At 43.7% G+C, this 72,089-nt stretch overlaps 2 protein-coding genes and 1 pseudogene across 4 annotated transcripts; 1 reads left to right on the top strand and 2 right to left on the bottom strand.

Annotated features, from left to right (window-relative positions):
* Nucleotides 1-16,021: 16,021 nt before the first annotated feature.
* On the top strand, nucleotides 16,022-17,465 carry LOC115161317 (C-reactive protein). Its single transcript, XM_029712206.1, has 3 exons — nucleotides 16,022-16,140; nucleotides 16,307-16,377; nucleotides 16,655-17,465. The coding sequence occupies exons 1-3, from the start codon at nucleotides 16,037-16,039 to the stop codon at nucleotides 17,269-17,271; spliced, it is 792 nt and encodes a 263-aa protein (XP_029568066.1). The 5' UTR covers nucleotides 16,022-16,036; the 3' UTR covers nucleotides 17,272-17,465.
* An 8,570-nt stretch (nucleotides 17,466-26,035) lies between these two features.
* LOC115161307 (serum amyloid P-component-like) lies at nucleotides 26,036-27,402 on the bottom strand (annotated as a pseudogene).
* A 5,459-nt stretch (nucleotides 27,403-32,861) lies between these two features.
* On the bottom strand, nucleotides 32,862-66,324 carry LOC115161297 (V-type proton ATPase 116 kDa subunit a). Of its 3 annotated transcripts, none has more exons than XM_029712162.1 (22): nucleotides 66,177-66,324; nucleotides 64,899-65,060; nucleotides 64,671-64,749; nucleotides 61,421-61,518; nucleotides 60,638-60,766; nucleotides 58,931-59,013; nucleotides 55,109-55,235; nucleotides 54,633-54,715; nucleotides 54,265-54,358; nucleotides 49,730-49,942; nucleotides 48,797-48,947; nucleotides 48,370-48,509; nucleotides 47,626-47,789; nucleotides 45,649-45,739; nucleotides 45,390-45,508; nucleotides 45,005-45,221; nucleotides 44,479-44,586; nucleotides 43,699-43,896; nucleotides 42,433-42,450; nucleotides 40,876-40,993; nucleotides 40,332-40,503; nucleotides 32,862-34,351 (listed from the first exon to the last, which is right to left on the bottom strand). In XM_029712162.1, exons 2-22 carry the CDS (start codon nucleotides 65,013-65,015, stop codon nucleotides 34,258-34,260), a joined length of 2,613 nt encoding a protein of 870 aa, XP_029568022.1. In that variant the 5' UTR covers nucleotides 65,016-65,060; nucleotides 66,177-66,324; the 3' UTR covers nucleotides 32,862-34,257. The 3 variants fall into 3 exon arrangements, with proteins under 3 accessions (XP_029568022.1, XP_029568043.1, XP_029568032.1); XM_029712183.1 differs by having other exon boundaries at nucleotides 43,699-43,806; XM_029712172.1 differs by having other exon boundaries at nucleotides 64,899-65,039; nucleotides 66,177-66,267.
* Between the last annotated feature and the right edge of the window lie 5,765 nt (nucleotides 66,325-72,089).

Here is a 72,089-nt window from a genome sequence, read left to right as displayed (position 1 = left end):
AATGTCCCCATTCCAGCTGCTGTAAAGGACTACAACAAGGGCATGGGAAGTGTGGACCTGTCAGATGCACTGATAGGTTACTACAATGTTCTCCACAAGACAATGAAATGGTACAAGACATTTTTCTATCATTTCATCGACATTGCTGTGGTGAATGCCTTCATCCTCCAGAAGGAAATGGCTAAGAGCTGTGGACAGCCCCCCATCTCACAGCTAGCCTTCTGAGAGCTGCTCATCCAGGAGCTTGCTTGATACAGCAAGTCCACTGCAGCACCTTCTGTCCCCTCTACCTCTGTCCCTTCTGCTCCAACCAGTGGTGTTCACCTGCCCAGATTCATCTCTGCAAGCATGAATGTGCCTCAGGGCAAAGAGGGCACAGTGGGGAGGCGTCGTTGTGCCCTTTGTCACAGGAAATGCCTCATCACCTGCACCACTTGTTCAGTAACCCTCTGCTTTACAGCAGAAAGAGACTGCTATTGGGCATGGCATCAGCAGCACAATATTGTGTAGAGGACTGAGGGTCTTCACAATATTGTACATTATACATTGAATGTGTGTAAATAGTTACCCTTGTTATTTTACATTTTTTCAAATGTTCTTTTTTTTTGGTGGGGGGGGTGTTAGAATAGCATTTTAGTATTTTGTATATAGTTATTTACTTCAAAATGTATCACTGTACCAATTCGGCCACTTGGGTACATTTGGGCAACTTGTGTGAGACACCTGGGTGACTACATGCTCAATGTCATGTAGCTCACTCATTCCTGAAGATATCTTTCTGAAACTTTTTTCAAATACTGTTGCCCCCTTATGTTCTGCATCGAAATTATCCCCAGCATCATATCTGAATGTTTGGCTGTTCTTGTTCAGTTGAAAGATGATGCAACAACAATAAAAAACAGAAAACGTATCTTTATTTCTTTGTATTTTCTTCTACTAGATCTATGGTGTTATATTCTCCTACATTCAATTCACATTTCCACAAACTTCAGAGTGTTTCCTTTCAATTCATACCAAGAATATGCATATCCTTGCTTCTGGGCCTGAGCTACAGACAGTTAGATTAGGGTATGTCTTCAGGCGGAAAGAAAGGAGTTAACTTCCCAAAGAAGTTACCTCCTCTTGACAATTCAAAACTCTCTGAGAAGAAGCCGTTATTTACTATTTTACACCTGGGGTTGCTATACATTATTTTTACCCATTTTGTAAGAGATTTACCGAAATTGAAAAAATCCAGGCATTTATAAATAAAATCCAGTCTTACTTTATCAAATACCTTTTCAAAATCCGCTATAAATACCATTCCTGGCTTCTTATATGTTTCATGATGTTCTATTACTTCTAGTAGTTGTCGTATATTATCTCCAATGTATCGTCCATGTAAAAAACCTGTCTGATCAGGATGAACAATACCTGGTAAAACCATTTTAATTCTGAGTGCTATGCATTTTGCTAGTATTTTTGCATCACAACATTGAAGTGTAAGGGGCCTCCAGTTTTTTTAGATAGACCGGGTCTTTATATTTGCCATCTGGGTCTTGTTTTAATAAGAGAGAAATCAGACCTTCCTGCTGAGTACGTACCTGATTGATTGATTGAATGGGGCTCTGGCAAAGACCTCACCCCTTGCCTGCTCACCAATGATCGTCAAGAACAGACTTAGGTAGGTTTAGTCTGATCTGCAGCCTCAGTCATTTGATTTGGACACCATAATTGGGTAGGTTTTATCTGACCTGTTCAAATTTCAACATAGTACCTGTTTGCATGTCAGATATTACCTATCCTAACTGCTATTGGTACTAGAACAATGACTATGTGTGTATGCGAGACACAAATATAAGGACAAAGTGAAGGAGCAATTCAGCGGGTCGGACAAGAAGCGTATGTGGCAGTGGCCTCTAATGATGACGGATTACAAAAAGAAAGTCACGTTGAGGACACCAACGCTGCCCTACCGGATGAGCTAAACACCTTTTTCTCACACTTCCAGCATAATGACTCTGAGCTGCCGAGGAGAGCCTCTGAGGACAACGAGGGCTACGTGCTTACGGTCTCCACGTAGAATGTGTGTAAGTCATTCAAACATGTTAACCCTCGCAAGGCTGCCAGCCCAGACGTCATCCCTAGCCGCGCCCTCATAGCATGTGGACACCAACTAGCTGACGTTATTTCGGACATTGAGATTTTCTCTCTCTATCTTAGGCCAAGATGTCCACTATCATCCCTGTGCCCAAAACGGGGATAGTAACTGAACTAAATTGACTCCCGACCCGTAGCACTCACTTCCGTCATCATGAAGTGCTTCGAAAGGCTAGTCAAAGACCACATCACCTCTTCTCTCTAGCGACACACTCGACCCTCTCCAATTAGCCTACCGCCTGACAGATTCACGGAAAAGACGCAATCGCTATTCACGGACGACGCAATTGCACACTGGCCGCTCCCACCTGGACAAAAGGAATGCATATGTGAGGATGCTGTTCATTGACTACAGCTCGGTCTTCAATACCATAGTGCCCTGTAAGCTCACCACAAAGCTCACGGCCCTGGGACTGAACTCCTCTGTATGCAACTGGTTCCTGGACTCCCTGACGGGCCGCCCCCAAGTGGTTAAGGTAGGCAACATCACCTCCTCCACACTGATCCTCAACACAGGGGCCCCACAAGGGTGCGTCCTTAGTCCCCCCCCTGTACTCAATGTATACCCACGACTGTGTGGCCACATACAGTTCTAACTCCATCATCAAGTTCGCTGATGACAACACAGTTGTAGGCCTGATTACCAACAATGAGAAGATGGCCTACAGAGAGAAAGTAGGCACTCTAACGGCGTGGTGCTAGGTAAACAACCTCTACTTCAACATCAGCAAAAGAAAGGAGCTGACTTCAGGAGGAACCAGGCTGGGCATGCCCCATCCTCATCAACAGGGTCACCATGGAGATGGTCAAAAACGTCAAGTTCCTCAGCGTACATATTTCCGATGAGCTGAAATGGTCAAACCATACAAACATTGTGGGGAAGAAGGCACGACAGCAACTCTTCAACCTCATGAGGCCTGTCCCCAAGGGCCCTCACAGTGTTCTACAGGAGCATCATTGAGAGCATACTGTCGAGCTGCATCACAGCCTGATACAGCAAGGCTCTACAGAGGGTGGTACACTCAGCCGAACACACTATTGGGTGCATACTGCCTGCTCTACAGGACACCTACAACACTGGGAGTCGTAGGAAGGCCAAGAAGATCATGAGGGACCTCAGCCACTGCCTTTTCTCTCTTCTTCCACCACTCAGGTGCATCATGGCAAAATCTGTCAGACTACTAATTGAGTGACTTTCAGTGATTGACATAACAAGAAAAACTGCTGATCCACAACCAAATTTCAAAATTGCACCTTGTGTATTATACTATTCTAGTATTGGCTTGGGGTGCTCAGGCCACATGACCCCGACTGCAGGCTGCATGACCCCGACTGAGGGGGGCATGCGGCCTGCGGGCCACCAGTTGCCCATCGCTGACCTACAGGCTATGGTAAAAGTTTAGTGTATCAAGTGTGGCCGACAGCCTGCAATTTATTGAAAATTAAAGTGGAGAAATCTATGGTAATAGTAGTTTCTCCTCTGATGTCAATCATCGAGGATCAGGTTTATGTTCTGAACTCTCAAGAAATCGCCAACGCATACAAGTGAGATGGAGGATGAGTACTTTGTTGGCTCAAAGAAATGGCGATGCCTACTTTAAACGTAATTTTCCGCCAGCGTCTCATTGGATGGCTGTCGGTGAGTTATTTGTGTGTAAACTAAAATGTGTTTTGACCATTTTTGGCTAAGTTGACTAAAACCAGGGCCGGCTCTAACCTTTTGGGGGCCCTGAGCGAGATTTGGTTGCCCCCCCTCCACCTCGCGGGCAAGACATTTTGGTGGCTGCCCCCCTCTTGATGGCAGAGAGAAAAGTTGATGTTTTTAAGTGAATTTCTTGCAATTCTACAAATTTTGCCATGGGGCAAAGAGAGAGAAATGTGCAGTTCTACAGCTTTTGCCATGGGGTGGAGATACATTTTTTTCAGTTTTGAAGCAATTCTACACACTCTGCCATGACTTATGCCATGTTGATGATATTTGATTGAGAGTGACTAACAAAATAAATGGGGCCCCCTGGAGGTCAAGTCCCCTGGGCACGTGCCCTGCCTGCCTGGTCGGTATTCGACCATGATTACTACAAGAGATAGCTGGCTAGACTAACTTATCAATCAAAAAATTGTAAGCTGACATGACTGAGCTGAGTGACTGTCATAATAAGAGAAAAATTGCTGATGCACAACCAAATTTTGAACTTGCAACTTGTGAATTCTAACTCTCAACAGTAAGGAAGGGGGAGGGGTATGGTTGCGGGTAGAGTATGTGTGTATATGTTTTACTTCATTTTGAATTCGAGTTCTTACTGTGCTATAAACTGTCTCCAGAAAGGACCACTGAATAATAGTCCCGTCTTGGCCATGGCAGGAAGTGATTGGCCCCTCCACGCCATGATGCATAATGCCCCCCCCCCCCCCCCCCCTTTGACGTTGGTCCGTTTAATAGCCTGAGTCAGCTACCTTGCTAGCCACTCTTTGCTAACGGCTAGCTAGCTAGCTAATGTATCGTTCTTGCAAGAGACCAAGAATTCTCAGGTAATTCTTTCATAATCACCTTCCCAATCACACTCAAACAGAGGGAAGTAGACAAAATCACACTCAAACCGTGAGGGAAGCAGAAAACAATATTGGTCATTATCAGAAATATTTGAGTTATTTTACGTACTTATTGTGGAAAGGCACAGGACATTTCTCAGCTTCTCAATTCAGAACAAAGAATACAAGTTGTGTGTCCTCCCGTTCAGCCTGAGCTTAAGTCCTCACTGCTTCACCGTTTCCGTGAATGTAGCTATTGCCCCCCCCACGATCACAGTGGATACAGATAATGTGCTATCTAGATGACTGGCTTATAATAGCGAAATCGAGAGAATTGGCCGAGACACACACTAGCATAGTGATAAATCATATCTGTAATCTGGGTTTCCTGATAAGCCAACAGACAAGCTTTTTGGGCTTGGAACTGAACTCTCTGTCCATGTGCACGGGTCTAACAGTCAACAGACAGAGGTGCATTCTGACTGCAGGATGCGCACTCCACCGGAGCCGGACTCTTAAGGCTCTCCGGGTTATGGTTTTACTGGGGCTGATGGCTGCAGCATCAGCCGTCTTATCACTCAACCTATTATGCATGAGACCTCTCCAGTGATGGTTTATCAGCCAACGCATTCATCCGAACAGAGACCGCTATTGGCTGATAACTATTACTCAGCAATGTCGCCACAGCTTATCCTTCTGGCAAAGCCCAAGCATGTTCTCATCTGGGCCCAGTAGCCTTGCAGGTTGTCATAAAGACCGACGCCTCCCTGAGGGGATGGGGGGCAGTTTACAGCTGACTACAACTAGCGAACGGTCAGTGAGAGGAACACGTCTGTCGTGTCTTTGGCTATGCCGGATTAAGTGATATGACATGCTAATTTTTAAAATTATTTCTCTGTAATTAATATTACCTGATTAAGCTAATCATGTAAATGTAATTAACTAGAAAGTCGGGGCACCACAGAAGAACGTTTATAGAGCTGTTATCTTCTGAATAAACTCTTAAAATACTTAGTAATATTTTACATCGATAGCAGTCAATCTAATCTTATTTTCAATCTCATCATGAAAGTTATAAATTCTTGGTTATCTTCACGAACCCTGGCTAACAAGTTGAATCAGCAATACAAAATTGTGTTTAATTATTTATTTACTAAATACCTAACTAATCATACAGAATTACAAATACACAGAATTCATATGATGTCATACAGAAAACGTCCTGGTGGACTGAGCCTGTATCATGGCTGGTTACACAAAGGAAAAGGGGGTTGGGCTTGAATGAAAGAGCGGGAAGATTTAGGAACACAGAAACAGCAGCTATGCTATCGTAAATACATTATCTTATGCATCCTAAATTACCGCCCATTTGGAAAAGGAAAATGCAATAAATATTTACTCTGAGCTGCGTTTCGGTAGATTGGTCGTAGATGCTGGCCGTGGTTGGCCAACAGATCTTCCTGTTGTGTAGTGGAAGAATGTCAATGGTGGTGGTATCTTCGTCTGGTTGTTAGACTGGATCCGTCGTCCGTCCTTTCCTAGCCCACGTTAGCAGCGGCTAACTCAACGGCTAGGAAGTATCACTTCTGTAGTGAATAAGCTCAAAGTTCATACCAGTTCATACCATAGCTCACGCCGAGGTTGGCTTAGTTCTGTTCTTGATATGTGTCTGTCCTTATAACGTAGAGGCTGCAGTCCTCCCGTACTGGAACACTGAATGTCTTTTCGTCAAAGACTTATATAGTGGAGAGGGGGAAGGAGGGGTTTCATCGTTTATAACCCCATGTCTCTTCACAGGGTTGGCCACTGATCGGCAGGGCACTTTCCCTATGAAAACCCAATTCTCTCATTTGGAAGCTAAAATTACATTTAATCTCCTAACAAACAATTTCAATATCAAACATTTCAATTGCATAACAATTCCATGTGACTCTGATAACTAGAGAATGTATACTTTCTCCGGTACAGTTTATGTCGTCCTGCCATCAATCATAATGTCTCAGATAACAATGAACTGACATACATACTCATTACGTTATCAAGCATATTTCCAACTGGTTTTATTAACAAAAGATGGTTCCTTTCCCTATTTGTTTGATGTTCCCAGACTCTCTATATTTAACACAGGCTATTCCAGTCCTTCAGTAGGGTCAGAGAGAGAGGGGAAGGGAGAAGGTATTTATGGGGGGGTCATAAACCTTACCCACAGGCCAACGTCATGACACGTCATATAAATGTTTTGGAGCTGGAAGCGATTCGCTTGGCTCTATTAGAATTTGACCCCAGGATAGAGGGGCATTAAGTTCTGATTCGTTCTGACAACTCAGCCTCGATCGCGTACGTCAATCGCCAGGGCAGAGTCCGCTCACTGGCCATGCACAAAGTGGCATTCCGGATGCATCTGCGGGCACACATACACTTGTGCTCACTGGCCGGTGAGCCAGGTCGGTTAAATCTAGGTGCAGACCTATTGTCCTCAGTTTGCAGAGTGGCGTATCCACCCACAGGTGATAGAGGCGATATTGTGCCAGTTCAGACGAGCCCAGATCGGTTCGCATCTCGAAGCGCAACACACTTCCCTCTTTGGTGTTCCATTCTGAATGACAACCCACCGTTGAGTCACGATGCCCTGGCCCACCAGTGGCCCAAGCTTGTCTATATGTATTTCCTCCAACTGCCCTGCTACAACAGGTCTTGGACAGATTGAGGGAGCACAGGCTGATACTGGTGGCCCCGTTTTGGCCCTCACAGACAAAGTTTGCAGAACTGAGTTCAATGGTGTCCGGAGCGCTTTGGACACTCCTGTTATGCACGGACCTTCTGTTTCAGTTGGATATATATTCCACCCCTCCTCGCACAAATGGAAGCTGGTCGCTTGGTACCTGAAAGAGAACGTCTTTTAAGTGACGGGCTACCTCTGGTGGTTATAGAGACTATACAGAGTACTAGGGCTCCTTCAACAAGGTCTCTTTACGCTTACAGGTGGCAAGTGTTTGTATGTTGGTGCGAGGCACACAGTGAAGAACCACTGCACTGCAGTATCGGAATCATAATGAGCTTCATACAGAGTCTTTTTGATATTGGCCTTTCTCCTTCTACATTGAAGGTCTATTTAGCTGCTATATCGATGTGCCACACTGATATAGATGGTAAGCCTGCAGGAAGCCACATTTTGGCCTCTCGGTTTATGAAGGGCACCCGTCATCTGCACCTGCCTACACGTCGTCTATTCCTCAGATGAGATTTGGTCACAGTTCTGGGTACGTTAACTTACCCTCCTTTCGAGCATATAGACATCATACAATTAAAATTCCTCTAGTTTAAAATGGTGCTACTATTAGCCCTTGCCTCTACGAAATGGGTAGGTGACCTGGTGGCCCTCTCCATGCACCAGTCATGCACGGAGACTGGTGACCTGGTGCCCCCTCCCTTCTTTCTGCTCAGTGGATGAAAGGGGTTCCTCACTCAGTGTTCTGTGGTGTTTGAGCTACAGTCCTCCTCATTCCACACCGATCAGCCATGATCGCATACATCTCTCTACTCTCGCGCAAGGCCCTGGCATGGGCAACGGCGGTGTGGGAACAGCAGCCACCATCTTGCAGATCCATAGTAGCCTTCAATGCCGAGCTGCAACGAGTCTTCGACCACCCAGTCGGCGGACAAGAAGCGGCCAGCCGACTGTTCAATCTCCGCCAAGGGGCCATTCCAGTGGCTGACATCACCATTGAGTTCCGCACCCTCACCGCCAAATGTGGGTGGAATACAGAGGCACCGGTTACCGCTTTCCACCAGGGTCTAACTCCATCAAAGATGAACTGGCCGCTCAGCAACTGGGAGAGGACCTCGAGTCCCTGATAACGCTGACAATCAGGGTTGACAACTGCATCCGGGAACGGGTGAGACAGCGCCCTTTTGACACCACTCCAGCATTCCGGTTTCCTGAGCACCCCAGTCCCTCCGAACCCAGCATGGAGAATCCCATGCAGCTGCGTCGCACACGTCTGAGCCCACAGGAGAGCGACAGGCACATTCGCGAAGGCTGCTGCCTCTACGGCATAGGTCATGCCTCTCTCTGCGTGCCAAACGAACAGACAGATTGTTCTTCTCACGGTGTAAGTTCAGTTTGTGGTTGTTGAACCACAACACTAGTTCCTCATAGTCCAATTTGGGCAACAGGTTTATTTGGAAGTTCTGGAAGCTTGGGTAGAACCTCCCAAGTTTAAATGCAAACTGTTCTGATGAAGTCTGCTTGAAACTGATTGCTTTCCAGACTCGGGCGTCACCTCACAGTCTTTATCAAATCGCTGCATGAGGTCCGTCTGCTCTCCAATGGTCCTGCTGACTTTCTTTGCAATGTCAAGCTGGACATTGGCCCCTTGATGTTGGATGAGGTATTTTGTGAGGCGCACATGGTGTTTTCAGTTCAAGTCCAATTGTTGTTTCCTGTTCCACCACCAGTATGAGACACACTGGGGCTTTGTCTATGAGACACACTGGGGCTTTGTAGGACTTGATCAAACTGTAGTTTCAGACCCTTTAGGCTGCATTTTGTTCTCCCGACTTGTCTAAAATCCAGCATTTTCAAATTCCACAGCCTGCAGGTTCGCTCTCCATCACCCTCATGGATAAAATCTAGAAAGCTCCTTTCCAGGAGTGACACTTTCAGCAGGCCACTATGATAACTGAAAAATGTATCAACTACTGTTTCTTTTCGATCTGGCTTCAATTTTTGCTTGATTATTGCTCATGGGGACTCAGTTGTTTCTGACTTCAGAAGGCCATTTGGCTACAGCCAGGATATTAACAGGTCAGCGTCTGTGGTTGTTTGTCCTGTGTTTTGGCTTTGCTCCACTAGGTTGGCGGTGGACATCTCTTTTGTCATTGTTCATTGGTAGACAGTTCCCATTTGTCCATCGGATGTTGTCTTGTAGAACTCCCTGTTAATAAGGTCAGTAAGTGGAAGTGGAAATCTGCAACAGTAGGCATGGGTCCATGGGTTCAAGGTGGTGGTTCTTATTTTTCAGAGTAAATAACCCATGGACACTAGAGAAGCTTTAACCAAGTTTAATTCTTCCCAAAGGTTATGTACAGCTGTAATTCAGACACCTAAAACATTTCTCTCCATCACAGTTATATACATTCTACTTAAGACACGACTTCTCTCCAATCCTTACATCTTATGGTTCAACAGAAAGAGGGTAACAGGATACCAAACCCTTATTACTCCCTTAAGGGAATCTGTCCACACCTCCTGACCTCAACCCTCACCTCCTAACCTCAACCCCTCCTTCACCTAATCCACAGATATCCATCTGTCTTCCCTATATCAACACGTCGCTCTCCTCTCCTCCATAAAACACATTCCAAAGACTTCTGGCATTCTACAGAGAACCCTTAACTTCTGACATAAAACCCTGTCTCTTTCTCCTTTGATTCTACTCTTCTTTCCTATCATTTATTTAATATCTCAATGTTCAAAATGTTGAATCCAACAAAGGGAATTTATCTGCATTTTGCTTTGTCAACTTCACAAGCGGGGTCTGAGCGGTCTTGCCATCTACTTCTAAAGAATATGGGACATAACGTTATTTGATCGACATCATCATGTCTTTTTACTGTCTTTTATCTCCATCCTGTCACACCTTGATCTGTTTCACCTGTCTTTGTGCTTGTCTCTACCCCCCTCCAGGTGTCGCCCATCTTCCCCATTATCCCCAGTGTATTTATACCTATGTTCTCTGTTTGTCTGTTGCCAGTATGTTTTGTTCTTCAAGCCTACCAGCATTTTTCCCCTTGCTGTTTTCTAGTTTTCCTGGTATTTAACATTCTGCCTGCCCTGACCCTGAGCCGGCCTGCCGTTCTCTACCTTGTCACACCACACTGGATTATTGGTCTCTGCCTGCCCTGACCCTGAGACTGCCTGCTGTTCTGTACCTTTTGGACTCTGATCTGGATTACTGACCTCTGCCTGCCCTTGACCTGTCATTTTGCCTGCCCCCTGTTCTACTAATACACTTTTGTTACTTCAACACTGTCAGCATCTGGGTCTTCCCTGAAGCGTGATAGTACGAACTGGCCATGACTGACCCAGCAGACGCGGAAAAGCTCCGCAATGCCATCTCCTCCCAAGGAGCCATCAGTTGCTTCGTGGTCTGATGGAAGGGTTCCAGACCTTGGCCGAATGCCATGACCGAGCGTTGAACACATTGCTGGAGCAAATCCGCGGGTTGTCTGTTAGGCAACCTACCACGATGGTAACCAACCAGCCCGCCTTCTCAGCAACCCCGGTATCCCGGGAACACCGCTTACCTCCCCCGGAATGCTTTGATGGAGAGTGGGTCAGTGGTCCCTCATCATCGAGCTGCAGCCCTCCTCCTTCCCCTCGGACCACTCTAAAATAGCGTACCTCATCACGCTGATGTCCGGGAGGGCTCTCGCCTGGGCTACGGAAGTATGGGAACAACAGTCGGCCATATTCTTCAGTCTGGAGGAGTTCGTGGCGGAGGTAAAGAGAGTTTTTTTGATGCTCCATTGTCCGGGAGAGAGGCTGCCCGGAAGTTACTCCAGCTTTCTTGCAAAACTCCTGCCGTGTGGCAGACTATGCAGTGGATTTCCACACATTGGCAGCAGAGAGTACCTGGAATCCGGAAGCACTGTTCGACATGTTCCTGTACTGAGTATCGGAGGAAGTAAAGGATGAGCTTGCAGCCCGGGAACTACTGACAGATCTCGACTCGCTCATCGCCTTGACCATTCAGATCGATGGGCGACTACGGGAACGAAGGAAGGAGAGGAGATTTGATCTCACTCGCCCGCCTAAGGATTCCACCTCGCCTCCGAGGCATCCCGGAAGGCCTTGACGGCTCCGTTGCCGAGAGAACCCGAGGCTACCCTTGTTTCCCCGAGAGTCTCCGAAGACTGCCGATTGACCTCTTCCTGAGCCAATGCAACTAGGCAGAGCTAGGCTGTCTCCAGCCGAACGGTTATACAGGCATCACACTAAGAGTTGCCTGTATTGCGGGACTACTGGTCATTTTGTCTCCACCTGTCCACTAAAAGACTAGGCTCACTGGTAGGAGTGAGTACTCTGGGGGGCCATACAGAGAACTTTTCCTCTCTCCTTACTCGCACCCCTTTTCATGCTATTTTGCTTTGGGGGAAACAGTCGAAATCTCTCCAGGTACTCATCGACGCTACCCTGGCGTCCAAACTGGGCATCCCCACTAAGCCCCTGTCCATTCCCATGGATGTTAGAGCACTGGACGGGCGCGCTATAGGCTGTGTCACCCACAATACCACCCCCTTCAACCTACGTGGGTCAGGGAACCACAGCGAGACCATCCAATTCCTGCTCATTAAGTCTTCTCAGGTTCCCATGGTATTGGGATTCTCTTGGCTCCAGCGACACAATCCCCTTATTGACTGGTCTGCTGGTGCCATCATGGGCTGGAACCCGTTCTGCCACGCTCATTGCCTGAAGTCAGTGCAGCCTGCCCCAGGAAGTCTTCCTGGGGGCTCGGAAGTCGCCCCGGACCTCTCCACTATTTCCGCGGAGTACCAGGACCTCCGGCAGGTGTTCAGTGAGGCCCGGGCCCCTTCGCTTCCACCGCACCGACCCTATGACTGCGGGATTGACCTTCTCCCAGGCACCACTCTGCCCCGGGGACGACTGTACTCTCTGTCGGGTCCAGAGACCAAGGCTATGGTGGCCTACATTGAGGACTCCCTAGCTGCAGGGTTCTTCCGTCCTTCTGCTTCCCCCGCCGGCACTGGGTTCTTCTTTAAGGAGAAGAAGGACAAAACCCTGCGCCTGTGCATCGACTACCAGGGCCTCAACAACATCACTGTGAAGAACAATACCCGCTACCACTCATCTCCTGGTCCTTTTAGCCACTCCAGAGGGCCACCGTGTTCTCCAAGCTGGACCTATGGAACGCCTACCACCTGGTGCGGATATGGGAAGGGGACGAGTGGAAGACTGCCTTCAACATGGCCAGCGGTCACTACGGGTATCTGGTCATACCATTTGGCCTTACCAAAACCTCAGCTGTGTTCCAGGCTCTGGTTAATGATGTTCTCCGCCAAATGTTGAACCGGTTCGTCTTAGTCTACCTCGACGACATCTGCGTCTTCTCCCACTCCGCCCAAGAACACGTGCGCCATGTCTGACAGGTTCTCCAAGTTTGCGGGACTCCACCTGGAGGGGCATATCCTGGGTGGACAGCCATACCCGGGGTGTTGTCAATACCTGGAGGTGGTCTTGAGAAGAGCCGACCGGGCTCTCTTCCAGGAACGGCGACAGCGGCGGACAAACATCTGGGCCGAATGTTTGCCGACCTCTTCCTCAGGGAAGAGCGGGGGTTGATAACCCAGGGAACAATCAAAGGGCGAGAGACCCTTGGCAGAGCAAGGAAGGTTGCTATCTATTGTGCTTGAGGCCATTTCACAGCCGCCATTCAGGCCACTGGAAAGCATGGAAATTAGATGTCTCTAATAAATGACTACTTTACATATAGCCAGTAAGACTAGCTGTCACCATTGGCGTCGGCTAATGGGGATCCTAATAAATAAAAGTATTTCCGTAATCTCTTGGGGAACGCCCTGCCCAGGAAGGCCCATTTCCTGCCAGCGTTTATCACACTGGATAGTGGGCTATTATACTGGCGTATAAAAGCAAAGTTTATCACCCTCGGAGGGCTTGAGAGCTCACTCCACTAGAGGTATGGCGGCGTCATGGGCAATGTTCAAGGGCATCTCTGTTCAAGAGATTTGTAATGTGGAACGTTGGCCTACCCCCCCATACCTTCATGAGGTTCTACCGACTGGTTGTCACTGCACCCTCATTGGTGCATACAGATCTCAATGTCAGGGCCCCTGAGGGGTGATTCCGTCTAGGCTACCTAGCTTTGGAGAGTATACGAGTGCTACAGGAGTTGGCTATATCCCCATAGTGAGAGACCAAAACAAATATTTGAAAGAGAACTCGGTTCTCTGATAATATGAGTGAGGTCCCTCACCGCGTTTCACTTCACATTGTGCGTAAGGAAGAAGACATACTTGATAATGAAGTTGGAAGACGGGACCGTGGCGCCTGATAAGGAGTGGGTTCCCCACTATTCACATATCCCGTAGTGAGTGACCTCACTCATATTATCAGAGAGCCGGGGTTACACAAGTACTGTAACCTTAGGTTATTATACTCAAATGTGGATAAATGCACGGCTTCTTTTGACCAATATCCTGGGCCCAGTTAATCTGGATCAGAATGATTTTTTTGCTGTCCAGAATCAGATCGGTTTTTTTTTTAGCAAGTTCTTCAGAAAATAAGTGGATAGGAACATTTTGATCCCGATAATACAATATAAAGGTCACAGATCTGGATTTTCAGTGTGTTTTTTAAACCTCCCACCTTAGTTACATTGACATTGTTTGGTTGTAGTGCCTTTCACCTGTCTAAGTCCAACCTGAATCCACCCTTCCAGTAGAATCAAGATCATCCAGATTATTTCAGCCTCAAAACTATCCTAATCACTACCTTTTTGAATTTTGAAAAACGCAACTACAACATTTAATCTTGATTAAAGTTCAGATTGTATTAGCAAATCCGAATGTTCCTAATCTAATTCTTCAGTTTCGAAAAATCCAAATCTAAGATTTATCTGATTTCTTTGATTGGATTTTAGCATGTTTTTAAAAACTGGGCACGGGGCTGACCACCCACTACTGACCACCCAGTGAGCACAACTGGTTGTGTCTTCCACTGATCACTGGGCACCAACCATTGGATTGGTGGAGGCATGGCCTAGTGGGGGTTTCCACCATATTTCTTATACCAGTCATTTCCTTTCAAATCAGGGAAGTAAACAAGTTCACACTTTGGGAGGAAGGAGAGATCATTTTGCATATATAGTGTATGTGGACACCCCTTCAATTTAGTGGATTCTACTATTTCAGCCACATCCGTGGTGTATAAAATAGAGCACACAGCCATGCAATCTCCATAGACAAACATTGGCAGTAGAATGGCCTTACTGAAGAGCTCAGTGACTTTCAACATGGCACTGTCATAGGATGCCACCTTTCTAACAAGTCAGTTTGTCACATTTCTGCCCTGCTAGAGCTGCCCCGGTCAACTCGAAGTGCTGTTATTGTGAAGAGGAAATGTCTAAGAGCAACAACGGTTCAGCCACAAAGTGGTAGGCCACACAAGCTCACAGAACAGGACCGCCGAGTGCTGAAGTGCGTAGCGTGTGCAACACTCATTACCATGTTCCAAATGGCTCTGGAAGCAACATCAGCACAATAACTGTTCGTCAGGAGCTTCTTGTAATGGGTTTCCATGGCCGAGCAGAGGTACACAAGCTTAAGATCACCATGCGCAATGCCAAGCGTCGGCTGGAGTGGTGTAAAAGTCGCTGCCATTGGACTCTGGAGCAGTGGAAATGCGTTCTCTGGAGTGAGGAATCACGCTTCACCATCTGTCAGTACGACAGACAAATCTGGGTTTAGTGGATGCCAGGAGAACGCTACCTGCCCGATTGCATAGTGCCAACTGTAAAGTTTAGTGTAGGAGGAATAATGGCCAGGGGCTGTTTTTCATGGTTCGGGCTAGGCCCCTTCGTTCCAGTGGAGGGAAATCTTAACGCAGCATACAATTACATTCTAGATAATTCTATGATTCCAACTTTGTGGCAACAGTTTGGGGAAGGCCCTTTTCTGTTTCAGCATGACAATTCCCCCGTGCACAAAGCGAGGTCCATACAGAAATGGTTTGTCGAGATTGGTGTGGAAGAACTTGACTGCATAGAGCCCTGACCTCAACCCATCGAACACCTTTGAGATGAATTGGAACGCAGACTGCAGACATCACCTCGACCTCACTAATGCTTTTGTGGCTGAATGCTGCAGGGACTTGCTTCCAATGTTCCAACATCTAGTGGAAAGACTTCCCAGAAGAGTGGAGGCTGTTATTGCAGCAAAGGGGGGACCAACTCCATATTAATGCCTATGATTTTGGAATGAGATGTTTGACGAGCAGGTGTCCACATACTTTTGGTCATGTAGTGTAATTGTAAGAGTAAGATAAGAGTAATTCGGACATAGCCCTGAAGTAGGCTACTGTCACCATTTTCTGTGTCAGTGGGATTGACAAAGCTTCTAATAGGTTCTAGTTGTTTCTCTGTAGCGAGGGTACTGAGTTTGTGTCTCGGAATATACTGTGTGCAAAGATGAATGATCTGCAGCTTTGATTTGAATGACCCACTTACACTCACTGGTAAAACATGGCAACCAGAGGAGGAGAGTGTATTTATCTGACGCTCTTCACCATTGGTTCATAATAGATCCACCCCTTCCCCTTTAAAAGTCTATGACTTTTACAGAAGAAGAGAAAGACCCAGAAGAGAGCTCAAGTAAAACTGGTATCCTGGACATTTGCTTAATCAAGGCTTTTAAACAAGAAGACATGGAAAGGTAATTTTAATGACTTTACTAAAATGTAATCGTTTTCAATTGATTTTGCAGATCGGCAACATTTAGCACTGTTTTTCGTGTACAAAGCACTCAGAATGGTTCTTGAAGGCAGGTTTAACAGGCTGCAGATGTCATACTTTCAGTACATTGTGTTCTCTTTTTACAGTGTACTAAAGTGGATGGAGAAGCTGCTGGTTCTGCTGGTTCTGACCTATGGTTGTTATGGTGAACCTCAAGGTGAATGATCTCTCAAGTTTTCACTTGTAATTTTAACCATGTTGTAGATCTGGCCCTACATGGACTTAACTGTGCAAATATTTGCCGTCATTGAGTGTCCGCAACTTCTCTTTCGATCATGTTGCATTGCAAATATTGTTCAACTAATCTGTGGCGAAATAACTAAGCAAAGGTCTATATTTTCATCATACTGTACATCAAGACATACTAGGTCAAGTTGATTTGTTACATTTCTGTTGGTGAGCTTTTCTCCTTCTCTCATTTTTAACCCATACAGATCTCTCAGGGAAAAAGTTCATCATCCCAGTCGAGACAAGCGACTCGTTTGTAAAACTCTCTGACAACGTCTTAAAGCCTGTTATTGCTATGACCATGTGTCAGAGGTTCTTCACTGAGGTACAACGAGACCAGTCCCTTTTCTCTCTAGCAACCCCCTCAGATTCCAAAGATATCAATCTGTGTCTGCAATCAAAGGGTGGGTATAAACTGAATATCAGAGGAAATTCTGTTACTATCAACAGTTTGCCAGAAAATAGAAATGGATGGATCTCTTTTTGTGTCACATGGGACTCTAAAACTGGTCTCACCCAGATGTGGGCAAATGGGAGACGAAGTGCATCGAAGATTCTTAAGCCAAATGGCCCTATAAATGGAAAACCAAGTATAATCTTAGGTCAAAACCAAGGCAGTTATGGTGGAGGTTTTGTAGCATCACAATCCTTTGTGGGGGATGTTACTGATGTACACTTCTGGGACAGTGTCATCTCTCCTTGCCAAATCAAATTGTATATGCAAGGGAAAAACTTTAGTCCAGGAAATATTCTCAACTGGAAAGCATTGGAGTTCACTACTGGGGGAGGGGTGTTCAAGGAGATAAGTGACTATACCTGTTAGCAATACATTTGTACCCGGTATTGATCATGTTTTACAAATAAATGATGATGACAGTAATCATAATACATTTTATGTTCATAGCAGCTTTCCATTTAAAAGCTCTGTTACGAATCAATATCCCATATTTTTATGTTCCTGAGTATTCATTTAATAGAAAAGTATAGTGCAATAAAGTTTCAATCATTTCTCATAAATGTTTGTCTGTCTTTCATTTAGCGTTTGTATGCAGATGACCTCTGAAATAGTGTAAAGTGTTATTTTCAGAGGAGAATGAAACCGAAAAAGCAAGATGTCTTTATTGACATTTTTCCAGTGTGTCTGTGTGCACAGGTCGTTGTGTAAACAGAGATGAATGACTTTGCTGGCCAATTGCAACTGCCAGGCAGAACCACATGCAGCTCTGTGTTAGCGCTGGAGTTCATGCACCTACGTGTTGGAACAACTTTCATGCAACTAAAAACCCACAAGAATAAACCAGCAGATCAGTTGATCTCATGTTACCGTGTCAAGCTTTGATTAGAGACAGCTGCATCTAGGTTCTCTACTCCCGCTCCTTATAGGCCTAGTCTGGTAATCGATCTAAAAAAAAGACTTATTGTAAGAATATAGGATTATATTTCATACAAACATGTAATCTTAAATATCAAGATAATTCTAATGTAATTTGTGTCATTTATTTTAAATAACTTGATGAGACTACAATTTGTTCGAAAGCCACCGTCCGCCATATTGGTAGCCTACTCCTCATGTCCCCTATACAGGGGCGCAGCTTTGGTTTCAGAAGTGTTTACATTTTTTAATCCAGACGGATAAACATTCCAAACAGCCTACCCGACCGCTCGGTGGCGTCCGTATGGTCATAAAGCACACCGTTTCCTTGTTTTGTATCAAATTCCATTGATTAAATTGGGCAGGACAATTTCAGAATGTTAGGTGGAGCCCCCCCATCCCCAGTGAAAGTTGCACCCCTAGCAACTATACACTGAGTGTACAAAACATTAGGAACACCTGCTCTTTCCATGACATAGATAGACTGACCAGGTGAATCCAGGTCAAAGCTATGGTCCCTTATTGATGTTATCTGTTAAAAGCACTTCAATCAGTGTAGCTGAAGGGGAGGAAACAGGTTAAAGAAGGATTTTATAGCCTTGAGACAATTTAGACATGGATTGTGTATGTGTGCCGTGCCATGGCATGGTAGTAGGTGCCCGGCGCACATGTTTGAGTGTGTGGATTTTTTATGCTCAACTGTTTCCCATGTGTGTCAAGAAAGGTCCACCACCCAAAGGACATCCAGCCAACTTGACAAAACTGTAGGAAGCATTGGAGTCAACATGGGCCAGCATCCCTGTCGAACGCTTTAGTCAGCTTGCAGATCCATGCCCCCCCCGAAATGAGGCCGTTCTGAGTGCTAAAGGTGGTGCAACTCAATATTAGGAAGGTGTTCCTAATGTTTTGTACACTCAGTGTATATCTGTGCAATAAGTAACGTAACATAAAACCTGAATTCATGGCCAATGTTTCACCTGTTGTGACCGAACATGTTTTCAAGTGTCCTTGACAAAAGTCAAACTACTGCATGTGTCTGCTCATCTTTTGCGCACATGCATGTGCTTTCCGCAAATAAGCTTTTTTCAAATATTACAAAGTTATTGCATAGCCTACGTGTTATTCCTTTATTACTGTACATAGTAAATTGTCAAAAATGCAGAACAATATTTGACAAAAGACTTAATAAGAGTACTTGAAAAGGACTGGCCAGGTGGTAACCTTCACTATGTAGTGTGCTAGGCATCCCAACATTTGCGCTGCTGCTTGCACTAATTGACTTTCCGTTATGGATTGTTTTTTACTTTGAAATGTACAAATATTACAAAAATGTACAACGAATATGTATTATTATAACCCCAACCAACCAATTATTGTGACCCCAACCAACCTCACTACTCACTGGACCCTTATGGTCACTCGGCTAAGCATGCCTCTCCTTAATATCAATATGCCTTGTCCATTGCTGTTCTGGTTAGTGTTTATTGGCTTATTTCACTGTAGAGCCTCTAGCCCTGCTCATTATACCTTATCCAACCTTTCAGTTCCACCACCCACACATGCGATGACATCACCTGGTTTCAATGATGTTTCTAGAGACAATATCTCTCTCATCATCACTCAATGCCTAGATTTACCTCCACTGTATTCACATCCTACCATACCTTTGTCTATACATTATACCTTGAAGCTATTTTATCGCCCCCAGAAACCTGCTCCTTTTACTCTCTGTTCCGGACGTCATAGACGACCAATTCTCATAGCTTTTAGCCGTACCCTTATCCTACTCCTCCTCTGGTGATGTAGCTCCACTCCTATTCCCCAGGCGATGACTTGATGACTTCTGTAACCGTAATAGCCTTGGTTTCATGCATGTTAACATTAGAAGCCTCCTCCCTAAGTTTGTTTTATTCACTGCTTTAGCACACTCTGCCAACCCGGATGTCCTAGCCGTGTCTGAATCCTGGCTTAGGAAGACCACCAAAAACTCTGAAATCTCCATCCCTAACTACAATATTTTCAGACAAGATAGAACGGCCAAAGGGGGCGGTGTTGCAATCTACTGCAGAGATAGCCTGCAGAGTTCTGTCCTACTATACAGGTCTGTACCCAAACAATTTGAACTTCTACTTTTAAAAATCCACCTCTCTAAAAACAAGTCTCTCACCGTTGCCACCTGCTATAGACCACCCTCTGCCCCCAGCTGTGCCCTGGACAACATATGTGAACTGATTGCCCCCCATCTATCTTCAGAGCTCGTGCTGCTAGGTGACCTAAACTGGGACATGCTTAACACCCCAGCCATCCTACAATCTAAGCTTGATGCCCTCAATCTCACACAAATTATCAATGAACCTACCAGGTACCACCCCAAAGCCGTAAACACGGGCACCCTCATAGATATCATCCTAACCAACTTGCCCTCTAAATACACCTCTGCTGTTTTCAACCAAGATCTCAGCGATCACTGCCTCATTGCCTGCATCCGTAATGGGTCAGCGGTCAAACGACCTCCACTCATCACTGTCAAACGCTCCCTGAAACACTTCAGCGAGCAGGCCTTTCTAATCGACCTGGCCTGGATATCCTGGAAGGATATTGACCTCATCTCGTCAGTAGAGGATGCCTGGTTATTTTTTTCAAATGCCTTCCTCACCATCTTAAATAAGCATGCCCCATTCAAGAAATGTAGAACTAGGAACAGATATAGCCCTTGGTTCTCTCCAGACCTGACTGCCCTTAACCAACACAAAAACATCCTGTGGCGTTCTGCATTAGCATCGAACAGCCCCCGTGATATGCAACTTTTCAGGGAAGTTAGAAACCAATATACACAGGCAGTTAGAAAAGCCAAGGCTAGCTTTTTCAAGCAGAAATGTACTTCCTGCAACACAAACTCAAAAAAGTTCTGGGACACTGTAAAGTCCGTGGAGAATATGAACACCTCCTCCCAGCTGCCCACTGCACTGAGGATAGGAAACTCTGTCACCACCGATAAATCCACTATAACTGAGAATTTCAATAAGCATTTTTCTATGGTTGGCCATGCTTTCCACCTGGCTACGCCTACCCTGGTCAACAGCACTGCACCCCCTACAGCAACCCGCCCAAGCCTTCCCCATTTCTCCTTCTCCCAAATCCAGTCAGCTGATGTTCTGAAAGAGCTGCAAAATCTGGACCCCTACAAATCAGCCGGGCTAGACAATCTGAACCCTTTCTTTCTAAAATGATCTGCCGAAATTGTTGCAACCCCTATTACTAGCCTGTTCAACCTCTCTTTCGTGTCGTCTGAGATTCCCAAAGATTAGAAAGCAGCTGCGGTCATCCCCCTCTTCAAAGGAGAGGACATTCTTGACCCAAACTGCTACAGACCTATATCTATCCTACCCTGCCTTTCTAAGGACTTCGAAAGCCAAGTCAACAAACAGATTACCAACCATTTCGAATCCCACCGCACCTTCTCCGCTATGCAATCTGGTTTCAGAGCTGGTCATGGGTGCACCTCAGCCACGCTCAAGGTCCTAAACGATATCTTAACCTCCATCGATAAGAAACAATACTGTGCAGCCTTTATTCATTGACCTGGCCAAGGCTTTCGACTCTGTCAATCACCACATCCTCTTCGGCAGACTCAATAGCCTTGGTTTCTCAAATGATTGCCTCGCCTGATTCACCAACTACTTCTCTGATAGAGTTCAGTGTGTCAAATCGGATGGCCTGTTGTCCGGGCCTCTGGCAGTCTCTATGGGGGTGCCACAGGGTTCAATTCTTGGGCCGACTCTCTTCTCTGTATACATCAATGATGTCGCTCTTGTTGCTGGTGAGTCTCTGATCCACCTCTACGCAGACGACACCATTCTGTATACTTCTGGCCCATCTTTGGACACTGTGTTAACAACCCTCCAGACGAGCTTCAATGCCATACAACTCTCCTTCCGTGGCCTCCAACTGCTCTTAAATACAAGTAAAACTAAATGCATGCTCTTCAACCGATCGCTGCCTGTACCTGCCCGCCCATCCAGCATCACTACTCTGGACGGTTCTGACTTAGAATATGTGGACAACTACAAATACCTAGGTGTCTGGTTAGACTGTAAACTCTCCTTCCAGACTCACATCAAACATCTCCAATGCAAAGTTAAATCTAGAATTGGCTTCCTATTTCGCAACAATGCATCCTTCACTCATGCTGCCAAACATACCCTCGTAAAACTGACCATCCTACCGATCCTCGACTTCGGCGATGTCATTTACAAAATAGCCTCCAATACCCTACTCAAAAAATTGGATGCAGTCTATCACAGTGCCATCCGTTTTGTCACCAAAGCCCCATATATTTCCCACCACTGTGACCTGTACGCTCTCGGCCTGTACGCTCTTGGCTGGCCCTTGCTGTACGCTCTCGTTGGCTGGCCCTTGCTTCATACTCGTCGCCAAACCCACTGGCTCCAGGTCATCTACAAGACCCTGCTAGGTAAAGTCCCCCCTTATCTCAGCTCACTGGTCACCATAGCAGCACCCACCTGTAGCACGCACTCCAGCAGGTATATCTCTCTGGTCACCCCCAAAGCCAATTCCTCGTTTGGCCGCCTCTCCTTCCAGTTCTCTGCTGCCAATGACTGGAACGAACTACAAAAATCTCTGAAACTGGAAACACTTATCTCCCTCACTAGCTTTAAGCACCAGCTGTCAGAGCAGCTTACAGATCACTGTACCTTTACATAGCCCATCTATAATTTAGCCCAAACAACTACCTCTTCCCCTACTGTATTTATTTTGCTCCTTTGCACCCCATTATTTATATTTTTACTTTGCACTTTCTTCCACTGCAAATCTACCATTCCAGTGTTTTACTTGCTATATTGTATTTACTTCTCCACCATTGTCACGTCCGGGGTATTTGTTTTATGTGGTTCAGGGTGTGTTTGTGTTGTGTTCATGTAGAGGGGGTATTTGGTTTATATGGTTCGGGGTGGTTATGTATGTAGAGGGGTATTTGATTTATTAGTCCAGGGTTTTGGTTATCGTTCTATGTTAGTTTATTTCTATGTTCTGTCTAGGTGTTTGTATTTCTATGTTTTGGTAATGGGGATTGGGGCCTTCAGTTGGAGACAGATGTCTATCGTTGCCTCTGATTGAAGGTCCTATATTTAGGAGTGTTTTTGTCATGGGATTTTGTGGGAGATTGTTGCGGTGTATAGCTTTGTGCCTTACCGGCCTGTTCTTTGTGTTTTTTGGTTTTCCTTCTTTGTCCTTTAATAAAAGAAGTTGAGTATACATTTTCCTGCTGCGTTTTGGTCTCTACCCTACGACAACCATGGCCTTTTTTTGCCTTTACCTCCCTTATCTCACCTCATTTGCTCACATTGTATATAGACTTATTTTTCTACTGTATTATTGACTGTTTGTTTTACTCCATGTGTAACTCTGTGTTGTTGTATGTGTCGAACTGCTTTGCTTTATCTTGGCCAGGTCGCAATTGTAAATGAGAACTTGTTCTCAACTTGCCTACCTGGTTAAATAAAGGTGAAATAAATGAAAAAATATATATATAATTTAAAGACCCTCTGTCACTATGTGTTACGTTCATTAACACTCATATGACAACCAGTGCCAGTCAGTGCCATTCAAGATGGAGGACAATTGTTTTTTTTAAATGAGCATCGCCTTATTTCTTTTACAGCATATTGGATGACTGTCATTCATATCCATTCAACCAGTTCAATGTAACATCAACAGATTTAGGCTACTACATGATACACACATTGTCCCTATACCCATCATGAGGTCCAATGAAGGCATATGAATGAAAGTTTACAATGTAGGTACACACAGGTCGAGAGACAAATTTGAGGACACAGACAGTGACACGTGCACCGACAATGACATTCAATGCCGCCTTGCACACTCTTGCCTGCATCTAGCTGATATAGGATGTAATAATTAGTCCAACAGTTGCAGACGAGAGTTTCTATTGGACAAATTCATGTTTATCCCTGTTTTGTTCAGTTTGCTTACGTTTAAGAAATGTTTTTCAACAGAATTGGCGGAATGAATACACCCCTGATCACGTGTGAACACACAGCCAAGTTGTACTCGTTCTCGAGTCTTTGCGCTCTCGTCCTCTCCTTTTCCCTTCGCTTGTGGAATTCAAGGCACAACACATCAGCTGTATGTGACCAGGCTAAAAAACCTTTCCAAGCCACAGCCTACATCGTTGTCATATTAGCTAAAGTTACGTCCTAGTCAACATAGCTAATAGAACTAATGCATTAGTAAACCCACTACAATCATGCAGTAACATTAGTGTACAGTCAGTAAGCAGTTACATCGACGGGCCCCGGTGGCAATAAATGTGTAAAAACAAAAGCTTACCATGACTTGGAAGAGTTCCAGTGTTGTGGTGGACAGTCATAGCCAGCTAGCTAACATAGCATCCCTCTGTTTGAGCAGGGTGTTTCAGTAGGCTAAACTAGCTAAGTAAGTGAAACTGAAAGTGAAAAAAACGACAATCTCTATATAAATTCCTCTCTTGCTTCTCCTTCATTTTGGAGTAAATTAATTAGTTCAAAATTGTTAAATTATTATTTTTCTCTCTCTTTGAGTCAACTACTCACTACATTTTATGCCCTACAGTGCTAGCAAGCTGCTTTCATTACTAGATTCATTTTCTGATCCTTTGATTGGGTGGACATGTCAGTTCATGCTGCAAGAGCTCTGATAGGTTGGAGGACGTCCTCGGAAGTTGTCATAATTACTGTGAACGTCTATGGAAGTGAGTGAGATCCATGAGCCTCCTAGGTTTTGTATTGAAGTCAATGTACCCAGAAGAGGACGGAAGCTAGCTGTCCTTCTGTTACACCATGGTGCTACCCTACAGAGTGCTGTTGAGGCTACTGTAGACCTTTGCAAATTGTGTGTTTTAATCGATTATTTGGTGGCATGATTATATGTAGTGTAGTTTTATCTAAAAAGGATAACTTTTAAATGTTTTAAATGATACTTTTATGATTTCAGTGAGGAGGATGGTCCTCCCCGTCCTCCTCTGAGGAGCCTCCACTGATGACAACATGGCGCGATCCACTCGACTGCCTTCATCATACAAACCCAAGTCACGTAACCTTATCCAAATACTACTTGGGTGGTGGGATGGCTCACCACTGCCATCTGCTGTATCGTAACTAAACTGCTCCATGGCACGCCATTATGCTTTGGAATGTGTATATATATATATATATATATATATATATATATATATATATATATATACGGTCTCTTGAGTTTGCTCGTTCTGATATTTATTAATTTCTTTATTTTTACTTTTTGGATTATGTGTGTATTGTTTTGTGTTACTAGGTATTACTGCACTGTTGGAGCTAGAAACACAAGCATTTCGCCGCACCTGCGATAACATCTGCAAATCTGTGCATGCGACCAATAAACATTGATTTGATTTAGAATTTAATGTCTTGAGTATAATTATGTATTACGTAGTAAAAGGCTGATCGGCACATGTTAGATACCAGGCATTTATTAACCATTACGCATATCTTAGATTCAGACACGCATATGCGCATGACTATGAAATAGTAAGAGGCAATATTGTCATCACGATTTCTTATTATATTACAGCCTTTGCGTATATTCAACTCTACACCTAGCTACTAACAAAAATATAAACGCAGCATGCAACAAGTTCAACGATTTTACTGAGTTCCAGTTCATATAAGGAAATCCTCAATTTAAATAAATTAATTTAGCCATAATCTATGGATTTCACATGACTGGGCAGGGGTGTGGCCATGGCTGGGCCTGGGAGGGCATATGCCCACCCACTTGAGAGCCAGGCCCAGCCAATCAGTATTACTTTTTCCCCATAAAAGGAAAAGGGCTTTACTACAGACAGAAACATTCCTCAGTTTCATCAGCTGTCCAGGTGGCTGGTCTCAGACGATCCCACAGGTGAAGAAGCTGGATGTGGAGGTCCTGGGCTGTAGTGGTTACACATGGTCTGCGATTGTGAGGTGGGTTGGATGTACTGCCAGATTCTCTAAAACGACATTGGAGGCTGCTTATGGAAGAGAAATTAACATTAAATTACCTGGCAACAGCTCTGGTGGACATTCCTGCAGTCAGGGGGGGGGGGGGGGGGGGGGGGGGGGGGGGCTGTGTGTGTTAAGAACAGAGCAGAAGACACATTTTTGTTGTTCACTGTAACTAATGGACAAAGTTGTATTTTATTATACAGTAAAGTCAGCCAGAGTTGACATGGGCCATTGTTCAAACAAAGAGATGCGTCCATGGCCACCAGTGCATATTTTCCAAACTATGTTTGCATATAATGACAATAAATTCTAAAACCTATAGTGGTATTCTTTAGTCCATTACTTAATTGTTTATTCAGTTTCTAGATCGAATCCCTGAGCTGAACAAGGCAGTTAACTCACTGTTCCAAGGCTGTCATTGTAAATAAGAATTTGTTCTTAACTGACTTGCCTAGTTAAATAAAGGTAAAATATAAAAATAAGGGACATTAGGATAAGAAGATGTAACCACAGCTCAAATTTCAGGACAATCTTTTGGATTATATCAAACAATGCATCAGGGGAATATTACATTTTCTACTTAGAAGAGTGTATTCCGTAAATACTCACGAACCAAGAAAATCATATTATAGCATATAATAATGTTGAAACAGCTGAAACAGTTTTCACACACATTGAAAGACAGATAAAAAATCATGCTAGTGTTCAGGCAACATTATCAAAGTCACTCTTCTCCTTGAACACTTTCCCCTCAGTTGTGTACTCTAATGCTTTCCAGTTTAGAATATTTCCAGGAGTGAAGGAATTCCCCTTCACATAAAATTGGGTTTGACAAGGAGGGAGGGAGGACACTATCCCATAAGTGGACATCGGCCAGGTCCCCCACAAAGGACTGTAATCTATGAAAGCCACACCCCATATGTGTATTGCTCTTAACCTAAAATAATACTTGGCTTTCCAGTTATAGAAATGTCCGAAGTGACAAACTTCCATGTACTTCACTTCCCATTTATCCAGAGTTGGGTCAGACCAGTGTAAGAGTCCCAGGTCCAGCAGATGGAGTTCCATTCATTCTTATTATCTGGCAACCTCAAGAAATCCAGTCCAGCTACTTTGATGTGCACTCGGTACGCTCCCCCAACATATGGTTTGAACACAACAGCAAATCCTTATCATGACGGGCCTGCCAGTGAGACAATGGACTGGCGTCTGCCAACCTCAGAGAAGAACCGCAAGCACACGGTCATAGCGGAAACGGGCGTCTGGATTTTAGCATAGAGATTCACATGGAAAGTGTCGCTCTCCAACAGGAACGAGAACACTGTCCCTGAGAAATTTGAAAGGGTGTGGAACTGATTACATGACATCATGTGTCAACATAGCCTGAATTAGAGATCATCAACTAGATTCAGCCGCGGGCCGATTTTCTGTTGAGTGTATTGCCAGGGAGCCGGAACTTAATTACAAATAATATGTAGACTGCAAATTGACCGCAGGAAGCCCAAACATACAGCGCATTTGGAAAGTATTCAGACCCCTTGACTTTTTCCCCATTTTGTTATGTTACAGCCTTATTCTAAAATTGATTAAATTGTCGTCCCCCCCCCCCCCATCAATCTACACACAATACCTCATAATGACAAACCAAAAACTGGTTTTAAGAAGTGTTAGCAAAGTTATTAAAAATAAAAAGCTAGGGCCTCCCAGGTGGCGCAGTGGTCTAAGGCACCAGAGATTCTGGGTTTGAGTCCAGGCTCTGTTGCAGATCAATTGGCCTAGTGTTGTTAGGGAGGGTTTGGCTGGCAGGGATATCCTTGTCTCATTGTGCACTAGTGACTCTTGTGGTTGGCTGGGTGCAGTGTGCACTGACCAGATTGCTAGGTGTATGGTATTTCCTCCGACACATTGGTGCTTCTGGGTTGGATGTGTGCTGTGTTAAGAAGCAGTGTGGCTTGATTGTGTTTTGGAGGATGCATACCTCTCTTGAGTCTGTGTGGGAGTTGTAGTGATGAGACAAGACAGTAACTACTAACAATTGGGGAGAAAAAGGGGTAAAAAAAGCTGAAATATCACATTTACATAAGTATTCAGACCCTTTACTTTGTTCAAGCACCTTTGGCAGTGATTACAGCCTCGAGTATTTGGTATGTCGCTACAATCTTGGCACACCTGTATTTTGGGGAGTTTCTCCCATTCTTCTCTGAGATCCTCTCAAGCTCTGTCAGGTTGGATGGGGAGCGTCACTGCACAGCTATTTTCAGGTCTCTTCAGAGATGTTCAATCTGGTTCAAGTCACTCAAGGTTAGAAGGTGAGCGCTCTGGAGCAGGTTTTCATCAAGGAACTCTCATTACTCTGCTCCGTTCATCTTTCCCTCGATCCTGACGAGTCTCCCAGTCCCTGCCGCTGAAAAACATCCCCACAGCATGATGCTGCCACCACCATGCTTCACCGTAGGGATGGTGCCAGGTTTCCTCCAGACGTGACGCTTGGCATTCAGGCCAAAGAGTTCAATCTTGGTTTCATCAGACCAGAAAATCTTGTTTCTCATGGTCTGAGAGTCTTTAGGTGGCTTTTGGCAAACTCCAAGCGGGCTGTCATGTGACTTTTCCTGAGGAGTGACTTCTGTCTGGCCACTCTACCATAAAGGCCTGATTGGTGGAGTGCTGCAGAGATGGTTGTCCTTCTGAAAGATTCTTCCATCTCCACAGAGGATCTCTGGAGCTCCTTCAGAGTGACCACCTCCCTGACCAATGCCCTTCTCCCCCGATTGCTCAGTTTGCGGCCACTGTGTTCTTGGGGACCTTCAATGCTGTAGAAATGTGTTGGTGTCCTTCCCCAGATCTGTGCCTCGACACAATCCTGTCTCAGAGCTCTATGGACAATTTCTTCAAACTCATGGCTTTTGCTCTGACATGCACTGTCAACTGTGGGACCTTATATAGACGTGTGTGCCTTTCCAAATCATGTCCAAACAATTGAATTGACCAAAAGGTGGACTCCAATCAAGTAGAAACATCTCAAGGATGGTCAATGGAAACAGGATGTACCTGAGCTCAATTTCTAGTCTCATAGTAAAGGGTCTGAATACTTATGTAAATAAGGTACTTCTGTTTAAAATGTTTAATAAATTAGTGAACATTTCAAAAAAACTGTTTTCGCTTTGTGATTATGGGGTATTGTGTGTAGATTGAAGAGGAAAAATATTTATTTAATCAATTTTATAATAAGGCTGTAACGTAAGAAAATGTGGAAAAGGGGAAGGGGTCTGAATACTTTCCGAATGCACTGTATATAATATTGGAGTAAAACATAACTCAAAGCTTGCTTGCATTTGTATACGAGCACATCTCTCTATTATTCGCGGGAACTTCTAAACAGATTTCCAAAATTAAAATCACTTAGGGACAGATCGAAATTTACTGCGGGGAGGGGTGGTCCAAAATATGGGAGGGTTGTCAAACTTTTGTTTTTGCTTTTGGGAGGGTAGCGAGCTTTTTCCCTGGTCTACATTTGCTCTTCTGCTCATGTTTTCCCTATAAACAATAGCTGGACTTACTTTTGAAATTACCCTTATCAATGTTTAGAAACGTTCGTGAAGGTTTGGTACGGTGTGGCTATTATTAAGCTTTAGCTACTGCAGGCCTACGATATGAACTGACTCCAGCAGTTGAACTATTTAAGACTATTTCAGGCCTACAAAAGTTACTCCTATAATCTAAAAATATAATGCTTATCTTTATACAAAATATTCAGATCAAAAATGTACTCATTACCCACCTTCTGTATATCTACTGTACATATGTATTTTTTTATTAATCAATTCATCCAAACTGTGCAGCAGTCCATTAAAGAATATCAAGGAGACATCTGTTACAAAACACCAAAAAGTTTAATGACATTCGGAGATTGTCAAGCCAAGCCTTCGATACTGGGTAAGCATGCAAGGTAGAGGGATGCATTTTCTGTTTGTCGAGATTGACATGGTCTATTTATTGTGGTATTGAAAATGCACACCATGATATTAAAGTGCCCGAAGCTGGTATGTTTTGTTTATTGGTTGTGTGGTGCATTCGCACAGAAACCTGTTGGTGGAAAATTTGTTGCGTATATTTTATATTATAATAAATATGGCATCAAAATGTTGAACATCTGTTTTCCCCCTAGCTGATCATTGTCTGCAGCCGGCTCTGCATAGTGTAATGAAACAGGCAGGGAGAGTGAGCTCGTCTTTGGTGGTCGGCGAACCCTCAACCTTCTGGTCCGTAGCCCTGTGTGGTATTGACTATGCCACAAAAGCTTGCTGAAGTGGCAAAGTCGATATCCACATTTATAAACACAGTTATTTGTGCTCGTAAAACATTATTTTGAGTTAATTCTATGAGGGTGGGGGGTGTTCAAATTATTTTACAGCATAAGGGAAGGGTCATGTGAAATATTTTTAACTTTGGGGAGTGGGGCGCATTTTTTGTTATGACACCTGCACCCTCCTCCCCAGTAAATTTCGATCTGTCCCTTTTATGTCCAACAATGAAACCCCCCCCCCCCCCCCCCCCCCCCCACTCTGACTGTGCTACTCTGTCTGTGGCTCTGTGCTACTCAGAGTACAATCATTTTTGACCATTTCACATTTGATTGGGTCTTCAACAGAGGGTGCATGTTAAGACATGCGATCCCCCAAGGGGATAAAAGCGATTGTTTAATCTCAATTATTTAGCTCCCTCTATAGAATTTGTTTTTTTGATGGCAATTAGAGACACATTTAGGCTATTTACATTACTACCATATAAATATTACAATTCCTAAGGCTATTGACAGGACAAAAGGCCTGTTATCGCAGTTATAAAATAAAGAATGATAAAAAAATAGTGCTTTAGCGGAGACCAGACGTTTCTCCTGTTTAATTTAAAATGGATAATTAAGACTTTCTCTCGGACATGCTTATGCCTATCTGATTTTCTTTCAAATACAAATAGTGCTTCCATATTTCAGAGAGCTCGGGACTTGTACCAATCTCCACAGGAATTTGTATGCTTTGAAAGGGAAATGAAGTCTGCCAAGTTTATGGAGGGCGGGAGTGGGCTTGGGGTATCCCCAGTCCAAAAGTGCAGTCATATCTATGGTGGTTGTTGGTCAGCTACTCTCATCGACTGAAGGGTTGAGCTTCCTCTTGTGTTACCTCTGGCAGCGTTTCTTTGCTAAATAACTTTCTCGGTTGTTCGCCTGTTTTATTACTCACGATTCTTTATGACTTGCCTAGTTAAATAAAGGTTAAATATAGATATATTTTTTAATCTCCTTCATGCTTCTCTGGCCATCACGTGCTTGCTATCCATTTGGTGGAAACCAGCTGTGTGCAACTGCAACCCACAATTCGGGCGTTCCCTCGTGGATGGCGTTCTTGCATCTGCAGGAACACCTCCCCCTCAAGCATTCCATTGGTTCCTGCATGAACACCCCTCCCTCAAGCACCCCATTGATCCTGCATGAATGCCCCATCCCCCCCCCTGAGCACGACATCTTCACGCTTGTGTGACACTTTTGAATGTGGGTCGAAAGGGAAATAAAAGTATTATGCGTTTTTCACCCCCAACCTAATTTCTACCGGAGTCCTCCTTCCTAGCTAGCGGAAGGTAGACAGTGTGTCCTTTGCTCTCACCTGCCCTCACCGTCGTTAGCAGAACTGCGGTAAAACAGTGCCCGACAGGCAGGCATGAAAGACATTGTCTACCGGTCGTCCCCGCCCCGTGTACTAGCTATAGCTAGCTATTGTTGTCGCCCCCTGCCGATTCTTCTTCTTCTGTGGGGTTTATCGGCAGTTGGAATCCAACATTATTTGCATTACTGCCATCTACTGTACTGGATCGCCTCAGCCTCCCTCCTGTGCCAGAGTCATAACTTAAAAATGGACCAATAAAAGTATAAAAAGGGGTTCCTGCAGATGCCCCACATGCAGGAACGCCCAAAAATGCGGGCGGGGAAATGCGGGAGTGCACCCTAGCACATTTTCTTTTGCAGTGGATTGTTGCCAAGTGCCTCATGCTAGCCTGGGCAGCCGCTAGTGAGCGCTATGGATCTCCACTATCGTCTGGGCTCAGCTGGTAATACACTCATGTCCCCTGGCAACCAGGTCGTACATAAAACATCCTCCAAGGCCTCTAGACTAATTAGCCTACGAAAAGAGGGACAATTAGGCTAATTAGTCTAGGCCAACGTCATTCCAAAAACAGTCTACTTCAGTTGTGATTTAGTTCCTTTTTGTCAAGACCCGCGGTCCGTATTGACCCCGTTCTGTGTCCGGATGCGGAACGCGGACCGCCTATTAAGTATAGCTGTTGTATGCCTGGATTTGATCAGGAAGAGGCACGAGAGGTGAGCCTGGAGTTCCCATTATAACGATGCATTGTCCTAACAGGTTGTTTGTTTCCACAGGCTTCTGAGGCCATATGGAAGGGGGGGGATTGGGAAGTGAGTGGGATGGCTTGGCAGAGGAGCTCCCATTTTGTGTATTCAGGGCCATGTTGATGTTGTGCCTCTTGTTTCAAACAAAGGAGGCCTGTAAATCTCTGAGGGCTTTACCTTCATACATGGAAATCAATTACTGAAGTATTCAACAATGGACCAGGGAATCAAAAAACCAGGAACCCTAAGAAGTGAGTTCAGAAATCCAGGGATGATGATGGTGGATGGAAGTATGTGCTTGACCATGGGAATTTGAGGTATCGATGACTGTTAAATGGATAGTTCACCCAAATGACACAATTACATATCGGTTTCTTTACCCTGTAAGCAGTCGGTGCTAAAAAGTTAGCATTTGGAGACAGTAGACAGGTACACAAAACCAAAGCATGAATTCCTGTCTTACCTTCCATAGACTGCTTACAGGGTAAGGAAACCAATATGTAATATTGTCGTTTGTGTGAAGTATCCCTTTAAAGCTGATGGGTATACCTCTAAAAAACCAAAGTTACTGTAAACAATGAATAGCAATCACAATATGAAAGTGAGGACACTAGGGCCAATCCCCAAACACTTTGTTTTAATAGTTAGCTTCACAAACACATCTGACTGCTATCACGTACAAACATCAACTGACAGATAACATGTTACACTGCAGAGTAAATTTGACCGTTAACAACAGGACTTTGTTTTAAATAGGCCAATCCTTCTACAGGCATGCACACGCGCACATGTACACACCTACTACGAACACAACAAAACAATTCAAATGACCACATTGACAACCAGTTAAAATATGTATTCACAGAACGAAAATAATACAAAATCAATATTTGTCGATTACTACAAACCATAGGATTGTACTAGAGAGGACTTAATGTGTGTATTTTGATAGATATGTTTCATTACTTGACAGCCCACATCACACGCAACCACCGATATGAACCAAAGAGAGTGTTGTTTTCATCCCATGAGTTTAAAGGTAGAATAGGCTACACATCTAGCATTTAAAATAATATATGTGTAAGTACTACAGTATCATAAACAACAATACAGAGTTTCCTCATACTGTAGCTGCGGGTTAGGGGCAAGTAAATTAGTACAGTACAGTAACCAATAGAAAGGCATTTGATGTTTGATTTAAATATCCTCAACGGAGCGGGTTCAGAAAATACAGTAAAATCAAACTGCTCCTGAACATGTCCCCATAATCTCCCCATCTCAATTTGGTCATATCCTTAGCAGGAAGCATCTGTTATGATTTCCTCTCGACACGGTCACGCTAATAGCTAGATCATGCTGCACAAAACAATATATACAGGGAGAGCCACAACACACAGGGGACATTCTCTTTGAATAGATATACCAGAACATTTTACACCAGTCACATTGAGGGAATGCCATAGGATGCCATAGGATGCCATAGGATGCCATAGAATAAAACTGACAGTGTTGCTACTTTGTCACCGACCCATCGTTTGTTCTCTTCATCACTTTCACAAAATTGTATGATGTAAGTACCAGCAGCGCTACGGGATAAACATCATTACATACACATGTTGTCAACAGCTGTCATTACATAGCCATGCGTTTTAGAATAAACACTCCATGACCATCTTTCATATGAATGAAGAGCAACTGATAAGGTCATGGGTGAAACGCGACACACACAATATGTAGCAACTTCTTATGGCATCACGGAAGGAAGGAGGGAGTTTCTTGAAAATGGAAAAACAACAACAACACTTCACAACATTGCGAGGCTGGAGTGGAGCAAAGAGGAGCATAGATACACAACTCACGAACCGACACGGCACAACATGGCTCCTAGAGGGGGTAAGAGAGCTGCAGTTTGGGGGTCCATGCAGAAACGTTTATAGAGGGAAAAATCAAGGGGGGGGTGTTCGTCTGGAATTTGTCAGGGATGTGGCTGGTTTACTCGTCAAATCGCCCCTCCAGGATGCTCTCGAAGGAGAAGGGGACGAACTTGAAGCCCTGCCCCGTGTAGAACTTATTCTGGAACTCCACCCTAAAAAAAGAGACAAAAAGGACCTCAAAAGATCAGTGGTTTATTGAACAGGTCAATGGAGTTTTGGGACGAGGCCTCGAGCCAGCCGCCACAACACAAAACAAAGAAATGATTACCTCTCGAATGTCAAGACCAATTACAAATTATCATAGTCAATTACGATACTTCGTCCAACATTTCCTGGACATGAGTCAAAAAGCCTCAAATAAACTTGGACGGTCTTTCATCGGCACCATTATACCACATTTCGGGCTTTAACAAGCAGTATGTTCCTTCCTCAGTTACGAGGCCAGATGCTTGGCAGTAACACCATCTCCTCTCTGAATAAGAACAAACCTTAAAGAAGAACATTTTTAAATCGTGGAACAACTGCAAAGAAAAATAAATGCTGTCACTACTTTGCTTTCAAGGTGGATTGTCCTACCGACAGTTGCTGAATATCTATTCAACTGGCTGAAAGCAACATACACAGCATCATCCACTTGCTGACAACTGGTGAGAGGCCAAGTGAAGTCAACTTCTTTGTGCTTACCCAACATTATTTACATTAAGAAAAGGATAAAATGGCTTTTTAAAAAGTGGAACCCTTCCATTTGCATTTGAATTAAATAACCTGATAGCTAGCCACTTGTTGATCATCCATTTCCCCAGAGAGGGGGTGGGAGTGGGGGGGGGGCAGTATCTTGCCAGTGACTGAGGCTGCACTTCATTTCCTCTCTCCTCTGTCCTCATTCACTCCTCTGGCAGATCTGAGATACATGGATGGATGGGTGGAAGGAAGCAATAGCAAGAGCTTTGTATGCGTCTCTGTGTGTGGAGGTAAGGTGGTGTAGAGTTTTTTCCCTCTGGTTGCACGTGACATGCTGGTAGTAGGTAGGTAAAACAGTTTTAAGTTTGCCTGCATTGAAGTACCCGGCCACTAGGACCGCCACTTCTGGGTGAGCATTTTCTTGTTTGCTTATGGCCTTATACAGCCCGTTGAATGCGGTCTTAGTGCCAGCATCGGTTTGTGGTGGTAAATAGACGGCTATGAATAATATAGATGAGAGATAGTGTGGTCTACAGCTTATCATAAGGTACTCTACCTCAGGCGAGCAATACCTCTAGACCTCTTTAATATTAGACATCGCACATCAGCTGTTATTGACAAATAGACACACACCCCTGCCCCTCGTCTTACCAGACGTATTGTCTCTGTATCTTCGCTGTAATCGCAGCCAAAGGTGCTTCAACAAAGTACTGAGTAAAGGGTCTGAATACTTATGTAAATGTGAAAAACGGTTATTGCTTTGTCATTGTGGGGTATTGTGTGTAGATTGATGAGAAAAAAAAACGATTTAATCAATTTTAGAATAAGCCGGTAAAGTAACAAAATGTGGAAAGGGTGAAGAGGTCTGAATACTTTTCGAATGCTCTGTACATACACATACTGTTCATACAGTGCCTTCAGAAAGTATTCACACCCCTTGACTTTTTCCACATTTTGTTGTTACAGACTGAATTTAAATCGTACTAAATTGAGATTCTGTGTCACTTACACACAATACCTCATAATGTCAAAGTGGAATTATGTTTTTAGAAATGTTTACAAATTAAAAATGAAAAGCTGAAATGTATTGAGTCAATATGTATTCAATTATTTAGTTATGGCAAGCCTAAATAAGTTGAGGAGTAAAAATGTACTTAACAAGTCACATAATAAGTTGCATGGACTTAACTCTGTTTGCAATAATAGTGTTAACATGATTTTTAAATGACTACACCCCCTCTGTACCCCACACATCTGTAAGGTCCTTAAGTCGAGCAGTGAATTATAAGCACAGATACCACCACAAAGACCAGGGAGATTTTTCTACAAGAGCAGACATTGAATATCCCTAAAACTCAAGGCCAAATATACACTGGAGTTGCTTACCAAGACGACATTGAATGTTCCTGAGTGGCCTAGTTACAGTTTTGACTTAAATTGTCTTGAAAATCTCTGGCAAATGGCAACGATCAACAACCAACTTGACAGAGCTTGACAAATGTTTTAAAGAATAATGGGCAAATATTGCACAATCCAGGTGTGCAAAGCTCTTAGAGACTTACCCAGAAAGACCCACAGCTGTAATCTCTGCCAAAGGTAACTCTAACATGTTTTGACTCAGTGGGTTGAATACTTATCTTATCAAGATAATGTTTTATATTCCACGAATTAACAAAATTATAGAGAATTTTTCCTCCACTTTGACATTACAGAGTATTTTGTGGCGATCGTTGACAAAAATGTTACAATTAAATTCCTTTTAATCCCACTTTGTAACACAACAAAATGTGGAAAAAGTCAAGGGGTGTGAATACTTTTTAAAAGCACTGTACATAGACAGGTTTTGGAGAGGTGAGGGGGGCTGACACACTGGGTGCCCAGGGAGCTGTTGTTGTGGGGAGTTAAGTGTTTTGCTCAAGGACAAGGCAATGGCATCTAGGATTTGTTAACAGCAACCTTCCTGTTGCCAGCTCTCACCTTCCGGTTGCTGTCTCGCCTCTCGAACCGCTAGGTTACCTGCCGCCTAGGGGGCAACGTCCTGGAATGGAACGTTGTTTCAGAGCGGTGGGTGACCAAATATGGCCGAAATAAGCACAGCATCCAGAGGCAGACGACCAGACGAGACCCTTCACGTCTTAACATTCCCGTCCTCATCTACACTGTAACTGTAACCAACCCAACCAGATATTCAAATGAAATTCATTATGAGAGATTAGATTTATTCTCAAATAAGATCATCTTAGAGGTTTGTGGTATTTTTCATATGGCACCAGGACCAGAAACATCAATGGTGCATGCTTCGAATGATATAGGCTATGGACGTTATTGTCAGAATCATCGGTAAACCCAGACCAATGTGACGTACACTGACCACCTTTACATAATGACTCTTTTTATTTGATTTTTATTTCACCTTTATTTAACCACTCCGCTCCTCCTCTCCGGCCTCAGCTGACAGCCATACGAGGGAAGCACGGGAAGTGCCAAGGAATGTCCCACCGCCACAGCAAATATTTAGCTGTCAGAGTTGAGAGGGCAGCATTTAAAGGCCCAATGCAGTCAATGACTTGATTTTCCTGTTTTATATACAGTATATTTCCACACTATGATGTTGGAATAATACTGTGAAATTGTGAAAATTATGATAATGACATTTTAGTGTAAGAGCTGTTTGAAAAGACCAATGGAAATTTCAACCTGTTTAAGTGGGATAGAGTTTTGGTCTGCCTGGTGACATCACCAGGTAAATTAGTTAATAGACCAATAAGAAAGAGTTCCAAACCTCTCTGCCAATAACAGATAGTTTTCAGTTTCATTTACAAAATGCATATATATATAATTGTTTTCATCAGCTGTTGTACCATATGATACAAAACACAGAAAAACAAAACTTTTTCTACACTGGGCCTTTAATATATTTAGCTGGGCCCTGGTCAAAAGTAGTGCACTATAGGAAATAGGTTGCCATTTTGAATGCACCCATTATTTATGTGAGGTGGTCTACATAGCATTTCCCTGGAGGCCATTTTGAGGAGCTGACAGACTGACTGATGTTTGGGAGAGAGAGCGGTACGGCACTGCACCATTCCAACACTGACAGACTACAGTACAAAGGCAGGCAAGCAGGCGTAAGGCATTAGGGTCATACTGGCATCTAACAAAAACACACTCTCCTATACCTCATTTCACAACCATGAGGTAAGATGGTCATTAGTGCTTAATAGCCAGTGCCAGACGAGGAAGGTTTTAAGAAAATAAACCCAACTCTGTACGTAACATGCCAAAAACCATTACCTAAGAAAGATAGACCACTAACAAAGTAAAAAAGAATGACAGTGAGTTTTTTGTTAATTTCGTTTTTCAATTCTTAAACAGATAGCCTCTCGCCTGTCTGCCTACTGTATCTGTCTATTTGGTTACACTGCGCAGAGCTATTTTTCCATATGACCTCTAGCACTGGAAAACTCAGGGGGAAAAGGACACTTCGGAGAAAGTGAAAAATGGAGTATCGCATGAAGACTGGACAGTTAGTGTGCATCCCAAATGGTACCCTATTCCCTACATATGGGCCTTGGTCACAAGTAGTGGATTATGTAGGGAATAGGGTGCCATTTGGGATGCAGCCAAGATAGACTGTGGGGGCTGTGAACTGGATAATCAGTCAGTGGCCCACTCCCATCTGCTAAGGCACTGCATTCACTCCGTGAGTCTTTACCCATCGCATTCCACACTCCACTCCACCTCCCGACCATGTGTGCTCTCCTGTGAGTTTACACGAAAACAGATGAGCACATCCTAAGGGATTACAAGTGAGGAGGCAACACAAGTCACTACGTGAACGGAATCAATTTGGAGGTTCGCAGGGCCATGGATACGGTATACAGAGTCTGTCATCGTGTGTGTGTGTGGACTGTAAGTGTGTGTGTACACGTGTGTGTGTGTAATGTGTGTGGGTGTACACGTGTGTGTGTGTAATGTGTGTGGGTGTGTGTGTACACGTGTGTGTGTAAACACGTGTGTGTGTGTGGGTGTCTGTGTGCGTGTGTATACTGTACGTGTGTGTGTGTACACGTGTGTGTGAGTGATGTGTGTGTGTGTGTGTGTGGGTGTCTGTGTGCGTGTGTATACTGTACGTGTGTGTGTGCAGACATAGAGTCTCTTCAGAAAGTATTAACACATTTACTTAACACGTCACATAATAAATTGCATAGATTCACTCTGTGTGCAATGATAGTGTTTAACATGATTTTTGAATGACTACCTTATCTCTGTACACCACACATACAAGTATCTGTAAAGTCCCTCAGTCGAGCAGTGAATTTCAAACACAGATTCGACCACAAAGACCAGGGAGGTTTTCGCAAAAGAAGGGCACCTATTAGTAGGTGGGTAAAAAAAAGACAGTCATTGAATATCCTTTTGAGCATGGTGAAGTTATTAATTACACTTTGGATGGTGTATCAGTACACCTAGTCACTACAAAGATACAGGCGTCCTTCCTAACTCAGTTGCCGGAGAGGAAGGAAACCGTTCAGGAATTTCACCATGAGGCCAATGGTGACTTTAAAACAGTTAAGAGTTTAATGGCTGTGATGGACGATGGATCAACAACATTGTAGTTACTCCACAATACTAACCAAAATGACAGAGTGAAAAGAAGGAAGCTTTTACAGAATAAAATATTCCTAAATATGCATTCTGTGGCAAAGCAATTAACTTTTTGTCCTGAATACAAAGTGTTGTTTGGGGAAAATCCAATAGGATACATTACTGAGTACCAATCTCCATATTTTGAAGCATAGTGGTGGCTTCATCATGTTATCGGTATGCTTGTAATCGTTTAGGACTGGTGAGTGTTTCAGTATAAAAAAATAAATGGAATGGAGTGAAGCACAGGCAAAATCCTAGAGGAAAACTTGGTTCAGTCTAATTTCCACCAGACACTGGGAAATGAATTAACCTTTCAGAAGAACAATAACCTAAAACACAAGGACAAATCTACACTGGATGTTCCTGAGTGGCTGAGTTACAGTTTTGATTTAAATCTACTTGAAAATCTGTGTCAAAACCTGAAAAAGTGTTGTCTAACAATGATCAACAACCAATATGACAGAGCTTGAAAAATTATGAAAAGAATAATGGGCATGTGTGGAAAGTTCTTAGAGACGTACCCAGAAAGACGCTACAAAGTATTGCTTCTGCAAAGTATTGACTCAGGGGTGTGAATATTTCTCTATTTCATTTTCAATCAATTTGCTAACATTTCTAAAAACAAGTTTTCACTTTGTCATTATGGGGTATTGTGTGTAGATGGGTGAGAGAAAACCCCCCAATTTTAATCCATTTTGAATTCAGGCTGTAACACAATCAAAATGTGGAATAAGTGAAAGGGTAAGAATACTTTCTGGAGGCGCTGTATGTGTAGTGTGTACGTGTGTGTTTGAGACTCACCAGTGCAGACGGAGCGCGTGCAGGAAGGCAGACAGGCCTTCCATGATGAGAAGGATGCACACGGTGAGCATGGCGAAGGCCGCGAAGATGATTGACAGGCCGAAGAAGCCGCCCCCGCTCCTGGAGGATAGGCCCAGGTGCATCACCATGGTCCAAAGCACCTCTGACAGCTCTGTGGACAGAGAGAGAGAAAGAAGGAAAGAAAAAAGAAAGATAGAAAGGGGAAAGAGAGGTAGAAAGAGACAGACGGGAGATAGGGAGGTGAGAAGTGAGTGATGTAAGGCGTTCATTCTACCAGTAGGTCGTTATCCACCAATTAGTGTCAACCCTCTTGCCATGTAGTATGTGCATGATTGAGTAAGTGAGAGATAGAAAAGAACAGTTTTGCATGTGCACTATGCTTGTGTTATGAGTGCGTGTCTATTCTTTGTGTGTGTGCGCACACGCACGCATTTCTAGGTACACAGAGTACGTAGTTACATGCACGTGCACAGTATATTCACCTGTGTGTAGTGTGTGTGTGCAGTGTGTGGGTAACACTCACGTGCATGGGCCAGACTGAGGGCCCAGAGTCGCAGGTAGGAGGCAGTGTTGGAGATGCAGCCCAGGCAGTATTCTATGGTGTGGATGGCCTGGTGGACTGCCACGTCTCCAAAGTCAAACTGCAGAGAGAGGAGGTGCGCATCAGGGATGTATTCTAAGATCAATGCTCTTTTTATTGGAACAACATCTACACTAAGACCTACTGCCATTCCGCTGGAAACGAGATGTCTACTATTAACAATGGTCATTCCACTGGAAGCTACAAAGACCTAGGTTATGGTCATGGTCAGTAGGAACAAAACAGAAAAAAACACTTTGAAAGAGAGTAAAAAGGAAAGAAACAGGGAGGTACCACCTGAGCTTGTCTAATAAAAACACCAATTTTTGTTTTCCATTGCAAAAAGGTTTTGTTACAGTGTGCCCTACTGAACATGACTCTGGTTGGTGCTGTTCAAATTCACTTTACAGTTGACTGTAAGTATGCTGTAATTCCATACTGAGTGAATTGTACCTCAAGAGATTGCTTTATCTAATCTATCCACAACTACCGGTAATGTGGCTTTCTTCCCTTGCGTATGAGATGTGAAAAACATGAGAATCAAAATCATTCAGTTTAGCTTGGCAAGGGCAAGGCTTCCTTTTTCCATCCCTCTCTTTTGTCCTTCGATCCGCTCACAGTTCACGGAAAAGCCAGCGCTGGCTCTCATTGTTCTACCTCAAAAGGGCTTCCAACGTGATTCGCTAAGAAAAACAACACATGTTGCAATGGCAAATGTAAGAAGCTGAATAGCTCGGATAATGGTTTTCATCCAACATCCAGATATCAATAGCAAAACATTACAGCAACAACAAAATCATGCCTTTTTGATATCTCAATGCACATTGGTGGGAAAGGATTGACTCGAGGATCGGTGAGAAAGGAGATGCAGAGAAAAATAAAAAGTGAGCAATCAGATGGTATGGCTAAATGTCAGTTAATGAAAGGGAATCCAATCAAAACTGGTTTTTGATAGACTTGCCTTGCTACACACACACACACACACACACACACACACACACACACACACACACACACACACACACACACACACACACACACACACACACACACACACACGCTGTCCCGCCACCCACCACCCCCTCTTTACGCTACTGTTACTCTCTGTTCATCATATATGCATAGTCCCTTTAACCATATCTACATGTACATACTACCTCAATCAGCCTGACTAACCGGTGTCTGTATGTAGCCTCGCTACTGTATATAGCCTGTCTTTTTACTGTTGTTTTTATTTCTTTACCTACCTATTGTTCACCTAATATCTTTTTTGCACTATTGGTTAGAGCCTGTAAGTAAGCATTTCACTGTAAGGTCTACACCTGTTGTATTCGGCGCACGTGACAAATAAACTTTGATTTTATGCACACACACGTCATTCTTGGGCGGTTGACAGAGAGTGGGTAGGTAGGCAGGTTGGGTAAACAGACAGGCCGCAGAATACTGTCATTGGGGACAGGCAGACGCACAGCATGCCGGGATGCACGGCCTGGCTCTTACCGGTTCCTCCTCTGCATGCTTGAAAGTAAGCAGAGGTCAAAGGTTAGTGGCAGGGTTCAGGAAGCAATTTGTTATATGACTAACATGATGTCAGACATGATCCAAAAAAAATGAATAGCATGCATTACATAACATTCTATGGCTCTTTGCGCCAACATAATAACACTTTTAGTTAATCCAGCATTTTTGCTAAATGTTTAAACTTTCGGAAGAGGTGCCAGAGAATGTCTGGTTGGACTTCCAGTGAATCATTATTTAAAAAGATGCTCCCAACACCCACAATGAAATGATATCATCTTGGACACAGTACACGATCACATTTCATAGTAGTCGTAGTTGGTATTACAAAACAAGCCAGCAATTTTTTTTGTAACCATACAAACCTTTTCATAAGAAATCATCAAAGTATACTCTTATAGGACTATCAAGTACACTTTCTCTGTAAAAACAAACCTCTTTCCAGGATATAACATTAGGCCTACATGAAAAACCCCAGAACCTCTGACTCAGAAACAATATTTTCCAAATTCCATTCCCTGATGCAATGACTCACTGAGGCTGGTTCTCATGCAAAATCACCTCACTGTTTACTTTTCTGAACCCACTGTGAAACAGAAAATCCATTTCTTATCTCTTCCATTCCATCCCCCCTGCCCTCACTTGTACCCACATCCCCCCTTCACTCAATAACACACAGAAAGAAGCGCTGCTATTTGAAACACACGTCTAAGAGGAAGATGATGTAATGAAGCTACGTAGTGAGGGTAAATTCATGGCTTTTATGTAGCTGTGACAGGTTATAGCAAGTCATTGCTGCTGCATAAGGAATAGAGTGAGGCAGTATGTGCTGTAGTCTACAAAGATACCACAAATTCCTGAAAAAGGTCCACAGACTCATTCCTTTAAAGGGTTTCAAATGGTTTGAGAGAAAGACCCAGAGGAAGATCTATACTGTAGCTATGAACGAGAGGTCTTAAACGGTGTGATAAAGAACGGGATGATTTCAAATGAGAGAGGGACCGAAGTGCTTTCTAATGAGAAAGAGATACAATGTTTGAAAAGGAGAAAGGTAAGAATACATGTTATAGAATGGCAGAAGGAAGAAAGGTCCGAAATGGGAAGAGATTAGATTCTATTCTAAGCTGAGAGAGAACCAGATGATATATATCCAGCTCAGAAAAAATGGATTATCTTTCAGTCTGAAATGATGGTACTTCCGAGCCAAAATGTCAGAAAGGTACGTAGTCAGTTAAACCCTTGGCTCACCTCGTCTCCGTCCTCAGAGTGCTGTGAGAGCGCGTCGTGGTCCATGATACCAGCTTCGTCCTCCGTGGGCCCGTTGCCCACCCGCACCCCTCCGAATTTCTGTGTGCCCTGTTGGGTGAGTCCGGTTGATGAGGACACGCCTGTTTGCTCTAAAGATTGCTCTAGATTCTCTGCAGGGCATTCTTCCCTCTTCTGTGACTAGATACAAAAGCCACAAGATCTGTGTCTGGCTTAAAGCACGCCTTGGGGTGTTATGTTTGCGTTTGGCACTTAGGGGGGGCACCCAACAAGCGGATCGATATAAAAAAAAATATGTAAAATATATGTAAAAATGTTAATCATGTATGCAAAATACATGTCAAATATATGGAAAAAAAGACATGGAAAATATATGTCAAATATTTAAAATTATGGGGAATATTGTACAAATTGGAGACTTGTTAGGTGCCACTAATATGCCAAACAAGCAAAGCAAGCCCTGTGTTAATCAAATAACAAAATAAATATTTTTTACATGCAGCTAAATTATTTCTAATCTCTTTGTAATCTTTTATCAAAATATAGCAAAGTAAATATACTTGTTTTACTTCACAGATTTTCCAAGGCATGCTTTAAGCATCATTGTATGGCAAAACACAACCAAGCACGACATTACAGAAATACAACATACAGTCCATAGAAATGAAAGGCCACGAAAAAAGCGAAAGAAAACAACAGGTTCTCAAAAACAGGTAATCAACGAGAGTCGTAAAGGTTAAAGGTTAGATCTGATGAACATACCAGGTGCTTTTTCCACAGGTGCTGGCGCCGAAGCACCATAGTTTTCACTATCAGCATACAGGGAACACATGCAAGGGCAATCAGCACCAAAACAATCTGGATCCCCATCTATAGATCCAAAACAGAGAGAACGTTAACAGACAACATATTGGGGACATGGAGCCTTATCAGCGACATATACTAACTCGCTCTCCGGGACCCTGGCTGCGCCCCAATAGCCGAAAATAGTGACCTCCTTTCCCGTTCCTTTGATTGCACTGGTCTGAGCGAGAGAGATAGAGAGAGGGGGAGGGGGGTAAAAGAGTTGAAAAGCTGAAAGGGTCGTAACAGGCACACCTCAAGGGTCTATCTTCTCATCTGTTAAGTTCTTTCTGATGGGAGCAGACAAAGGAAAGAAGACGAGGAAATTAAGTCACTTTTTGAGTCACTATTGAGATGCAGCCCCATATGCCACTGGGCAGCAAAGGAACCAGAGTAGCTAGGAGAGACCGAGGGATGGAGGGAGGGAAGGGTCCCCCGGTCACACCTGTCCCCGGTAGAGAGGCTTATTGGTGACGTCGCCGTAGTTGAAGAGACACATGTTGATGAAGGCAATGAGGAGGCTGGGCGCGTCCTTGGAGGTGAAAGCGTCGTAGGCCGTCCACTTGTAGAAGACCAGGATGATGAGGTAGCCGAACAGGCTGGCCATGAAGACAATCTCAGGGATGAAGCCCAGGAAGATGTTCAGGGGCTTCTTGAAGTACCTGGCCCACAGTAAGAGAACAGAAGATATGAGAAGTGGAGAGGAGAATAACATTGTTGACCATTACGTTTTCATGAATGGACCTTTGTCTTTGGCGCTCTGGTTTACAGGTCAAAGGTCAAAACGGAAATACAGACACACACAGCATTAAACACACAGGGGTACGTACAGGTGGTTGAACAGGCTGAGAGAGACGCCAAACATCATGTGGATCACTCCCAGGATCACAGACATCTTCATCTTGAAGGAGTTGAGGAAGGTCAACTTGTTGGTGGCAATGTTCCAGATCTGAAGATCACAAAGAAGAGGCGTAGATAAAGAGCTCTCATTGTAGAGATGACTCCCGGTAAGTGCAGATAGATAGACAGAAAGACAGACACAGAGAAACAGAGGGACGGACAATATAACAGTCAGACAGACAGACTTACCGGGTCTATACCCAGTGGATAGGGACCATTGAAGACACCTGGCACGGCTGGGTCCAGCTGCAGCACCTTATTTTCATTGAGAGTTTCAAACCTAGATATATTATAGACAATTGAAGTGAACAATTTGCAGAGCGTTGCTATCATTGACATACAGTATACATAAAGGGTTTCTAGTATGCATTGCTGGAAAGTGCACCAATGTTAGATTTTAAAAGCCTGGTATAATAAATGAAGTGCCCTGCAATATACCCCAGATGGAACCTTCAATAAATCAAGATTTTGTATATAAATAAAGACTTGTTAAACTGCAAAAATTCAGCATTTTGACATGTCCCTCTGTACACTCACTGTGACTTCTCTGAAGAGTTTTAACTCTAAAAGTCTAAGCCGTTGGGGGTACTAAGCTAACATATGGAATTATTTTAAGATGGTCATACTATGGATCATTTAGCAATTTGATTTGGAATTTTAAGACCCCTTTAGGTATTAAAAACATATATTAAAACATTATTTGATGGTCTTCCAAGTGGCGTAGCGGTCTGAAGCACTTTTGGGCAATGTTCTATGTTAGTCTATTTCTATGTCTGTGTCTATGTATTCTATTTCTATGCTTAGTTTATTGGGTTGACCTTCAATTGGAAGCAGCTGTTCCTCGTTGCCTCTAATTGAAGGTCCTATTGTAACGCCCTGGCCATAGAGAGGGGTTTTTGTTCTTTATTTTTGGTTAGGCCAGGGTGTTACATTGGGTGGGCGTTCTATGTTAATTTTTCTATGTTTTGTATTTCTTTGTTTTGGTCCGTGTGTGTGGCTCCCAATCAGGCACAGCTGAAGTTCGTTGTTGCTGATTGGGAGTCACACATAAGTAGCCTATTTTTCCTTTGGGTTTTGTGGGTGATTGTTTTCTGTCTCGTTCGTGTTTGCACCTGACAGTACTGTTTGGCTGTTGGTTTTTTGTATAGTGTTCTTTTGTCGTTAATAAATTCCTGAAGATGAACACTAACTCCGCTGCACCTTGGTCTACTCTCTCTTCAGACAGCCGTTACACCTATTTAATAGGGGTGTTTTTCATTGGGATTTGTGGGTAGTTGTTTCTCCGTATAGTAATTTGTCCTTACGGGACTGTTTTTCGTCGTTTCGTTTCTTTAATAAATAAGAAGATGAGCATACACATTCCCGCTGCATTTTGGTCTACTCCATACGACGAACGTGACAATTGGGGTAAAATACAACAACAAAAAAATATATGATACAATTTTGAACTTGGCCTTTAATACTACAGCGCCTAGAAATGCATTGAATTACACATTCATAAATGGCAAAAAAGACAGTTAAAAAATAAATCATAAGGAATAAGGTTTTGAAGTGTCTATCCTATATCTAGGCGATATAAGAAAGCTCAGGGAATATTTTAGTTTTTTTGGACACATATTTAACCCCTTATTTTGTTGCCACAAAACCACCTCCATACTTCCATTTGTTTGTATGGGTTACCTTCAGACGAGTCCCATGACACTTGTGGGGGTCATGGAGCAAAACGGAGCACTGTCTCCCCTTTCCATAGTGGGGTCATATTAGTTTGTATCTCAAACGGTTCCGACGCTACAGACAGAAGTTGGCACATCAGTGTTACCGACTTCAGACGAGTTTAAAATCCGCTCGTCATGACAGAATGTTAAAATTAGGTGAATTCAAATGTTTTCATCAAGTTATACTACACAAAAAGGACTCTTTTCGTGGAACGACCCTGCTACTACATTAACCGGTATGAAAGTTTGAGTATTGTTTTTGAACAATATGTTAAACAGCAATGAAGCTGTTGAAATCTCCCGTGGTGGGTGTATCCTTTTGTTGTTAGCTAATGTCAAAGCTTGTTACCAAGAACTGCCTTCTCCCAATTGGCTGTCGCGCAGTCGCGTGAGTGATTGGTTGGTTATTGGTGGATTTATAGGTTGGACAGTTAACTGACGGATAACTTACGTCCAGTTGGCTCCCTTGGGGCTGAACATGGGCCGGACACTCCAACCGGAGCCAAACATGTTGAGGGATTTGGAAAAGCAATCGTTGTAGATGACACCGGTGTAGACAGAGAAGATTCCCATCAGCAGGATGATGTAGCGTCCAGCGAATACCATGTTAAACATCTGCCAGGGCAGGGAGAGTATGAACACACATTGGAGCACTGGCCTGGGTCATGTTCATTGGCACAGAAAAGAAAAAACGGACTGAAACAGAGAGGGACCACGTAGACCAGTCCAATAAGAAACACTCATTTTTGTTTCCCTTCGCAAAACGTTGGGAAATGTTTCCCGTTGCATACCCTAATGAACACAACCCAGGCCTCACCGGGTAAAGAATGTCTGCATCCGTCATTGCCTGTACTAGCCATCATTCAACACTCAACTACATCAAACACTAAAACATTACTTAAATTGCCCCAAGTTATGTAGCCTACTGTACAAGAGAGGGTAGTTTGCCAAATTAAATCTACAATACATTGGCCTAATTATCTCCTTCCTCCCAAAGTGTGCACTTGCTCACATCCCTTCACTGACTTTAAAGGAACTAAGTGGTATAAGAAACATGGTGGAAACTCCCCCTAGCCCATTCCTCCTCCAATCCAATGCTTTTAGGTTTGTGAGAAGTAGTGAACGAGTGCACACTTCAGGAGAAAGGAGATATTAATCGGAAGCACACGTCATCGGCACTCTTGGTAGGCCGTACCTCGTTGTCAGTCTTCTGGGAGAGGATGCGGCTCTCTCGGATGACAAGGTAGAGGGCGGCGCAGGTCATCAGCACACCGTGACCCATGTCCCCGAACATGACCGCAAACAGGAAAGGGAAAGTGATGATGGTGTACGGTGCTGTAGGAAAGAGCACACAGTAAGACACATCGCAGTGGACAGTACAACACAATGGCATGGGGGAAATAAACAACAAGATACAGAGAAAGATACAACAACACAAGAGACGAAACAAGACAAGAGACAAAGCAACACAAGACACAAAACACACAGAGACATAATAGTTATGTACAACAAAACACAACAAAACAGACAGACAAAACAACAGCATACATAGACACAACAACAACGACAGAAAGACACAACAACAACAACACAGAGGCACACAGTGTAGACTTGTACGTCACCTGGGTTGATCTCCCGGTAATTTCCGATCCCGTAGGCGTCCACGATGTTCTGGAATCCAGAGGTGAACTTATTGGTCTTGTTGAAGGTGGGCGGAGTCTGCTTGGTGGTCATCCTATTGAGAATGGAGGGCACTGTGGAGCCACTCCTCTCCTGTAAAACACACCAAGCCAATGAGTCACCGCTACGGGGTAAAGTTTGCCCTAGGTGCAACTCTAGGATCAGCTTCCCCTCCCCCAATCCTAACCTTAATCATTAGTGAGGAAAATGCAAATCTGACCCAAGATCAGCATCTAGGGGAAACTTCACCCTATGCCAGAATTACCTGACAAATGCCAATTCACCTTTGCAAGCCCATTACAAACCTGATACAGCCAACACACAAACACAATTTTCATATTTTCAGACGACTCAGTGAGGTTGCCACATCACTTAGACCAATGAGTAATGGGAGAAGGAACAGACACCAGGTCAGTTCTGCAGACCAAAGACTGGGCAGAATCATTGTTGTATTTGACTACATGATAACATGACATCAACGTTTGCCTATTCCTGTAATTTCATTTAGCTTTAGATAAGAACAGTGCACAGAAAGAGTATGTTCCATAGACCTCTGGGTGAACGGGTGAAAATTGTGTGTGCAGTTAGTTTAGTTTGCCTGGCAAAACAGATTGCATAATGATATTCTGTATGTATTTGATATCTAGCAATATAATTTCTCCCTTAATTATGATTTCTGTCCAATTCCAAGTATTTCTATTTGACTCAAATTCGATGGTTATTATAAAGAATGCAAAGTACTTCATACTATATCGTCATCTTGTATTAAATTCCGAATTTTCAGCATCAAAACAACAACAGGAAGTGAGGTAATAAACTAAAGTGAGCTTCCTGCCTTGGAGCTCTAATCCTTCTGATTTGCAGACCCGACTCACCGTTCCTCGGCGCAGGGCAAACTGGATGGAGTCCAGGTCGGATACAGGGCACCACACCTCGGCGATCAGGCACTTCTGGGTGACGTCGATGTTGCACAGGTTCAGGGTGTGGTAAATGGCCTTCATCTTCCTCACCTTGATGAACCACACCCTCATGGTCTTGGCTGCAGCCTGGAGCACCCTCTGTCTGTGGTCCTCTGTCTGGTTCAGCACCTGCATGGGAGAAAAGAGGGTTTTGTTAGCCCTCTGAGCTAAAGCATAGGTATTATTTCGGGGGAGCTAACGCAAGTCTTCAGGTCGTTGGTGCAGACTAATGATTAAATGATTAAATTATGATTAAATTATGAAAAATGTCCATCTGGTTTTGGACCTGCACAGACAACAAGATGGCGTTAGCTAAGCCTAGGTAGTAGGTATTATCTCAGGGGAGCTAACGCAAGTCTTCAGGCCTCAGTTGATTCAGACATAATCCGTGTCCAAATACCTATACTTGCGTTCTGAATAGTAGCCATTTTAGGTATGCGAAAAATATTACGTATTATTGTATATGACATTTCCAAAATCGAGTATGCTTTAAATGCCAGGATGTTATACTCACTTCGGCTTTTCATCTAGTAGAATTCGCTGCACACTTTTGAGGAATAGGATCATCTTTCCAGGCACATTTTTGACAACAGCTGATAGTCAGCTGATAATGAGATAAGCGGACACGCTGTAACCAAGTGAACAAATAGCAGGTATCAATGCAATTGCACGTTAGACGACGCATTCTTAGGAAGGGTGAGCCTAGTATGTTGATATTTGTTGCTTACTGTATTAATTTTGACTAAACAGTATGTCGTTTTAGTAAGTTGTAGGAAAAACTGATTTCGGACACGGCCACTATGATTTAATTTATTTTAAAAAGCGCAAGGTGACTCCACTGGAGGGCAGGATTAGAGGAGGACAGAGGGAGCCTTCCCTTTCAAGCAGAACCACATTCTTTTTTTAGAGGATAGAGGATAGAAGGATAGAGTTCAACACAATTATTGTTATACAAGGCGAAAGACCTCTACCGACTAGTACTGAGATACTGCACTGTGCGCATCCCCACATCGAGAACATTGTGTGACTTAAACCAACAGTATCAAGGGACTGTGTAACACAAGCACACACATCCTGTCATGCTTTCTGGGACAATTTATGACTGCCATTGCATATTTGGTTGATTAGCTTGCAACACTGTCACATAACAAACACAAAAGCCCTGTGTAACAAGAATGATACATTGGCAAATGCAAGCCTGAGAACAGAACAAGGGGGTAACTGGGTAACTTCCTCACTGGCAACAGTGAAGGGTGGCGTTCCTACCTGAAAGATGTTGCATCGCATCAACCAATGGTTATTTGCCACACCATCGACTGCATAGTCGGGAATCATATTGCTATATCATGTGATGCGGTTATTTGATATGCAGGCGTCTGCAACGTAGTCGGGCAGGAACAAACCATTTGGGACACAGCCATTGTATGGTTAGCTGTTCATGGGCCCACAATCATACAGTGCCTTCAGAAAGTATTCACACATTGACTTATTCCACATTTTGTTGTGTACATCCGGAATTCAAAATGGATTAAATAGATTATTTTTCTCACCCATCTAGACACAATACCACATAACGACAAAGTGAAAACATGTTTTTAGAATTGTTAGCAAATTTTCTGCACATTATACTTTTAAAATTCTTCCAGCGCTGTCAAGTTGTTTGTTGATTGTTGCTAGACAGCCATTTTCCAGTCTTGCCATAGATTTTCAAGGAGATTTAAGTCAAAACTGTAACTAGGCCACTCAGAAACATTCAATGTTGTCTTGGTAAGCAACTCCAGTGTATATTTGGCCTTGTGTTTTAGGTTATTGTCCTGCTGAAAGGTCTATGTTGGAAAGCAGACTGAACCAGGTTTTCCTCTACTACACTATCTACCAAGTGAGTTTTCATCTATATTATTCTTGCTGTCAATTTACCACCACAAACCGATGCTGGCACTAAGACTGCACTCAACGAGCAGTATAAGGCCATAAGCAAACAAGAAAATGCTCATGCAGAAGCGGCACTCCTAGTGGCCGGGGACTTTAATGCAGGCAAACTTAAATCCGTTTTACCTCATTTCTATCAGCATGTCAAATGCAACCAGAGAAAAAAAAAACTCTAGACCACCTTTACTCCACACACAGAGATGCATACAAAGCTCTCCCTCGCCCTCCATTTGACAAATCTGACCATAATTCTATCCTCCTGATTCCTGCTTACAAGCAAAAACTAAAGCAGGAAGTACCAGTGACTCGCTCAATACGGAAGTGGTCAGATGACATGGATGCTACGCTACTGGACTGTTTTGCTAGCACTGACTGGAATATGTTCCGGGATTCATCCAATGGCAGTGAGTAGTATACCACCTCAGTCACCAGCTTCATCAATAAGAGCATCGACGACGTCGTCCCCAGAGTGACCGTGCGTACTTATCCCAACTGGAAGCAATGGATTACATTCGCACTGAGCTAAAGGCTAGAGCTGCCGCTTTCAAGGAGCGGGACACTAATCTGGACGCTTATAAGAAATCCCACTATGCCCTCAGACAAACCATCAAATAGGCAAAGCGTCAATACAGGACAAAGATTGAATCCTACTACACCGGCTCTAACGCTCAGGGCTTGCAAACTATTACTGACTACAAAGGAAAACCTAGCCGTGAGCTGTCCAGTGATGTGAGCCTACCAGACGAGCTAAATGCCTTTTATGCTCGCTTCGAGGCAAGCAACACTGAAGCATGCATGGACTGCCCAGACGAATTACCAGGACATGTACTCAGAGCATGCAGTGTGGTGCCAGGACAACAACCTCTCCTTCAATGTGAGTAAGACAAAGGAGCTGATCATAGACTACAGGAAAAGGTGGGCCGAACAGGCCCCCATTAACATCGACAGGGCTGTAGTTGAGCAGGTCGAGAGTTTCAAGTTCCTTGGTGTCCACATCACCAACAAACTATCATGGTCCAAACACAGCAAGACAGTCATGAAGAGGGCACGACAACACCTTTTCCCCCTCAGGAGACAGAAAAGATTTGGTATGGGTCCCCAGAACCTCAAAGTTATACAGCTTCACCATCGAGAGCATCCTGACCAGTTGCATCACCGCCTGGTATGGCAACTGCTCGGCATTTGACCGTAAGGTGCTACAGAGGGTAGTGCGTACGGCCCGGTACATCACTGGGGCCAAGCTTCCTGCCATCCAGGACCTATACACCAGGCAGTGTCAGAGAAAGGCCCAAAAAATGGTCAAAGACTCCAGTCACCCAAGTCGTAGACTGTTCTCTCTGCTACCACACGGCAAGTGGTACCGGAGCGCCAAGTCTAGGTCCAAAAGGCTCCTTAACAGCTTCTACCCTCAAGCCATAAGACTGCTGAATAATGAATCAAATGGCCACCTGGACTATCTACATTTGCCCCCCCCCCCCCACAAACAGCAGGGTTTCAACATTTAGAACCGTGTTCCTACATTTGAATATGATTTTATCAAACAAAACTATGCTACATTTTATCTCTGGGAACCTCAGGATGACAAATCAGAGCAATATTACAGAATGTAAGTACATTATTTACCTTCAGAGGTGAATGTATCAAACCAGTTGCTGTGATAAAAGTTTTTTGTTGTTGTACACTCTCCTCAAACAATAGCATGGCATTTTTTCCCCTGTAATAGCTACTGTAAATTGGACAGTGCAGTTAGATTAACAACACTTTAAGCTTTCTGCCCATATAAGACATGTCTACGTGCTGGGAAATTTTCTCCTTACTTACAACGTCATGCTAATCACATTAGCGCACGTTACCTCAACCGTCCCGGTGGAGGGACACCAATCACATAGAGGTAAAAAAAAAACGTCTCGCGGGTAAAAAAAAATATTTTGATTTTAGTTTTGGGTCAAAGAAAATGGTAAAATCACCAGCTAAAAATGAGTTGAATTTAGGAAATCTGTTCCCAAATAATCCCACTAATAAAATAATAGATATATAATCATGTCTCAATGTAATTAAGGTATGAAATGATTGTTATGTTGCGGCCCTCGACCATCAGCTCAGCCAAAAATCGTCCCCCTGCTGAATCTAGTTGACTACCACTGGGTACGGTGTCCATATTAGGATACATGTAGCATCAAATTACCAAATCTCCCTCTAGTGTCCTCATGGGTGGAACGTTATTAATATGCCTCATCATTGCTTCTATGTCAAACAATTTTGTTATATTTCAGTTTTCTGTGATGTACATAAAGTGTAATATTGGCATGCAAACCCAAAATTGAATACATTTTCAACTCTATATCTGACATGATACAGGTGTCTTTGTTTTTTTAATTAAGCCCATTACCATGTGTGTGAGGTGTACACCTTTGTTTCAAAGTAGATTTGTTTGACAACCAAAAAACACTGTGTCCCTGATTTTGCCCACTGCAGTAAATGGTTAAGTGACACTATTTTACTGTGTTCATTGTCTTGCTTACCATCTGGAGATCATCAATACGGGTGTTGACCCCCGCAGCCATCTCCTTCCTTTCCTGGGGAGTCTCGGGGCAGGGGTAGAGGGAGGCCCGGAACCTGGAACACACAACCAACAGTTCGCATAATGACTTACAATTATACTGTAGAATTAGAATTACTAGAAAACAGACATTTCCATTTAAATCAATGTTCCGTGATCAGATATGAAACATCACAACTGATAAACATCATTCTGGTCCAAATTTCCCGACTCTAAGGCGTCGTTCTAGTGTTTTTTTCCGTCTCGGGAACTCATATATTTACATTTCTGACAGCAGTCAAATGCTAAATTAATGGACGAACTGGGTACTGACTAGTGGTAGTAACGTACCCCTCACATATCTTCTTGACTCTGTTCTTCAGCTGATCGCCTTGGAAAAAGATGATGAAGACTGACTTGTGCACTTGGTCTCCCTGTAAGAGAGAAAGAGTCAATCATCTCACCAATCAAGCAGTGACTGTCGTTGGAACAAATTGTTGAACAACGCAGATTTCCATTTTTTTTGTTGCCCTGGCTCATTGGGTGTTAGGTTGCACAAACTTGGGTGTGTATACGTTTCTGTATTTTTCATCTTTATTCGTGTGCAAAGCAAAAAAGAAATTGACCAACTTTTTATACTTAATAATATTTTTCCTGTTCGGCGCTCAGATCACAGACAGGTGTGTATACATAATAACATAAAAAAATACATACACAAAGAATCGAAAGACAGTAGAGAATAAGAGCAAACATACAAGACAAAACACACACACAAAAAATGTATTTAATATGAAGTAAGATATTAAAAAAAAACGTTTTTGACAGACCGTGGCGGGGTCCTCCAGGGGGTCCTCGATTTCTGCCTGACGTAAAAAGACGTTGCCGCGGCACACTCTCCACAGCATCCTCTCAAAGGTAGGGATCCTCTCCCGGCTGATCACCCCAGCAACAAACCTGCTCGGGCCAGATTAAAATATTTCAGGGTCTGGCCAATCAAATGCACAGTACATGATCCCTCTGGATTGTCGTGACATTTTTCCTGACATAGGTGCCTGGTCCCAGATCTGTTTGCCCTTTTGGCATAACAACAACCATATGAGTTGTTACAGAACAAACTGATCTGGGACCAGCCTAATAGCATTCAACCCCATTAACCCCAATACGTCAATGGCTAATAGACGCAATAGACGCTAATGGGAACAGTGCAAAACAAATGTGTTGACGGATGGATGAGCCCAAGTTGTTTGCTGTTCTGTCACTGTGACTATAGGTCATAATGAGTGTCAATTTCCCTGCTTTGTTGGTGTGGCAGCTTCATATGCTGCCATTGACCTACTGACACGCACGCACACTTACTTGCTTATGGTAGTCCATCGTATCCGATGATGACTTCCACTTCTGAGTTAACAGTGAATTCTTTGGTGACAGTAGAGTCCAATCCGAGATCCACAAACTTCATATGCAGTCTGTGTTGGCGGGGGCAGGCATGGTTGTATGTCTCCTGAGCTGTTTTTGCTGTCTCTTTGTGCTCCTCTCCTCCCACCTCTGTACACCGCTCTGGCAGAGCTGCCGCCAGGTGGAACGGTCGGCAGCAGCATCCTCTAGGTGTGTGGGTTTGATGTTGCACTTCTTCAGCAACGTTTTTAGCTGGTCCTTGTAGCGCTTCTTCTGCCCCCCTATAGACCGCAGGCCAAGATGTAGCTGGCCATACTGGATCTTCCACGGCAAGCGCTCCTGAGACATTCTAATGACAAGCCAGCGCAGTTGGTGTTGGGTGACCATGGCCTCCATATTCTTGCAGTTGGTCTTAGCAAGTATTTCTGTATGGGGCACACGGTTACGCCAGGTGATTCCCAGGATGCGCGGCAGGCATGTTATGCGGAATTGCTCGAGCTGCTTGTTGTGGTGATTAAGTGACCCAGGCTTCACAGCTGTAAAGAAGTATGGTGATGCAGACGGCTTGATTAACTGCATCTTTGGTGAGGAGGTGGAGATCCCTGTTTTGGAAGACCCTGCGTATGAGTTTTCCGAAGGCAGCTGATGTTTGCTTGATCCTAATTTTAATTTTGAGGTCGTTGCTGCAGTCCTCAGAGAGGATACTGACCAGGTATTTGAAGGACGGGACTATTCCCAGAGATTTGTGTTCAATGGTGAAGACAGGTGTGGTGGGTGGAGGGCTGTGTCTCCATTGGCAGACCACCTCTGTCTTGCTGGTGTTGATAGACAGTGCCATCCTGCTATAGACCCTCACAGCCGCTACGAGGACGGACTGAAGGTCTTCCGGAGTGTGGGCCACAAGAGCACAGTCATCGGCATACTGCAGCTCAAGAACCTGCTCCGTCAAAACTTTGGTGGTTGCTTGGAGCCTCCTGATGTTGAATAAGTTTCCATCCAGCCTGAAGTCCACCAAAACTCTGCTGCTGTCCTCAAGCTCCTTGTGGAGAAGCTGTGTGACACATAGGAGGAAGATGTTAAAGAGTACTGGTGCCAGCACACACCCCTGCCTCACACCAATGCTTACTCCAAAGGGCACTGACTCCTGCCCTCCTATGGCCACCCGAGCCATCATCCCATCAAGGAACGTTGACAAATTTGTCTGGAATGACACAATTGAGTAGAATGCCCCATAGTAGTTCCCTGCTCACAATGTTGAAGGTCTTAGAGAGGTCGACAAAGACCATGAAAAGGTTCTGATGTTTTTCACGTCACTTCTCCTGGAGTTGCCGTACCGTGAATATCATGTCGACCTTACTCCTGTTCTTTCTAAAGTCGCATTGTGACTCTGGCATCAGTTCCTCTGTGATGTTGTTCACCAGCCTGTGTAACATCACCTTTGCCAGGACCTTGACGGCAACAGCCAGAAGGGATATCCCCCGGCTGTTGCCGCAAATGGACTTGTCACCCTTGTTCTTATAGATGGCGACAATGTTTGCATCCTGCTGCTGTTGGTGGACGATCTCCCGGTCCCAAACCTCACTGATGTACTGGTGGAGTGGTCAGAATTCTCATCGAACCAGTCCTGATGTTTCCTACCTTTGTAGCCAATGGAGTGGGCTGCTGCCTGATAGAACACTGAGCTAATAGATGCCCACTTCTGGTCCATGGGGTCCTCTGCGTTCAGAAGAGGCTCAGTCTCCCTCAGCCTTTCAGCGAGAGAGCGGCGGAACTCGACCCTTACTGCTGCTTTCTCAAGCCGGATATAGTACAGACGCCTCTTACTGGACTTCTGCAGGTGTTGGGGGGGGAAAGTATTCTCACCTGGAGTTTAGCCAGTATCATACGGTGATCTGTCCAGCATTCTGTACCCCTCATGGCACGTGTCAGCAGGACGTTATTCGTGTCACAACGTCTCACAATGACGTAGTCGACCAGGTGCCAGTGTTTGGAACGTGGGTGCATCCATGATGTTTTATATTTGTTCTTCTGCTGGAACAAGGTGTTAGTGACAATGAGATCGTGCTCGGCACATAGAGTTAGCAGTATCGTGCCGTTCTCATTGACCTGGCCAACACAATGCCTACCCAGCACTCCGTTCCATATCCTGTTTTTCTGTCCCACCCTGGCGTTGAAGTCACCCAGCAAAAACATCTTGTCATTCCTGGACATGCGGTGAAGGGCCTTATCTAGTGACTGGTAGAAGCAGTCCTTTGCCTCATTTTCAGATGGTAACATTGGTACGTATGCACTGAGAAGAGTAGCATAACGCATCTTGGCTAAGGGGATATGGAGAGACATGAGTCTTTCACTTATGCCGACAGGTGTTTCGGTGAGGCTGGGTAGAAGGCTGTTCTTAATTGCCAGTCCCACACCGTGCTGATGTTGTCCATCCGGAGGGTAACCTTTCCAGAAGAAGGTGTAACCTTCTCCCTCTTTCAGGGAACCTTCATCCAGGAACCTGGTCTCACTCAGGGCAGCAATGTCAATGTTATAGCACCTTAGTTCTGCAGCAATCAAAGCTGTTATCCGATGGGGTCTATTGCTATTATCGTCAGTGTCCAAAAGACTTCTGATGTTCCATGTCGCCAGTTTCAGGGGAGTTATTTTCTTTAGCATTTTTCGACTGCTGAGTGGAACTCCCGATAGGTGTGGTATTCTATCTACACACACACACACACACACACACACACACACACACACAGCCCTGACATTATCAAGCATGGATCAATGCCTGGCTCAAAGTTAATTGAAATCAGTCCCTATTAAGAGGCCAGTAGTTTTTTTATACACCCTCCACTACCATCTTTCATTTAAATTGCCTGTATATGCCTATAGGCCAAAAAGAGGTGACTTGATCCCCACGACAGCTAGAATATATGTTTCCATGGGCTACAAAATAATATTACAGCATGCAATGGTGAGTGTATTGTACAGTTGATTGCATTCAATGTACAGCTTAAGTGCCCTATAGGGCGTACTCTAATGTATTGTATGTTAAAAGTACATCTCCTAGAACACCAGTGTTTCCCCTACCATTGTTCAAGCAGGGTGAGCCACCTAACTATGTTAGACCCAAGCCTAACAAACTTTGGTTTCTATGGATTTCAATTTACAATTTCAGTGCCGGAGGGCTTGGAAGTTTCTTTGGGAAAACTGCTGTACGGTGTGTGTGATTGTGTGTGTGTATGTGTGTGTGTGTGTGTGTGTCTCACCCCAGTCGGAGCGGTGCTCCCCGGCCCCCCTCGTTACCCTCCATTAGGGCTGACGACTCTTCCATCAGGGCGGGGTCCTCCATCTGTGGAACGTAAGGAAGATGATGATGGAGATAGGAGGCAGATGCAATTTAGTCTGGCGTCACAAACCACCAACCACATTGTTCAGATACACTATATATACAAAAGTATGTGGACATCCCTTCAAATTAGTGGATTCGGCTATTTCAGCCACACCCGTTGCTGACAGGTGTATAAAATCAAGCACACAGTCATGACATCTCCATAGACAAATATTGGCAGTAGAATGGCCTTATTGAAGAGCTCAGTAACTTTCAATGTGGCGCTGTCATAGGATGCCACCTTTCCAACAAGTCAATTCGACACATTTCTGCCCTGCTAGAGCTGCCCCAGTCAACTGTAAGTGCTGTTATTGTGAAGTGGAAACATCTAGGAGCAACAACGGCTCAGCCACAAATTGGTAGGCAATACATGCTCAACACATGAACGGGACCACCGAGTGCTGAAGTGCGTAAAAATCGTCTGTCCTCGGTTGCAACACTCACTACCGAGTTCCTAACTGCCTCTGGAAGAAACGTCAGCACTTAACTGTTCATCGGGAGCTTTATGAAATAGGTTTCCATGGCCGAGCAGCCGCACACAAGCCTAAGATCACCATGCACAATGCCAAGCGTCGGCTGGAGTGGTGTAAAGCTCGCCACCATTGGACTCTGGAGCAGTGGAAACGAGTTCTCTGAAGGGATGAATCACGCTTCACCATCTGGCTTTCTGACGGATGAATCTGGGTTTGGCGGATGCCAGGAGAACGCTACCTGCCGAATGCATAGTGCCAACTGTAAAGTTTTGTGGAGGAGAAATAATGGTCTGGGGCTGTTTTTCATGGTTCGGACTAGGCCCCTTAGTTCCTGTAAAGGGAAATCTTAACGCTACAGCATACAATTACATTCTAGACGATTCTGTGCTTCCATCTTTGTGGCAACAGTTTGGGGAAGACCCTTTCCTGTTTCAGCATGGCAATTCCCCTGTGCACAAAGCGAGGTCCATAAACTTGACTGGCCTGCACCGAGCCCTGACCTCAACCCCTTCGAACACCTTTGGGATGAATTGGAACGCCGTCTGCGAGCCAGGCCTAATCGGCCAACATCAGTGCCCGACCTCACTAATGCTCTTGTAGCTAAATGGAAGCAAGTCCCAACATCTAGTGGAAAGCCTTCCCAGAAGAATGGAAGCTGTTACAGCAGCAAAGGGGGGACCAACTCCATATTAATTCCCATGATTTTGGAATGAGATGTTCGATGAGCAGGTGTCCACATACTTTTGGTAATGTAGTGTAGCTAGTAATTACTACTTTGAGAATAATCCTACTACGAATTAGGTCAAATTTTCTCATTTCCAGAATTGACTGAATTGAATTGACCCCAACCCTGGTGTCTGTGGAGGTAGGGGTCCATTTGGGATTGAGCAAAACAGAGGTTGCGTTTCAGGTGAACTTCATTGCAGACATTGCATTGCATCAATCAATGGTTGTGTGCCATGTCATTGACTGAGCAGTCGGTCATCAAATTGCTATATCATATGATGTGGGTAACTGATATTGTGAGATCTGCGTGGTGAGATCTGGCATGCATCTGCAATGTAGTCCGCCTGGAACGTGCACAAAATATTGGAGTGGAGGTACTCGCTGACCTCGTCAAAGAACTGCTGGGTACGTCGCAGGATGTGCTTGAGCTCAGTCAGCTCCAGGAAGTTCTTCTTCAGGGCTTCCTGGTTGGTGTTGATCTCCTTCAGCTCGTTCTCCAGCTTCTCAAACGTGGCCTGTCAATCAAACAGAGACAACCAATGAGATTGGGCTTTAGGATGGGGCGCGATTCGAAAATGGTAGAAGGGGTCATAGAAATAGAATCACTATAATGGACATAGCCTTTACTTCCTGCTTTACTCCCATTGGTACACTTTTTAAATGGCTGCCGGTACACCCATTACAGACCCATTGATTTGAATGAGGATACCCGTTTTATTTCTATGGAAGGGATAGTCTATTCAGCTCCATAACAAGCAGTCATGGGCCCTAACATGAATCCTACCTATATCCTATAATTATGCCCAATGTCCGGTAAAGTGTCATCATGGCTATTGGCTAGAGCAGGTGAACTGCTGCACAGTTCCACTTCACTGTCAGGTAGGCCCTTACATAAAAAAACACATGATTTCACATGTGGAAAATCCCGTTTTCACGTTGCTTTAAATGTTGTCACATGTTATTACATTAACTTCACATAAGAAGTTTTGGAACACGTCACATGTGATCACGTGAAAGTCGTGTGGCTTTTCCATAAATGGAGTAGTAGTGTAAGGCAAAAAAAGATGATTAAATGATCTGTGAAATTGTGTTGTGCTAAATTTGGGTTGATGTCAATGGCATTCCTAATTTCATATTACTGACGTACAGTATTAAACAGGGATAGATACCTCCAGGTCAATCATATCCCTAGGGAAGGGGACTTCGGGGTTCTCTCCTGTATCCACAGTTGGGATGTTGGCTTTTTTAATCTCCTTCTCGACAAACCCTGGAAAGCAAAACACCAGGTAATATTCAATACATGTGCGAGTTTCTACACTGGTTGCCAGTCTGTTTCTGATCTCTTGCCAACTCCTTATGGAATTGTCATGCCAAATTGCTTGACAATGGCAATGTACGTAGTAGGCAGAAGCACAAACAGATCTGGGACCAAGCCATTGAGTTTCTGCATTGTGAGAGAAATAGACATCTGTGTGCCATTCTGTGCGTGGTATTCTTAACAATACTATATCACAATGTACATTGAATTCGGAAAGTATTCAGACCCCTTGACTTTTTCCACATTTTGTTACGTTACAGACTTATTCTAAAATTGCTAAATAAAAAAATCCCTCATCAATCTACAGACAATACCCCATCACGACAAAGCGAAAACAGGTTTTAAGTCTCTGTTCACCGGACGTGCTACCTGTCCCAGTCCTGCTGTTTTCAACTCTCTAGAGACAGCAGGAGCGGTAGAGATACTACTCTAAATGATGGGCTATGAAAAGCCAACTAACGTTTACTCCTGAGGTGCTGACCTGTTGCACCCTCGACAACCACTGTGATTATTATTTTTTGACCCTGCTGGTCATCTATGAACATTTGAACATCTTGGCCATGTTCTGTTATAATCTCCATCCGGCACAGCCAGAAGAGGACCGGCCACCCCTCATAGCCTGGTTCCTCTCTAGGTTTCTTCCTAGGTTCTGGCCTTTCTAGGGAGTTTTTCCTAGCCACCGTGCTTTTACACCTGCATTGCTTGCTGTTTGGGGTTTTAGGCTGGGTTTCTGTACAGCACTTTGTGACATCAGCTGATGTAAGAAGGGCTTTATAAATACATTTGATTGATTGATTAAGAAATGTTTGCACATTTATAAAAAAACTGAAATACCTTATTTACATAAGTATTCAGACCCTTTGCTATAAGACTTGAAATTGAGTTCAGGTGCATCCTATTTCTATTGATCATCCTTGTGTAACGACTGTCGTCGCAATGAGACCAAGGTGCAGCGGAGGATGTGTATTCATATTCAAGATTTTAATAAACCGAAAATAGAACACTATACAAATAAACAAAAAAACGACAGCCGACAGTTCTGTCAGGTACTCACAACGAAACAGAAAGCAATCACCCACAAACCCCAAAGGAAAAACAGGCTGCCTATGTATGACTCCCAATCAGCAACAACGAACTACAGCTGTTCCTGATTGAGAGCCACACACGGCCAAACCAAAGAAACAAACCAACATAGAAAAATAAACATAGAACGCCCACCCATGTAACACCCTGGCCTAACCAAAATAGAGAACTAAAAACCCTTCTCTATGGCCAGGGCGTTACACCTTGAGATGTTTCCACAACCTGATTGGAGTCCACGTGGTAAATTCAATTGATTGGACATGATTTGGAAAGGCACACACCTGTTTATATAAGGTCCCACAGCTGACAGTGCATGTCAGAGCAAAACCAAGCATTGAGGTCGAATGAATTGTCCGTAGAGCACTAAGACAGGATTGTGTCGAGGCACAGATCTGGGGAAGGGTAACAAAAAATGTCTGACGGTCACTCTGACAGAGCTACAGAGTTCCTCTGTGGAGATGGGAGAATTTTCCAGAAGGACAACCATCTCTGCAGCACTCCACCAATCAGGCTTTTATGGTAGAGTGGCCAGACGGAAGCCACTCCTCAGTAAAATGCACATGACAGCCCACTTGTAGTTTGCCAAAAGGCACCTAAAGGACTCTCAGACCATGATAAACAAGATTCTCTGGTCTGATAAAACCAAGATTGAACTCTTTGACCTGAATGCCAAGCGTCAAATCTGGAGGAAACCTGGCACCATTCCTACGGTGAAGCATGGTGGTGGCAGCATCATGCTGTGGGGATGTTTTTCAGCGGAGACTAGGGAGACAAGTCAGGATCGTGGGAAAGATGAATGAAGCAAAGTACCTTCCAACAGGATAATGACCCTAAGCACACAGCCAAGATAACGCAGGAGTGGCATCGAGACAAGTCTCTGAATGTCCTTGAGTGGCCCAGCCAGAGGCCGGACTTAAACCAGATCGAACATCTTTGGAAAGACCTGAAAATAGCTATGCAGCGACGCTCCCCATCCAACCCAACAGAGCTTGAGAGGATCTGCAGAGAAGAATGGGAGAAACTTCCCATATACAGATGTGCCAATGTAAGGTTCTGTATTTATTTTCTTAAGTCAACCTTGTTTTCTGTTTCGTTGTGTTCTTGAACGTAGACTGTTTCTTTGTGTTTTTGAACATAGCCCTGTCTTACATTTTTTGTTCATTGATTTCACCTGTGTTAGTTACTCACCTGGTCTCATCAGCTCCTTATTTAGTTCAGTTAATTCTGTTTGTGCCTTTGTGAAGTATTGTTCGTTTTGACTCTACTAATCCTTTTCCTAGCTCATTTGTGTGAACCCTCAGTCCTAGTTTTGATTCACCTGCCTGTTTGCCTACCTGTGTATGACCAATGCTTGCCTGTGACCACGATTCCTGCCTTCTGCGAAGGCGAAATAAACATCACGGCGCGTGAATCTACACCTTTTTCTCCCTGAGAATTCATTACAGCCAAGATTGTAGAGTCATACCCAAGAAGATTCGAGGCTGTAATCGCTGCCAAAGGTGCTTCAACAAAGTACTGAGTAAAGGGTCAGAATACTTATGTAAAATATGTTTCAGTTTTTTTTATTTGCACTTATTTCTCTAAAAAAAACGTTTTTTTCTTTATCATTATGGGTTATTGTGTGTAGATTGATGAGGGGGAAAAAACGATTCAATCCAAGGCTGTAATGTAACAAAATGTGGAAAAAGTCAAAGGGTCTGAATACTTTCCGAATGCACTATATATATGTAAGATTTTTGGTCTTGATGGGACTTTGTGTAGAGTTTATTAAAACATATACTTAATGTGGTATTATATGAACTGCCCCTGCCATGTTTTGCCCAAGCTGTCCATTCTGTTACCCACCTAGAAATAGGGAGGACCACAATGGAAATGTCTTTATTGTGTAACACGTACTGTGTTTTTAATTCTCAAAAACATTGGATGTATTGTTGGCTCACTTGGCTGACATATCTCTATACGTATATTAAATATGTCAAATAAAATGTATTCATTCAACATATTGTGAAATCACTCACTTAGTTTCCTGTCCATCTCCTCACACCTCCTCACTTCATTCACAAACTTCCTCTGGAACACATTCACGTCTGGGTTGAGCTAAAAAATTCAAACAGAAACAGGTGTCAAAGTTGCCCTTCTTGGCCAGGTCTACCTTGGGAAAGAGGTATTCTGACCTCAATCGGACTTCCTGTTTAATTAAAGGTTAAATACTTTTTTTATAGCTAGATGACTGGTATGTTACTTACATCGCGGAACTGAACCATTCCCAGTTCTCCCAGCTCGCTGACACAGCAGTAGGCTGCCTCAGACTGGAGGAAGAGCTGGGCAAGCGTCATCTCCTCGCTCCTGAACAGTTCCCCCATGGTGACCACCTGACACACTCACCCCTTTAAGGTAAAAAAATACCCCTGTTGGCAAAATGAAGGGCAAAATGACTAGGACAGACGGGCGGGCGGACGGATAGATAGTCAGCCTGAACAAAGTTGGGTTGGTGTGTCTCTAGCTTGAACAGTTCAAGAGCAGTAGGTCTAGCATTTGGACTACCATTCAAAAGTTTGGGGTCACTTAGAAATGTCCTTGTTTTTGAAAGAAAAGCTTCTTTTTTTTACCATTAAAATATCACCAAATTGATAAGAAAAACAGTGTCCAAACTTTTGACTGGTACTGTATGTCATTCTTCTAATTCTATGGCTTCCTTTTTCTTTCCAGATGCGAAAGGACTGTCATCAGCATCAGTCAACACGGATATGAGGATTAACAGTCCGTGTCCAATGGAAATCCTACTCGTGCTTAAAGACGCTTTCATAAAAAATATATCCGCTGCCCAGGTAGTCAACCCGAACATAATTCATATAGGTTAGGTATATTCTAATACATTTCTAAAATATTCTAAATAACATAAAGCATATTACGTTCAATCGTTAAAATATCAAATATTCTCTCCATTTCAGAAAGCGATGTCGTTTTCTCTGCTGCACTGTCCTTCATCTCAAGGACGCCATTATGATGCTGCAGCTGTAGGCTACCACTAGACTACCGAGCATCTTTCATAATATGATGAAGGCAACCGTGAACACGGGGAATAATGATAGGAATATTATTGATGAATTCATATACGTCTTTCTAACAATTATGTAGGCTCATTGAAAATGATGAAGACACATGTCTAAAATATTGCTTGAAATGACCGGCTATGGCCATATTTCAACCAAAAAGACGCCGAAATAAATAGATAGCACCTCTGTTTGATGGTCACTGAAATAAACATTTGAGTATTATGAATAGATAATAATGAATTTCGTTTTTTATCACAAACGGTTATATTTTGACCGAAGGCCGCATCGCATCATCAGCTGAAGTGTATGGACCAGAGAGGAAACGTTCTCAAGGTGAGGACTCGCGCAAGATGACAGCACGTTCAAACTCACCATTTAAAAAAAAAAATGCATTTCTGTTTAATACCGTTCTGTTTGTAAAATTCACATTTACATATAATAGATTTAATCAGTTAGGAATTAGCTTACTTGTGATAAAATCCTTCAGAATTTCTCCAGGTCGAACGAAAGGCGCTATCCTCACGAATCAATGTGACATCTGCTGGGGGATGGTCATGTGATGATGTTGGGATGCTGCAAGGCTGTGCGATTTAGTGTGGCTTTCGACGTCAGACACACTTGAGTTGAGCTATTACGATGGGGATTTATATTATTATTATTATATTATTATTAATGACGGTAGGCTACAAATATCTATGGATGGACTTAATACACTATTTGATATCCGTTTGATGTCATTAATTTGATGTCATTAATTCAAATCTGTCATTCAAATGGTTGCCAATACCATTTATTTAGAAATTAATTTAGATGACTGATTTTGAAATGAATTTGAATGGCTGATGAATGTCAAGCCGGATGCGCTTTCACGCCGCTATAGCCCCGCGGCTACACCCTCGGACCCCGAGACCATCCTTCCTACCAAATCAAATCAAATGTTATTGGTCACATACACATGGTTAGCAGATGTTAATGCGAGTGTAGCGAAATGCTTGTGCTTCTAGTTCCGACCGTGCAGTAATATCTAACAAGTAATCTAACAATTTCACAACAACTACCTTATACACACGTGTAAAGGAATGAATAAGAATATGTACATATAAATATATGGATGAGCGATGGCCGTGCGGCATAGGCAAGATGCAGTAGATGGTATAGAGTACAGTATATACATATGAGATGAGTAATGTAGGGTATGTAAACATTATATAAAGTGGCATTGCTTAAAGTGGCTAGTGATACATTTATTACATCCATTTTTCATTATTAAAGTGGCTAGAGATGAGTCAGTATGTTGGCAGCAGCACACTCAATGTTAGTGATGGCTGTTTGTTATAACAGTCTGATGGCTTTGAGATAGAAGTTGTTTTTCAGTCTCTCGGTCCCAGCTTTGATGCACCTGTACTGACCTCGCCTTCTGGACGATAGCGGGGTGAACAGGCAGTGGTTCAGGTGGTTGTGGTCCTTGATGATCTTTTTGGCCTTCCTGTGACATCGGGTGGTGTAGGTGTCCTGGAGGGCAGGTAGTTTGGCCCCGGTGATGCATTGTGCAGACCTTACTACCCTCTGTAAAGCCTTATGGTTGTGGGTGGAGCAGTTGCTGTATACAGCCCGACAGGATGCTTTTGATTGTGCATCTGTAAAAGTTTGTGAGTGTTTTCGGTGACAAGCCAAATTTCTTCAGCCTCCTGAGGTTGAAGAGGCGCTGTTGCGCCTTCTTCGCCATGCTGTCTGTGTGGGTGGACCATTTCAGTTTGTCCGTGATGTGCACGCCGAGGAACTTAAAACTTTCCACCTTCTCCACTACTGTCCCGTCGATGTGGATGGGAAGGTGCTCCCTCTGCTGTTTCCTGAAGTCCACGATCATCTCCTTTGTTTTGTTGGCGTTGAGTGTTAGGTTATTTTCCTGACATCACACTCCGAGGCCCCTCACCTCCTCCCTGTAGGCCATCTCGTCGTTGTTAGTAATCAAGCCTACCACTGTAGTGTCGTCTGCAAACTTGATGATTGAGTTGGAGGCGTGCATGGCCACGCAGTCATGGGTGAACAGGGAGCACAGGAGAGGGCTGAGCACGCACCCTTGTGGGGCCCCAGTGTTGAGGATCAGCGGGGTGGAGATGTTGTTTCCTATCCTCACCACTTGGGGGCGGCCCGTCAGAAAGTCCAGGACCCAGTTGCACAGGGCGGGGTCGAGACTCAGGGTCTCGAGCTTAATGACGAGTTTGGAGGGTACTATGGTGTTAAATGCTGAGCTATAGTCAATGAACAGCATTCTTACATAGGTATTCCTCTTGTCCAGATGGGATAGGGCAGTGTGCAGTTTTATGGCGATTGCATCGTCTGTGGCCCTATTGGGGCGGTAAACAAATTGAAGTGGGTCTAGGGTGACAGGTAAGGTGGAGGTGATATGATCCTTGACTAGCCTCTCAAAGCACTTCATGATGACAGAAGTGAGTGCTACGGGGAAATAGTAATTTAGTTCAGTTACCTTTGCGTTCTTGGGTACAGGAACAATGGTGGCCATCTTGAAGCATGTGGGGACAGCAGACTAGGATAAGGAGAGATTTAATATGCCCGTAAACACACCAGCCAGCTGGTCTGCGCATGCTCTGAGGATGTGGCTAGGGATGCCGTCTGGGCCAGCGAGGGTTAACACGTTTAAACGTCTTACTCACATTGGTCACGGAGAAGGAGAGCCCACAGTCCTTGGTAGCGGGTCGCGTTGGTGGCACTGTATTATCCTCAAAGCGGGCAAAGAAGGCGTTTAGTTTGTCTGGAAGCAAGACGTCAGTGTCCGTGACTTGGCTGGTTTTCCTTTTGTAGTCTGTGATTGGCTGTAAACCCTGCCACATACGTCTCGTGTCTGAGCCGTTGAATTGCGACTCCGCTTTGTCTCTATACTGACATTTCACTTGTTTGATTGCCTTGCGGAGGAAATAACTACACTGTTTGTATTCGGCCATAATCCCAGTCACCTTTCCATGGTAAAATGCGGTGGTTTGCGCTTTCAGTTTTGCTTGAATGCCGTTATCTAACCACGGTTTCTGGTTAGGGTAGGTTTTAATAGTCACAGAGCGTACAACATATCCTATGCACTTCCTTATAAACTCACTCACTGAGTCAGCGTACACGTCGATATTATTCTCTGAGGCTACCCGGAACATGTCCAAGTCCGCGTGATCAAAACAATCTTGAAGTGTGGATTCTGAATGGTCAGACCAGCATTGAATGCAGGTACATCCTGCTTAAGTTTCTGCCTATAGGAAGGGAGGAGAAAAATGGAGTCGTGGTCAGATTTGCCAAAAGGAGGGCAGAGGAGGGCCTTCTATGCTTTGTGGAAGTTAGAGTAGCAGTGATCCATAGTTTTGCCAGAGTGAGTACTACAGTCAATATGCTGATAGAATTTAGGTAGCCTTGTTCTCAAATTTGCTTTGTTAAAATCCCCAGCTACAATAAATGCAGCCTCAGGATATATGGTTTCCAGTTTGCATAAAGTCCAGTGAAGTTCCTTGAGGGCCATCGTGGTATCGGCTTGAAGGGGGATATACACGGCTGTGACAATAACCTAGGAGTATTCTGTTGGGAGATAACTTGGTCGGCATTTGATTGTGAGGAATTCTAGGTCAGGAGAACAAAAGGACTTGAATTCCTGTATGTTGTTACAATTACACCATGAGTCGTTAACCATGAAACATACACCCCCGCCCTTCTTCCCGGAGAGATGTTTATTCCTGTCGGCACGACATACAAAGAATTCAGGTGGCTGTATCGACACCGACAGCATATCCCGAGAGAGCCATGTTTCCGTATTTAAAATGAAATACTTTTAGACTTTTACTCAAGTAGTAGTTTACAGTGTGACTTTCACTTTTACATTAATAATTTTCTATTAAGGTATCTTTACTTTTACTCAAGTATGACCATTGAGTACTTTTTCCACCACTGCCCAAAGCTAACGTTATAAGCAGCCAGCTAGCTTCAATGAGGCTTGTTCGGATCTGGTTGTGTGTTGTGAAGGTAGCCACAATAAGGATTAGCCACAATAGTGGCGTTTGCGGTTTGCCTTCAAAATAAAAGTTCCTCTTTGAAAGTGACGTAAATGTTTACTATTCGTGGAATCATGCCACATTTAGACTAGATAACGTTAAACAAGGTTGGAGTGTTGGAATGTGGTGCAATGAAATGTGGTATCAGTATAAATGGTGACACCCACAGAACACAACTGTGAAGAGTTTACACAAGTATTAGCATCATATCTCTTATTGCAGGACTTTGGCTGTGGGAAATCACCTCTCCATTCAGCCAATTGTGGTATTGACATTGAAATTGTACTGTGCAGCCTTACCTAAGGATTTGGGATAAATTAAATGGGGTATCAGTCGACTCAGTACCCAAGTGCTTTTTCCCCAAAGTCCTCCTCAGAGTTATCCGACTCCAAAACATCCAGGTTGTATTGTTTTCCCTCTGGAATGGTGTTCAATACAGATAGTTGGTTGACTGGTACAATAAATGTGGCTCATTTCACAGTGGTTTCAGAGTCCCGCATTAAACGCTAATGTTCTGTGGGTGTCACTGAGTAGACTGATACCCCATGTCATTGATCCACAATCTATAGGTAAGGTTGTACAGTGAAATAAGTATTCCCCCAGTGCTATTCTAAAGTCTAATACATCCACAATGTGATTTAAACTGATTTTTGTCAAATTAACAAATTCTTGTCTTTTGTTGAATTTATGTAACAACATTCCAAACTCATTTAGCATGATGTATTCCATTATGGCACTATTTGAATTCATTTTGATCACGTTCAATGAGATACTTTTAGCTTCATATAGGTGTCTAGCTTCACATAGGTGTCTAGCTTCACATAGGTGAGTCTGACCCCCATTAATCAAATAAGAGTTGTCTTATAAATTAGGGGTATTTTAGATTATGACACCTAACTAGATAGTTACAGTAGCTAGCTAACTATAGCTACTGAAACAGATTTTGTTGTTTTGCTATGTTTTTGGGGAAGAACATTGTTTGCATCCCTCAGCTAGCTAGCTTCTTTTATGACCAGCACTGTCCCAGAGCCTTGGGAAGTGTGTCTGCGCTCATGTGCGGCAGAAGCAGGTGCGCGAGACAAAACTTTAGCGGCATCATATCATACGTATCGCTGAATCACCTTGACATATGAAATACGAGTGATAGTGTAATCTGTGTTTGATAACTACGTAAAAAAACGTATGAACGTGTTAAATTATTAGGTGACGTGCAGTCATATTCAGGTCCTGATTGGTCAACAAGCTTATTTGACGTGTTTATTTGGTGTATCTTTTTTGACACACAAAGACCCAAATGGCGTATTTAAGAATTATACTTTACCTAGCTTGATGACTGTGGGCATTTTTTCTTACTTTTTGTTCTAATTAGATACGGCTAGAAGGGCCATGGGTCATATTAGATTGTGTAGAAATGCAATAAATGAGCTTTAGATGTCAAATTATCCAATGGATTATGATAATTCTCTGGTAAAAAAAAGTGGAGGTGCAAAAAAATATAAGTTTGCACCACCTATTTTTATTTGCTCCAATGCTGTTTCAGTCATGAAGAGAAACAACATTGCAGCAATTTCTGATTAATAAACATTGTCATGCTGGTGGGTGGTAATGTTCAAATAAAACCCCTGAAATGAAACGTAGGCTGAAAATAATGTGTATGTCATATCATAGGGAAAGACACCGCATTCACACGGATTTGTACGAAGTGGGCAGTTAGGATTTGTAATTTCAAGCCCAAATATACAGTTGAAGTCGGAAGTTTACATACACTTAGGTTGGAATCATTAAAACTCGTTTTTCAACCACTCCACAAATGTCTTGTTAACAAACTATAGTTTTGGCAAGTCGGTTAGGACATCTACTTTGTACATGACACAAGTAATTTTTCCAGCAATTGTTTACAGACAGATGATTTCACTTATAATTCACTGTATCACAAATCCAGTGGGTCATAAGTTTACATACACTAAGTTGACTGTGCCTTTAAACAGCTTGGAAAATTCCAGAAAATGATGTCATGGCTTTAGAAGCTTCTGATAGGCTAATTGACATCATTGTAGTCAATTGGAGGTGGACCTGTGGATGTATTTCAAGGCCTACCTTCAAACTCAGTGCCTCTTTGCTTGACAGCATGGGAAAATCAAAAGAAATCAGCCAAGACCTCAGAAAAAAAATTGTAGACCTTCACAAGTCTGGTTCATCCTTGGGAGCAATTTCCAAACGCCTGAAGGTACCATGTCCATCAGTACAAACAATAGTAAGCAAGTATAAACACCATGGGACCACGCAGTCGCCATACCGCTCAGGAAGGAGAGACATTGTGTCTCCTAGAGATGAA

This window comes from Salmo trutta, chromosome 2 (assembly GCF_901001165.1).
Source record: "Salmo trutta chromosome 2, fSalTru1.1, whole genome shotgun sequence".
Classification (NCBI taxonomy): domain Eukaryota; kingdom Metazoa; phylum Chordata; class Actinopteri; order Salmoniformes; family Salmonidae; genus Salmo; species Salmo trutta.
Note: the sequence above shows the minus strand (reverse complement) of the source record. Positions and strands in the feature narration are given on the sequence as shown.

Excerpts from the sequence above, each read along its gene's own strand:
- LOC115161297 (XM_029712162.1), bottom strand. The coding sequence starts at position 65,015 with ATGGGGGAACTGTTCAGGAGCGAGGAGATGACGCTTGCCCAGCTCTTC. Across the intron at positions 45,509-45,648 it reads ATCCACTGGGTATAGACCCG|ATCTGGAACATTGCCACCAA; the intron begins GTAAGTCTGTCT and ends TGTGATCTTCAG. Across the intron at positions 40,504-40,875 it reads CCTCAGTCTGGCCCATGCAC|AGCTGTCAGAGGTGCTTTGG; the intron begins GTGAGTGTTACC and ends CTCTGTCCACAG.
- LOC115161317 (XM_029712206.1), top strand. The coding sequence starts at position 16,037 with ATGACTTTTACAGAAGAAGAGAAAGACCCAGAAGAGAGCTCAAGTAAA. Across the intron at positions 16,141-16,306 it reads AAACAAGAAGACATGGAAAG|TGTACTAAAGTGGATGGAGA; the intron begins GTAATTTTAATG and ends CTCTTTTTACAG. Across the intron at positions 16,378-16,654 it reads TTGTTATGGTGAACCTCAAG|ATCTCTCAGGGAAAAAGTTC; the intron begins GTGAATGATCTC and ends TAACCCATACAG.